Here is a 72,089-nt window from a genome sequence, read left to right as displayed (position 1 = left end):
TTTCCTTAAGAAGTAAAACAGCTGTTTGGGATGTATTTGTTTCTGTGTGTGCTCTAAATAGTGTGCCTCCAGGTCCAGATAATATCTAGGCTTTTGGGTATGGGGAATTCTTTGAGGTACGGTCTTGAGTGGCTAGACACTTTAAGGACTGGCAAAAAAGAATATACTTGAGGAAATAGAGGTGTGAGGTGTGAGGCATCAAAACTGAAACAAGAAATGCCTGTGTCTTGTGGGGAGCTGACTGAGAAAAGTATGGGATTAGAAGAGGGTCATTATCAGAAGTGAGTGGAAAAGGAGTTCATTGTCACTGTAATTTTCCCCACTCATAACTGCCATGACTTCCACAGCCAGCTTTTAGTGTCCTTTACTTCTCTTAAGGTAGTTACACAACTCTGAGAGGATGCAGGAAGAAGTGATAGAGGAAGAAAGATTGTTAAATCATTCCAAAAATGTGTCTACTGAATTTCTGACAATTTTTTGTAAAAAAAAAGAAAGGAAGAACTTTTCTTTATATAATTTATATGAGAGGAAACTCAAAAATGCATACTAATAGAGGAATTGTTAAAGTATGTATTAGCATGTGCAATATGATGCAATCATTTAAACAATATTTGAAGACTATGTAATACTATCGAAAAACATTGATGATACAATCCAATGTGCTTGGTACACACCAATCAAACTATGTAAAATATGAATGCATGTGAACACAGACTAAAAGGATATATGGGTAAATGGATAGTTTTCTCTAGGGAAGCTCTCTTAAAGGTAGGAAAATTGCATATCTTCTTTATTTTTTAATCTATCCCTTAATGTTACCACATTTGCTTTGCAGCCAATAAAATCAACATATGTATGTTGGGATGTGGAAGAGGCAGGAGGGTGAAGCTGGTGGATCACCAGGCCCTAGATGAGACTGTTGGTGTCATTTTTCCCAAGTTTCCATTGTTGGCTTATTTTTTTACCATGAGAGATTAAGAAAGATCTTGATGGCAGAGAACGGCTGTCTATTTTTCTGTTGACTGCTAGCCTGGTACAGGGTACATACTAGGTGTTTGTGAAATACTAAGTTAGTTTTCAGCTAATACATTTTGAGTGTCATTGCAATATTTTCATTTCACAAATAGCAACATCCATTACCCATTTTAGATGCAATGTAGAGTCATGGGTTTTTCATTTGAAAGTAAGACAATACTGTATATCCCTGATCAATACTCTATATAACCAATACTATTGCAAGAAATAATGCTTTATAACAAATATGTACTTTGAGTTAAGTGGTTTGGGAATGTTTATATAGCATGTAATACGTATGTGTGTTCTTGGATTTATGGAACAAAATATCATGTAACATTAAGGTGATGCTATTCAGAATCTTCTTAGGTCTAATAATGGTACCTATGTTCTAGTTTTTATAAACCAGTGTGTATGTGTGCACCAGATCTACAGACATTGCTTATTATTTTAGTTTTGCCATGAGTTTGGAAAGTAAGATGAGGTATGCTTTTCTCTACACATACAGATCTCAGATCTCAAGTCTGGATGAAGAGGAAGGGAGATTGGAAGGAAGACAGGAGGAATAAATAATCCCCATGCCTCAAACCCTTCTTTGATAAAAGAAAAAAAGATCCAGCTCTTGGCAAGTGGTGTTTTGTGAGGGCATCGTAGAATCAAAGGCTTGTATTTCAAGGAGATGTTATTTCTGTGGCACAAACATGATTAAGGGTAATGTTGTGTTATTTCAGATTTTCGTTATTCATAAAAGGAAAACCAATAGTGTCAGACGTGCAAGAACAAAGCTAAATAGGCTTCAGAGACCTTCTGGCTCTCAAATCTAAGAGAATATAATAATTGGACTGTTTATTTGCCATGTTTCATATTTGATTTCTTAGAGGGAAAAACACAGTAGATATTCTTCATTCAGAATAGTTGCTTTTAGTGATGGGGATTTGGTTTTATCTACTCTGGCCCCTCCCTTTCCCCAGTACATTTCTTCTGTCTGTCCAGGTAACCAGAGCTGCTCCTGTGCTTACAAATATTCAAAGCTGCCCCAAATTCTGGAGTCTGACACTACAGGGAGGTTTTAGTGGAGAATCCAGGGAAGGAGGTAGAATCCAGGGAAGGAAGTGGCATTAAAAAGACATCAGCATCTTAAACAATCAGTTCCTAAAGAGGAGTGGGAAGACAGGGCTGATTGTGTGACAACCACATCTGCCTTCCCAACTTTTTTCTTTTCACTTATGATGCATACTCCCTGAATATGACTGAATCTTCTTTGCGTCTCTTTCAATGCCTGCCGTGCACAGTTAGATTTAGGTACCTGTCCCAAGGATAAAACTACGGGGTGAAGAGATGGTCATGGAGTAAGTTACCCCGCAGTTGAGCCCCCTACAGGTGGGTTCTGGCTCTGGATTTCAGGAGAACCTATACTTGTGGTAAGAATCTGGAATGGCATGTCGGTAAGGAACAGAGCCTTCTAGAGATGGTGGCTCTTGCCATTGCTGCATCTGGTACAGGAAAGGGAACTCATGGTCCAGGGAATCAATAAGGGAGAGGACTTTAAAACACATTTATCTATCTTAGGCACTCCTGGATGCTGTGACAATATTTCCATTGAGTAGTACTAAGAATTTTTGGCAGCCATAGTATTTATAACTTTTCGGTGCAGTTCTCATTGGTTTGCTAAGCCAGTATTTGGTGAGAACCTACTATGTGCCAGGCACTTAGTGCTCAGAGTTAATAATGCAGAAATAATAATTAATAGTGATGATAAAAGCTAATATTTGTGGAGTATTTTATGTGATTCATGTCTAGTGCTTATCATTTATTTTACTTTATACTTTTATATGTAGATCGCATCATCTGTCCATTTATAGATTAAGATATTGAGGTGTACAGAGATGGAAAGATATTATTTCATACAACAAATATTTGAGTGTCTTTTATGTGTCAATTGTTGTGCCTTTTGCTAGAGATACAATAGTGAGTAAGACAGATTAGATACTTACTCTCATTGAATTTAGATTCTAGTGGGTGGGAAGCAGACAATAAGCAAATAAGCAATTAAATAGTATGAAGCTTGAAGTTGGTGATAAATATAATACTATGAAGAAAATCAAACTTGATCATGGGCTGAAGACTAACAGGGAGGGTGGGTTGAGTTAGATACTTTAGATACAGGAAGGTCAACTTAAGAAGATGACATTTAAGCTAAGACTTGAATGAAAAGGGTGTCAGCCATGCAAACAACAAGGGGCAGAGCAGAAGGATGCACACAAGGGCTAAATTGGAATGAGCTTAGGTATTTGGTTAGCAGAAAGAAGGCTGGTGTAGCTGGGGTGCAGCAAGCAAAGGGAGTCCCATCTTGAGGGGCCTTAGGACCCTGAGCTACATGTTACTAAAGGCTCCTGGGAGTCTGATTTCTTTCGACTTCATGGAGCATCTTTGGGGGCAGTGAATGGAGGAAGAACCAGACAGTGCTGTGCAAAACAGATTTTTTTGTTTCCTCTTAGGTAAAGTATATCTCTCTCTTAGGTACAGACTGTCTTGTCTTTCTTGGGCTGTCCAGGACCTTTGGGCGTTGAAGCAGAGCAGAATACCAGAGAAAGTGTGGTTTTCTTCTGGTTCTTTCCCACATTGTTTAGGAACAAAGATCCCTTTGGAGTTCTTCTCTAGGTTCTGCTAAAGTAGCCAAGGCCAACATTGTCAACAAAATATGCCGTTTTCTCCCTGATCTTTGCCACATTTCTTTCATAACCCACAACACAGTGTTTATGACATCTCTCCAAACTTGGTAATCACACAAGCAGAAATATGTGAATCAATGTGTATGTATGTATTCATGTGTGTGTCTATGCGTGTGTGTGTGTGTGTGTGTGTGTGTGTGTGTGAAGAGGGGAACTGGGAGTGGAGAAGCATAGGAAACTGAGGAGAGAAGATGGTGTAATGGGTATGTAGTTTATGAGCAAGAGATGCCAATATTACCTTAATTCCTCGCTATTCAAAGTGTGGTCCTTCAAACAACAGCATTGATAATACCTGGGAGCTTACTGGAAATGCAGAATCTCATGCCCCATCCCAGATTTTAACAAGGTCCTCAAGTGATCCATATGCACATTAACAATGAAAAAGTATAGCCTTAATGATTGCATATGCTTGGGTATTATTCTCACACTTTATCTTTTGTCATCAAGGATCTCTAGAAGATCATGGACTGAACAACTATTTTATCAAAGAGTATCACATATAGTTTATTACAGCATTTATCATACTTTATAATAATGGTGAATTTTTTTCTTGCCTAATTCACCCCACTATGATATGAATTCCACAAGGATGAACAACATGGGTTTGAACTACTTGGGTCCACTTATATGTAAATTTTTTCAATAGTAAACACTACAGCATAGCGTGATTCATGGTTGATTGAGTAGGCAGATGCAGAACCGCGAATATAGAGGAACCAAGTATACAGGGAGCCACCTATAAATTATACGCAGATTTTTGGCTGCACAGAGTGTGGGCACCCCTAGACCATGTGCATTGTTCAAGGATCAACCGTGTACTCTTTGATTTCCATATCCCTGACCCAATGCATGGCATGTAATAGATACTCAATAAATGTCTACCAAATGCTCGATAGTCCAGAGCAGGACATGAGGCATAAGGGATGCTTAATAGAAGGAACCACCTTCCCTTCCTTTACTTGATAAGTGCTGTTATTTTAATCTCCCAACTGCCCACCTCTTCTCAGCCACACACAGAACTCCTATCACAGTGTCTTGCACACAACAGGCACTTTATTTATTAAATAAGTTAAATAAGAAATAGACAAATCTAGTCCCTGCAAAACTCGTGCCACACAGAAGTTCCTGGAGTGGAGATGGAGATCAATGAATAAAAGGTACTTATCTGCATGGTTTAATTTTAGCCTGAAAAATTTACTGATTATCTTGAGAATTGTCAGAACAATTGAAAGAAATTTTGAGGTAAAAATCAAGAGATTGGTAGAAAGAAGTGTCTAAGCCACATATTCTGTTGGGTTTCAAACAAACCCAAAAACAATGCCTTGGCTGGACCTTCAAGATGGCAGAGGAGTAAGACACGGAGATCGCCTTCCTCCCCACAGATAAATCAAAAATATATCTACAAGTGGAACAACTCCTACAGAACACCTGCTGAACGCTGGCAGAAAACTTCAGACTTCCCAAAAGTCAAGAAACTCCCCACGTACCTGGGTAACTCAAAAGAAAAAAGAAAAAACAGAGAAAAAAGAATAGGGACGGGACCCACACCAGTGGGAGGGAGCCATGAAGGAGGAAAGGTTTCCACACACTAGGAAGACCCTTCACAGGCGGAGACTGCGGGTGGTGGAGGGGGGAAGCTTCGGAGCTGCGGAGGACAGCACAGCAACAGGGGTGCGGAGGGCAAAGTGGAGAGATTCCCACACAGAGGATCAGTGCCGACCAACACTCACCAGCCCGAGAGGCTTGTCTGCTCACCCGCCAGGGCGGGCGGGGGCTGAGAGCTGAGGCTCTGGCTTCGGAGGTCGGAGCGCAGGGAGAGGACTGGGGTTGGTGGCGTGAACACAGCCTGAAGGGGGCTAGTGCACCACGGCTAGCCGGGAGGGAGTCCGGGAAAAGTCTGGAGCTGCCGAAGAGACAAGAGACCATTGTTTCGGGGTGCACAAGGAGAGGGGATTCCTTCCCCGTCTGCCCACAGAAGGCAGAGCACCACCTAAACAAGCTCCAGAGACAGGCGCAAGCTGCGGCTATCATCACGGACCCCAGAGACGGGCATGAAATGCTAAGGCTGCTGCTGCAGCCACCAAGAATCCTGTGTGCAAGCACAGGTCATTATCCACACCTCTCCTCCCAGGAGCCTGTGCAGCCCGCCACTGCCAGGGTCCCGGGATCCAGGGACAACTTCCCTGGGAGAATGCACGGCGCCACAGACAGTTGCAACGTCATGCCAGCCTCTGCAACCTCAGGCTCAGCCTGCATCCATACCTCTCCCTCCCCCTGGCCTGAGTGAGCCAGAAACCCCTAATCAGCCGTTCCTTTAATCCCCTCCTGTCTGGGTGAAGAACAGATGCCAGAGGGTGACCTACATGCAGAGATGGGACCAAATCCAAAGCTGAACCCCAGGAGCTGTGCAAACAAAGAAAAGAAAGGGAAATTTCTCTGTGCAGCTTCAGGAGCAGCGGATTAAATCTCCACAGTCAACTTGATGTATCCTGCATCTGTGGAATACCTGAATAGACAAAGAATCATCCCAAAATTGAGGCAGTAGACTTTGGGAGCAACTGTAGACTTGGGGTTTGCTGTATGCGACAGACTAGTTACTGATTTTTATGTGTATATTAGTATAGCTTTTAGCACTTGTTATCATTGGTGGATTTATTTACTGGTTTGGCTGCTTCTTCTTTATTTTTTATTACTTAATTTTTTTAATTTTAATAATTTTTAAACATTTTTTATTTTAATAACATTTTATTTTATTTTATTTTATTTTATTTTATTTTTCTTTCTTTCTTTTCTCCCTTCTCTTCTGAGCTGTGTGGCTGACAGGGTCTTGGAACTCCAGCCAGGTGTCAGGCCTGAGCCTCTGAGGTGCGAGAGCCAAATTCAGGACACTGGACCGCCACAGATCTCCTGGCCCCACGTGATATCACTCGGCAAGAGCTCTCCGAGAGATCTCCATCTCAACGTTAAGACCCAACTCCACTCAACGACGAGCAAGGTCCAGGGCGGAAACCCACGCCAAACAAATAGCAAGACAGGAACACAACCCCACCCATTAGCAGAGAGGCTGCCTAAAATCTTAATAAGTTCATAGATGCCCCAAAACACACCACCAGACATGGTCCTGCCCACCAGAAAGATAAAATCCAGCCTCATACACTAGAACACAGGGACCAGTCCTCTCCACCAGGAAGCCTACACAAGCCACTGAACCAACTTTACCCACAGAAGGCAGACACCAAAACCAACAGGAACTACGAAACTGGAGCCTGCAAAAAGGAGACCACAAACAGAGCCAATCAAGCCAATCACAAGTCAATCAATAGTCAATCAAGTCCAGGAAGCACAGAGAGTCCCATAGAGGGTAAATCCAAGGAGAAACCAGCCAAGACACATATTAATTAAACTATCAAAAATTAAATACAATGAAAAAATATTAAAGCAGCAAGGGAAAAGCAACATACAAGAGAATCCCCATAAGGTTAACAGCTGACCTTTCAGCAGAAACACTGCAAGCCAGAAGGAAGTGGCAGGAGGTATTTAAAGTGATGAAAGGGAAAAACCTACCAACCAACATTACTCTACCCAGCAAGGATTGCAGTCAGATTCGATGGAGTAAATAAAAACTTTACAGACAAGCAAAATCTAAGAGAATGCAGCACCACCACAGCAGCTTTACAACAAATGCTAAAGGAATTTCTCTAGGCAGGAAACACAAGAGAAGGAAAAGACCTACAATAACAAACCCAAAACAATTAAGAAAATGGGAATAGGAACATACATATCGATAATTACCTTAAATGTAAATGGATTAAATGTTTCAACCAAAAGACATAGACTGGCTGAATGGATACAAAACAAGACCCATATATATGCTGTCTACAAGAGACCCACTTCAGACCTAGGGACACATACAGACTGAAAGTGAGGGGATGGAAAAAAATATTCCATACAAATGGAAATCAAAAGAAAGCTGGAGTAGCAATTCTCATATCAGACAAAATAGACTTTAAAATAAAGATTATTACAAGAGACAAAGAAGGACACTATATAACGATCAAGGGATCAATCCAAGAAAAAGATATAACAATTGTAATATTTATGCACCTCAATACATAAGGCAAATGTTAACAGCCATAAAGGGAGAAACTGAGAGTAACACAATAAGAATAGGGGACTTTAACACCCCAATTTCACCAATGGACAGATCATCCAAAATGAAAATAAATAAGGAAACACAAGCTTTAAACGACACATTAAACAAGATGGACTTAATTGATATTTATAGGACATTCCATCTAACAACAACAGAATACACTTTCTTCTCTAGTGCTCATGGAACATTCTCCAGGATAGATCTTATCTTGGGTCACAAATCAAGCCTTGGTAAACTTAAGAAACTTGAAATCATATCAAGTATCTTTTCTGACCATAACACTATAAGACTAGATATCAATTACTATATATCAATTACAGGGGAAAAAATGTAAAATATACAAACACATGGAGGCTAAACAATACACTACTAAATAACCAAGATATCACTGAAGAAATCAAAAAAGAAATTAAAAAATACCTGGAAACAAATGACAATGAAAACACAACGACCCAAATCCTATGGGATAGAGCAAAAACAGTTCTAAGAGGGAAGTTTATAGCAATACAATCCTACCTCAAGAAACAATAAACATCTCAAATAAACAACCTAACCTTACAGCTAAAGCAATTACAGAAAGAAGAACATAAAAAACCCAAAGTTACCAGAAGGAAGGAAATCATAAAAATCAGATTTGAAATAAATGAAAAAGATATGAAGGAAACAATACCAAAGATCAATAAAACCAAAAACAGGTTCTTCAAGAAGATAAAAAAATTGATAAACCATTAACCAGACTCATCAAGAAAAAAAGGGAAAAGACTGTAATCAACAGAATTAGAAATGAAAAAGGAGAAATAACAACAGATACTGCAGAAATACAAAGGATCATGAGAGATTACTACAAGCAACACTATGCCAATAAAATGGACAACCTGGAAGAAATGGACAAATTCTTAGAAATGCACAACCTTCCGAGACTGAACCAGGAAGAAAAAAAATATGAACAGACCAATCACAAGCCCTGAAATTGAGACTGTGATTAAATATCTTCCAACAAACAAAAGCCCAGGAGAAGATGGCTTCACAGGTTAATTCTATCAAACATTTAGAGAAGAGCTAACACCTATCCTTCTCAAACTTTTCCAAAATATAGCAGAGAGAGGAACACTCCCAAATTCATTCTAGGAGGCCACCATCACCCTGATACCAAAACCAGACAAAGATGTCACAAAGAAAGAAAACTACAGGCCAATATCACTGATGAACCTAGATGCAAAAATCCTCAACAAAATACTATCAAACAGAAACCAACAACACATTAAAAGGATCATACACCATGATCAAGTGGGGTTTATCCCAGGAATGCAAGGATTCTTCAATGTATGCAAATCAAACAGTGTGATACACCATATTAACAAATTGAAGGAGAAAAACCATATGATCATTTCAATTGATGCAGAAAAAACTTTTGACAAAATTCAACACCCATTTATGATAAAAACCCTCCAGAAAGTAGGCATTGAGGGAACCTACATCAACAAAATAAAGGCCATATATGACAAACCCACAGTCAACATCATCCTCAATGGTGAAAAACTGAAACCATTTCCACTAAGATCAGGAACAAGACAAGGTTGCCCACTCTCACCACTATTATTCAACATAGTTTGGAAGTTTTAGCCACAGCAGTCAGAGAAGAAAAAGAAAGAAAAGTAATCCAAGTTGGAAAAGAAGAAGTAAAGCTGTCACTGTTTGCAGCTGACATGATACTATACATAGAGAATCCTAGAGATGCTACCAGAAATCTACTAGAGCTAATGAATTAATTTGGTAAAGTAGCAGGATACAAAATTAATGCACAGCAATGTCTTGCATCCTGTACACTAATGATGAAAAATCTGAGAGAGAAATTAAGGAAACACTCCCAATTACCATTGCAACAAAAAGAATAAAATACCTAAGAATAAACCTACCTAAGGAGATAAAAGGCCTGTATGCAGAAAACTATAAAACATTGATGAAAGAAATTAAAGATCATACAAATAGATGGAGAGATCTACCATTATCTTGGATTGGAAGAATCAACATTGTGAAAATGACTCTACCACCCAAAGCAATCTACAGGTTCAATGCAATCCCTATCAAACTACCACTGGCATTTTTCACAGAACTAGAACAAAAAACTTAACAATTTGTATGGAAACACAAAAGACCCCAAATAGCCAAAGCAATGTTGAGAAGAAAAACGGAGGTGGAGGAATCAGGCTCTCTGACTTCAGGCTATATGACAAAGCTACAGTAATCAAGACAGTATGGTACTGGCACAAACAGAAAGATAGATCAATGTAACAGGATAGAAAGCCCAGAGATACACCCACGCACATATGGTCACCTTATCTTTGATAAAGGAGGCAAGAATATACAATGGATAATAGACAGCCTCTTCAATAAGTGGTGCTGGGAAAACTGGATAGCTACATGTTAAAGAATGAAATTAGAGCCCTCCCTAATACCATATACAAAAATAAACTTAAAATGGATTAGATACCTAAATGTGAGGACAGACACTATAAAACTCTTAGAGGAAAACATGGGCAGAACACTCTTTGACATAAATCACAGCAAGATTCTTTTTGAGCCACCTCCTAGAGAAATGGAAATAAAAACAAAAATAAACAAATGGGACTTAATGAAACTTAAAAGCTTTTGCATAGCAACAGAAACCATAAACAAGATGAAAAGACAACCATCAGAATGGGAGAAAATATTTGCCAATGAAGCAACCGACAAAGGATTAATGTCCAAAATACACAAGCAGCTCATGCAGCCCAATATCAAAAAAACAGACAAGCCAATCCCAAAATGGGTAGAAGACCTAAGGAGACATTTCTCTAAAGAAGATATACAGATTGCCAACAAACACATGAAAGGATGCTCAACATCACTAATCATTAGAGAAATGCAAATCAAAACTTCAATGAGGTATCACCTCACACCAGTCAGAATGGCCATCATCAAAGAATCCACAAACAATAAATGCTGGAGAGGATGGAACCCTCTTGCACTGTTGGTGGGAATGTAAATTGATACAGCCACTATGGAGAACAGTATGGAAGTTCCTTAAAAAACTAAAAATAGAACTACCGTACAACCCGGCAATCCCACTACTGGGCATATACCCTGAGAAAACCATAATTCAAAAAGTGTCATATACCACAATGTTCATTGCAGCTCTATTTATAATAGCCAGGACATGGAAGCAACCTAAGTGTACATCGACAGATGAATGGATAAAGGAGTTGTGGCACATATATACAATGGAATATTACTCAGCCATAAAAACAAATGAAAATGAGTTATTTGTAGTGAGGTGGATGGACCTAGAGTCTGTCATACAGAGTAAAGTAAGTCAGAAAGAGAAAAACATATACCGTATACTGACACATATATATGGAATCTTAAAAAAAAAAAATGGTTCTGAAGAACCTTGTGACAGGACAGGAATAAAGACCAAATGTAGAGAGTGAACTTGAGGACATGGGGAGGGGGATGGGCAAGCCGGGAAGAAGTGAGAGAGTGGCATGTACACTACCAAATGTAAAATAGGTAGCTAGTGAGAAGCAGCTGCATAGCACAGGGAGATCAGCTCCGTGCTTTGTGACCACCTAGAGGGGTGGATAGGGAGACACAAACAGGAGGGCATATAGGGATATACGTATGCATATAGCTGATTCACTCTATCATACAGCAGAAACTAACACAAGATTGTACTTATACTCCAATAAAGATGTTAAAAAAAAAAAAAAAGCAGGGCTTCCCTGGTGGCGCAGTGGTTGAGAGTCCACCTGTCGATGCAGGGGACACGGGTTCGTTCCCTGGTCCGGGAGGATCCCACGGAGCGGCTGGGCCCGTGAACCATGGCCTCTGAGCCTGCGCGTCTGGAGCCTGTGCTCCACAACGGGAGAGGCCGCAACAGTGAGAGGCCCACATACCGAAAAAAAAAAAAAAATGCAGTGTTTCATATGTGATAGTTTTAGTTGCTGTAAGTATTCAGAATATCTTAAAAGTAAAATGACACCATGAGAAGCATGTGAGAGATGAGTTTTACTGTGGGAAAATGTGTGTGTGGGTGGAGGGAGACAATTCCATGTTTGGTTTATACTTCTGGAAATTACTTTATCTGCCTGTACAGTTTCAACTAGAGCAAGCTTTCTCAACCTTGTTAGTACAGTCGTCCCCCCTTATTCGATGTTCTGCTTTTTGAGGTTTCAGTTATCCGGGTCATCTCTGGCCCAAAAATATTACATGGAAAATTCCAGAAATGAACAATTCATAAGTTTTAAGTTGCTCATTGTTTAAGTAGTGTGATGAAACCACATGCTGACCACTCTGTCCCACCTTGGCAGTGAATCATCCCTTTGAGCAGGGTATCCCGCCCATTGGTCACTTAGCCATCTTGGTTATCACATAGACTGCCATGGTATCTCAGTGCTTGTGTTCCAAGTAACACTTATTTTACTTAATAATGGCCCGAAAGTGCAAGAGTAGTGATGCTGGCAATTCAGATAGTTTCTTACTGTGCCTAATTTATAAGTTAAACTTTATCATCTGTATGTCCGTATAGGAAAAAACATAGTATATATAGGATTTGGTACTATTCATGGTTTCAGGCATCCACTGGGTGTCTTGGAACATATCCCCTGCAGATGAGGGGAACTACTGTACAGACATTTTGGGCTGGTTCATTCTTTGTTGTGGAAGCTGTCCAGTGCATTGCAGGCTGGTCAGCTGCATCTCTGGCCCTCTACCCACTCAATGCCAGTAGCACTGCCCCCTTCACTTATAACAACACAAAACATCTCCAGGTGTTGTCAAATATTTCCTGGATCAAAATCAACCCTGGTTAAATACCACTTCTCTAGGGAAACAGATGGGTCTATTGGTCTTTCTGATTACCTAACAGTATTGCTGCTCTATTGATTTTCCTCTTAAATCTTTGTATTTCATATATAGATTCTTCCTGGTCTCAGGACCTTCCCATTTAGGAAGCTGCCCTCACCAATGCTATGCTGGCAGATTTAGAAGTTTGGGGTACTGTTATCCCTGGCTTAGCAGCTCCTGAGAATGGTCCAGGCAGATGCTGCAGTGGGGAGGGGGAATGTATAGCTGAGCTGGTTTATGGGAAGTTAGCGGTAATTTAGGGATTCTTTATTTCTTGGGGTGTCTTTTAATTATTTTTCAGACAACCCTATTGATAGTCCTTAAAAGGACATCTATATGAAAAAGAGGTTTAATAAGTTTCACCAAGGGTGGCAGTTGGAGCAGGCTTTCTTTTCTGCCCCTTGACTGAAACGCTGCTGCTCTAAACTATTCACTGTCAGCTCCTCTACTGGTTTAAAGAAACGACCCAACAAGTTTAAAGAAATTGTGATGAATATTGAGCTTCTCTACTGGAAGGCATTAATGTAATAAGGCTTCTCAAATTTAGCATCTGGGATCCTGGATCAAAAGACTTAAAAGTAAAGAAACCAACCTCCTTTACTTCAGCTTACTGTCTCTGAGACGTGCTGAGTGTGGCTTTACACAATATGAAAGATACAGATTTATCCAAGGAGAAAACACAGCATGGTCATTTTGATTTTTCCTTTATAAAAGGATTAATCTCAGTGTTCTACAAGATGTGTCAGGTTTAATTTAATATTAAAAATTGTATTTCCTATACATTTATGTCAAGTGAAGTACAAATATTAAATTACAAGCATGTAGTTTTTAATTATCTGTTCAGTTTTAGAAGTGTCTTAGTTTGTATTACATATTGTACATTATCTCTGATGACACAAAATCACTTGTATTGTCCACAAAGCCCTATCGTGTGCTAGAGGACTGGAGCAAGATTACATGACAGGAATAAGGAGTGATCCTTATTCCTCAAGGTTTGGCCTTTGTCTCTGAAAAATCCAAATAACCGATCACTTTAATCAACAGGGGAAAAAATTAATGAGATTAATTGTAGGTTGTCAAATAATAACCAAATAATTGATTTTGACATTTTTTTCTGTCAGATTGAGCATTGTATAGTTACAATTGGAGATAATTGACTGACTTCCAAATCAAGTAAAAATGATTTGAGAATTAATATTTTTTCATAATCTGTGTATGTTCCCTACTCTATTGCAGTCAGAAACCAATAGGAGGTTTTGTTTATTAAGTACTACCGGGAATGGGGCAGTACAGATCTACCTGCAGAGATGATCACGTGCTGAGGTCAGAGTCCTATATGCCATCAATCTGGTTTGTACCCTCTCAAGGCCAGAGTCCACACAGAGTTGTGTTTAGGGATTTTAGTACAAGGTAACAGGGAATGGAGCTGACTAATTAGTACTCTGGAGTCGACAATATTGAAGGAACACCAACAGGCAGAGAGACTCAACACATAACTAAGTTCTACTTACCAGCCTAACATTTAGTGGTGAAATTTCAGTATCCTAAGGGTGGGATGGAGTCATAAGAGAAAATAATTTCCTTAGAAGACTTGAATACTGGATAAGTTACCAAGGCCAGATTCCTGTTAATGAAAGTGAGACAGAGAGCAAGAGGAATTTGATGAGACGTGCCACTCTATTGTCTGAAATCAATTCTACAGCTTTTTTTCTAAGATTAAGTCCATTCTAGAGGCTGAGGCAGGATAATGCCTGAAGAGGAAGGTTACATGGTAGTAGCTAGGATAAAGGGAACATTACCTAAAAGCTATGTCAGGGGTCCCAACCGGAAACCAGGCTATTGGCAATGGAATGGGAAAGAAGAGGCCATATCTGACAGAGGATTTGGAGGTCAGTACAATGGGACTTTAAGGCTGACTGAATGTGAGGTTTGAGGGGCAGGTAAGAATTCAAGATGAATCCAAGGATGAGATGGAAGGAATATGAGATAAGTATGATAGGGACACATATAAAGGAGCAGGTTTGAAGGGGAAGATACTATGCTTCATCTAAAACATTTTAAGTTTAAGTTTCCCATGGAGCAATGAAATTTAGTTACCTGATAGGCAGACAGGGAATCTGTAACGGAGGTCAGATTAGATGGGATCAATTTATTATGCATCTATTATAAGGCATGAGGCCAAAGAAATGAATGAGATCACCCTAGGAAGAAGCATGGAGCAAGTTGAAGTCTTGAATAGAACTTTGGATAACACTCTCATTTAGGAATTGGAAGAGCAGCAAGAGGCGGCAAAAGGAGACTGAGAAAGGACAGTTACAAGAAAGTAGAAAAACTAGGAAAGAGTCATGGCTAAAAAGCCAAAGGAGGAAAATATTTCAAGAAGGAAGTATAGCAGTATCAAATGTTCCAGCAAGGCTGAGCAGGATTCACTCATTCCTTTACTCAACAATGTTAACGTAAATGCCTGCTAAGCTCTGTGCTAGGATTTAGGAATGAGATCACAGAAGGCTGGTGAGTTTCTTTAGTAGTCACTGAGGATATTTCACAGAGGTTTTATATGAGTTACAATCATGATAGTGTGATTACAGCAGTTAAAGATGGAACCAAAGTTAGGGAGAGAGAGCCAGGCTGTGTAGACTAATTTTCTGAGAAATCTAAAAGGAAATAGTAAAGAAAAAGGGGGTCAACAATGGCCTAATCTGTAAAAATGGTTATTAGTAGAAGTAGTGATTTTGCTTTTATAGCATATCCCATGTGAACAATTTTGACCCACTGACTTGAACCAAATGTTTTTATATTTATAAAGCTGGATACAGTAGTGGGCACAGGAGATTATAAGGCATAGTTTTTTCTTTTGGGGAAGCTTACAATCTAGATTAAAATCAATATGTATGTTGGGGGATTGCAGGTGGAAAGCAAGATATAAAGACTGAATAAAAATTCAATGAACATAATGAGCATTAGTTACAACATCTAATAACTGGTACTGGTTGATGAGAAGGAGCTGCAGACTAGACGAACTGTGAATTCAGGGGAAAGGAAGACCACCATGAGTGAACAAAGGCTTTGCCACAGAGAAGGGAATACATGTAAGTTGCAGAAGAAGACTAGGACTGAGACTTTCATGAAGGGAAGGCCAGTGCGTAAACTTCACTCCAGAACTCTGTCTCTTCCCATGGAAAGTAGAGATACTACCACCTGCTTATCTTCTACCCTAGAAAAGGGCGTCAAAAGCTAAATATACTCTTTCACCCCTTCATCCAGCAGTCTTCTTTCGGTTCACAGATTGCAGGTACGTATGCTTCCCTACTCCTGTGGTGTTGGCCTTATAATCACAAAAGGTACCAAGATATCAAATACACAGGAAACCTGTTCCCAGAAAGCAGGAATCTTAAAAACCTTGGCGCTGTGCTAAATGAAACAGGAATAAAACAGGCAAAGAAAGGGAAATACAGAGTGCCATGCATAAACTTTTGCAAGCAAGCTTAGTGCCCTGCAGAGACCAGGAGAGGAGCAGTTCTTACATTGATGGAGTCAGAGCCTGAATTCTAAGATCAGGATATAGATATCAGAATTGCACACTCATGAGCATGTCAAACCTTAGCCTCCTGGGCCTTCTTGTTCTGAAGGTTCACAGATGAAATGAACTTGATGCATTTTCTTTGATGTTTATTAAACCCATAATTTTGCAGAATTTGAAATGGAACTGTGACCAAACTGAGAGACCAACCAGAACTCCATCTCAAAGAGCTTTTATAAATAATGCTGGAAAGATATTGAATGGAAGAGAGGTAGTACTTAGTATACATAACAGATCAATTTTCTTAACATGGCAGAATGTAAATATTTAGCTGCTGTTCAAAGCAACAAGAAATGTGGTAATGTTGATTGTCCTACATTTGCTAAATCTTAGACAAGTGATGGGTAAGAATCTGATTTTCAAAAACTATTTACAAAAATCTAAATCCTGCAACTTAAATCATTTCCGTTCCTGCTTGCACAGATGTCCCAATGTGTGTTTGTCTAGGTAATGTTTTTCTTAGCCACAAGTGAATAGATGTTTTGTGACTAGGTATATCACCATATGAAAATAATTGTAATTTAAGTTTTATAGTTCTTTTATGGAACCTTCATGAACATGGGTTCATTTCTTCCTTGTAAGAATCATATGAAGTAGGTGTGGAGAGTATCTTAATTGAACAAATTGGAAAATCCAAAACCAGAAGAGTTAACAATCCAATGACGCTCCAGTGTTAAACTTTGAGTTAGTAACTGAGCTCGAATTCGAGCCTAGTCTTCCAACACATTCAATGCTGTTTTCAAAGTACTGTATTGCCTAATTTAATATGAAGACCAGGCTGCATCAGTCTGAAATCAAAGTATTGGCCAAGGCTGTAATTTCATTTGCGGCTAAGGATCCTTTTGAAAGCTTGCTGATTGTTGGCAGAATGTAGTTCTTTGAGTTGTAGCACTGTGGCCCTCAGCTCCTAGACGCTGCCAACTCTTCACTTCATAAGAAGGAAATCTTTTCCTCTTCCAACTTGGGTCCAGTGATTGGTGGTCTAAAAATTAATCAACAATAGATAGATTAACAGGAGAAAAGACAATGTTTATTTATGCATGCACAGTGTACATGCAGAAGCACTCAGAGACTAGTCACTTACTGGAATAACCAGAAAGAAAAGGCTTATATACTAAACTTAACAAAAGAGGGGTAGATAGAGCTTCAATGGGAGAGTATGGAAGGTTCTTTTTTTTTTTTAATTCTAACAAGCAGCTGAATTCACACTTCTGGTGCTAAGTGTCGTTTTTTGTTTTTGTTTTTGTTTTTGTTTTTGTTTTTCCCCAATCAAGTAACTCCCTGGGAGGGAAGTCAATGGTAACTATATTTTCAGAGGTTCTATTTAAATTTAGATAATGTTTCTGTATGTGGCTGCTGATTGTTCAGATATATTCAGCTCAAAGTAATTTTCATATCATTTTGGTAGGCTATTAATCACTTCAACTGCCACACGATCCTCTCTACCACATTGCATTTTGTTTCTTAAGGACAACAGAACATCTGCTGCTGCTTGTTGTCTCTGTTTGATGGGCTTACCTGCTTAGGTTAGGTCCACTCAGGATAATCTCTCTTTAGTTAACACAAAGCCAACTGATTAGGGACCTTAATTACATCTGAAAAAAAAAACTCTTCCATATACTGGAACATAATCATGAGAATGATATCCCTCATATTTACCATGTTCAAGTGGAGGGGATTATATAGGACATCTATAACAGGGGATGGAAGTTTGGGGGGCCATCCTAGAAGTCTTCCTACCACAGCAAATTATAGGATGAGATGTTAAGTTCAGTACTACAAGAGACCATAAAAATGAGATGATCACGCAGATCCCTTACACTGTTGAGTTAATAAAATGGATGCTGCATTTTAGCTGATTAGACTATATGACATCTAAGGTCATCCATACCAGAATGCAGAATGGAGTAACTCCTCCATTCAAGAAAACTTTTTAAACCAACTTGATTTCTTTCACTCTTTCTCTTAGCTGATACATAGTTTACAAGCATAAAGAGGTGCGTATGAACATTTTAAATTTAATTTCCCTTCATTAACATTTCAAGTTCTTATATTAGGCGCTTGGGTTTGTAGACCTCAAATGCCCTCGTTAACCCCAAAGGGTTGTTATAGCTTTCATTAGTTAACTATTGCTATGTAACAAATTATCCCCAAACTTAGTCACTTAAAACAAGACACAGTTTCTGTGGGTCAGGAGTCTAGGCAAATATTAACTGAATCCTCTGCTTCAAGATCTCTCACAAGGCTGCAGTCAAGATCCCACTGGGGCAGGATGTACTTCCAAGGTTACTCAGTGGCTATTGAAGGATTCGGATCTTTGAGGGCTGTTAGACTGAGGGGCTCTGTTCCTAACTTGCTGCTGGCTGGAGGCCATTCCCAGGTCTTTGTTACATGGACCTCTGCAACACAGCAGTTTGCTTCATCAAAACCAACATGAGAAAGAGTAGCATGATGGAAGTCACAGTCTTTTGCAGCATAATCTCAGAAGTGGTATCCCATCATGTTTGTGTTATTTAATTTATTAGAAAAAAGTCACTAGATTGGGCCTACACTCAACAGAGAGATGTAAATGTCAGGATGACAGGGAATGTTAAGGTCTGTCTTAGAAGTATGCCTACTGTCTGAATGAGGGAATGATGTAGCCAACTGAGGAGAAACTAATAAAAGTGGCTGTTTCTAAGAAATGAAAGACAATAACCTCTTCCATTCCATTCACTTATTCAGAGCCAGAGCAAAGGAACTTGACTGGCCTGGGTTCATAATGGGAGTGGCCAGCTCTTGTCTAAGTAGAGAGGACAAATCAAAGCCAAAATTGAAAAGCTAAGTTCGGAATCAAAGGAGCAACTTTAAGTATCATGTCCAAGGTACGAGTTTGGGCAGTAGATAAAATAAGAATAAGAGGACAAGAGGACAGGAACACTGAACCAGTGTAGAAGCAAAATATTAGACCAGATAAGGCACACAGGTTGTGGATTTAGAACAAAGAAATAGTGTTTAGCACTGTTTTGCTCATGGGCAGGCTCCCTGATTTTAAAGACACAGGGCTGGGCCAGAGGCTTTCTCTGTTATTGAAAGTCATAAAGTAGTAGTGCTGTATTTTTGTTTTAAGTTCAAACGAATAGAAAGCTTCATGCTTTAGAGGAAATTTTGAAATTTGGGAGGAACTACTATTCCAAATGAAATTAAAAGTCTTGAAAATATTCTTTCTTGGCCAATGTTAGATTATGTATTTTCTCCCAAAATGCATAGTGTTTTATGTTGATTGATAATTTAATTCTCTTCAAATAATATTTGCATCTGGTGAATAATTCTGTTCATCAAGCTTAGAACAAATACTGGTGGGGGTATCAGTGGTTTCTCCTTCTGCCTGTTATCTGTTTTTAATTTTTATTTTTAATATTACCTTATTTTGGCCTTAATAACAAATTAATATTTCTAGTAACGTGTCAAAAACAAGGAGCAACTCATTTCTGAAAGAAATCTAGTCATATTTAATTCCCTTTCTGTGTGCTTCCAATTATGTCTTCTATTAGATTACAGAAGTAACTAATTACTTTCATCCACCTTTTCTTCACGTGCCTGTAAATTAATTTAAAATTTTATAAATTAACCCTTATTTTGAGGGTTTATTTACTTATTTATACTTATTTTAATCCAATCCTAGATCATTTCATTATAACTGTTTTTTTTTTTTTTTTTTTTTTTGTACGCGGGCCTCTCACTGTTGTGGCCTCTCCCGTTGCGGAGCACAGGCTCCGGACGCACAGGCTCAGCAGCCATGGCTCACGGCCCAGCCGCTCTGCGGCATGTGGGATCCTCCCGGACCGGGGCACGAACCTGTGTCCCCTGCATCGGCAGGCGGACTCTCAACCCCTGCGCCACCAGGGAAGCCCATTATAACTCTTCTTAAGCTCACTTTTTTATTTCTTTCTTTAAACATAATCTTGCTGTATATTAAACCATAGTACAGTTTAGTTTCTTCATTTATATTAGCCATTCACTGAACAGCAACTAATAAATCAACATGCAGCAATTTAAATCCCTATTAAAATTTGCCAATGTCAGATCCAAACTGACAGTTTTCCTTACCCAGAAAGTGCTGACATTTTCTTCCCATACCATCTACTAAAGATAAATAGATCAGATAGTTCCGGATGAAAGTAAATGTGGTATTTCTATATTTTGGGGTTACCTTTCATTGTTTGAAAAATTCCAATAATTCTGAGGAATTATCTGTTCCAAGTCTTGAAAGGTTATGATTTACAAGGTATCAAAGTATGTTTCAAACTATTTTTTCTAACAACCCACCATGGTGTCTAATACCCATACTCTTGTAATTACTGTAGTCTGTTTACTGCTAGACATAGATAAATAGATATATCTCTACAGGCATAGAGATATAGATTGACATAGATATGGAATATAGACAAAGATAAATATTGCATCACTAAAAAATTTTGCTTCAAATAGCTTAACAGTTAAAGGCCCTGAGGTGATAATAAACTTACAGGGGTGTGTGTGTGTGTGTGTGTGCATGCACGTGCACAAGTACACATCTTGGGTTGGAAGACTGAAAAATCTAGAAAAAACTGTACTTCAATGGATGTAAATCAGGAGTGAGCAACAAGGTGTAAGGAAGCCTGAGTAACAGATGGGGAATAATGACATCTGCCTTTTCTAATGTGTGAAAAATCCAGAATATGTTAATTTAATTTTACCAAGAAGTAAAGGAGGCTTTTTTTTTTTCAAAGTCAAAAGAACTTTATTTTGATCTGGTAATCTTACATTTACCTTTAAAAATTATTTAAAAGAACTTTTAAGTGAAGATTCTCTGTAATGTTTCTGAATATTTTTTTAATTTTTTAATGTAATTTAATTTATTTTTTATACAGCAGGTTCTTATTAGTTATCCATTTTATACATATTAGTGTATATATGTCAATCCCAATCTCCCAATTCATCCCACCACCACCACACCCCACCACTTTCCCCCCTTGGTGTCCATACATTTGTTCTCTACATCTGTGTCTCTAAAATTAAAATGAAATAATTTTCCTTTATTGTGTCCAATGATATTTTAAATGGCACTCTGTACTTACAGGCAAATCATACACATGTTCATTGCTACATTTCTGGAGGTTTGATATTTGTAACTGCCAAAAATAAATAATTAAACAGGTTCTCCCTAGGAAGAAACTCTTCTAAATTTGGAAGCAACTCCAAAGAGAGCATTCACTGTAGAGAGGAAATATCTGTGAAGAAAATAGTCTACTAGTTAATTTTTAAATACCGTCAGTTGTGTTAATTTGCAAGAAAAAAATAATTGTTTATTCAATATGTAAAAAGTACCTGACTTCATCTACATTCACAATTGCCCAAATGCAGGTCAAGAATGATGTTAAAATATCAGAAATTGTACCGTCCTCTTGCCTTATCTCTCCCCTCCTTTATTCCCGTGACCTCTTGTGCTTTCCAAAGTGCAGGAAGTAACACTGATCATCTACCTGTGAAAAGGTCTTCTTTATTCATTGAAACAAGCCCTCTAGGCTTACAATCAACCCAAAATAGAGGGAAAGGGCAAGATTGTAGACAAAGTATTTGAGAACTGGTGAGTTCCTATAAATTCTACTTTATGAATGGTCACTTACGCCACCTATATGGAAAACCAACCCTAATGAATATGTTAAATTCTTGGTTTACAGAAGTAGAAGATGATCTTTTGAATTTTAAAAAATTGATTAGTTGGGATTTTTTCTTATCATTTTACAAACCATTTGGTCAGTTGAAGTCCTCCATGTACTATACTAGGTTATAAAAAAAGACCCTTCTAAGACATTCGAATGTACTAGGTAAATATTCCTTAGTATTTCCTTTGGCTCATTTGAGGGAGAGATATGGACATGGCAAGACGGAAAGAAGTTGGGAAGGACAAAGGACTGAAATGTAACCACATTGTGCCTTGTTATTCTTCTAGGATCTCATGATTCCTTCAGCTTCTACATTGATGAAGCCTCTCCAGTGGGGCCTGAACAGCCAGAAACTGTCCAGAATTTTGTCTCTGTGTTTGGAACTGTGGCGAAAAAGCTGATGCGGAAATGGCTAGCCACTCAAACCATGAACTTTACTGGTCAGCTAGGAGCTGGGATCCGTTATTTTGATCTTCGAATTTCCACCAAGCCTAGAGACCCCGACAATGAACTCTACTTTGCTCATGGTTTGTTCAGTGCCAAAGTCAATGAAGGCCTTGAGGAGATCAATGCATTCCTCACAGATCACCATAAGGAGGTAGTATTCTTGGACTTCAACCACTTTTATGGGATGCAGAAGTATCACCATGAAAAACTCGTCCAAATGCTGAAAGACATCTATGGAAATAAAATGTGCCCAGCGATTTTTGCCCAGGAAGTGAGTCTAAAGTACCTGTGGGAGAAGGACTACCAAGTGCTGGTCTTCTACCACAGTCCAGTGGCTCTGGAAGTACCCTTTCTCTGGCCTGGGCAGATGATGCCAGCACCTTGGGCCAACACCACAGACCCGGAAAAACTGATCCAGTTTCTTCAGGCATCCATCACTGAGAGAAGGAAGAAGGGATCATTTTTTATATCTCAGGTGGTGCTGACCCCCAAAGCTAGCACCGTGGTCAAAGGGGTGGCCAGTGGTCTCAGAGAAACAATCACAGAAAGGTAAGTGTCCTTAAGTTATCAGGGGAAATTTTTAAATAATTAAACCCAAATTCAAATAGTTAATTAGTGATGGAGTTAATTCACACCCATGTGAGTTAGTTTCCTAGGGCTGCCACAACAAAGTATCACAGGCTGCTGGGTAGCTTAAAAACAAAAGAAATTTACCATCCTTCAGTTCCAGAGGCTAGAAGTCTGAAATCAAGGTGTCAGCAGGACTCGCTCCTTCTGAGAGCTTTGAAGGAGAATCTTTTCCATGCCTCTGCATTAACTTCTGGCAATGGTTGGCATCCATTGTGGTTCTTAGCTTACAGATGCATCACTCCAGTCTCTGCACCCACCTTTACATGGCATTCTTCCCTGCTTCTCTGTCTTCTCTTCTTATAATGACACTAGTCATATTGGATTAGGGCCCACCCTAGTGATCTCATCTTAATTTAATTACATCTGCAAATGCCCTATTTCTAAATAAGGTCACACTTACAGGTACTGGGGATTAGGACTTGAATATGTCATTTTGTAGGACACAGGTCAACCCACAGCACCATGATTTTTGTTTGTTTGTGTTTGTTTTTGTTTTGTTTTTACCACACCATGCAGCTTGCAGGATCTTAGTTCCCCAACCAGGGGTCGAACCTGGGCCCCCTGCAGTGGAAGCACAGATGGAGTCCTAACCACTGGACTGCCAGGGAATCCCTGCACCATGCATTTTGATGCCATGTCCGGTTATCTTTTCATAGCACTCCTTTTCACATTTGCATAGCATTTTATAGATTACAAAGCCCTTTCTCTACTTTTTTCAGAGTATTTTCACATACTTGATTCCATTTGATCTGCATAACAATCCTGGGAAGTAGATACTGTATAACAGATAAAAATTAAAGTTCAGAGAAGTGAAATGTTTTGCCTAAAGCCACTTGGACAATGAATAATGAAACAAAGACTCAAGCACCATTTTTCTCAAGCTGTATTCTATGCCTTTACACTACATTTTTAGCAAGAATCAATCGTTAGCAAGAATCAGTCTCCAGAGAGCAGGCATTCCATTGGTCAAGCCCAGACATACATGTAGGGTAGTGGTCACCTCTGAGGTGTAATTAGCAATCACCAAAGATCTTTGTAACTCATTCCCCTGATACAACATGTAGCATTGTACATATTATTTATTCTTTTGAGTTAAAGTATTAAACAAGGCAAACATTGAAGAACAAACACAATTCCTATCACACCTTTTATTTTTAACTTTAACTGATATTTTGAATTATGGTAAAGAGGCAGAGAATGAATGTTTTGCACAAGGTCTTGTAGGGAAAGACAAGAAAAGGAGAAGAAAAGATTCAGAGGTGAAAATGCTGTGGGTGGCCTTTAGAGGTGAAAATGCTATATGGTGGAGAATGGCAGATGAAATTTGTAGTGGGGCAGGAACGCATTTGCAAGAAGGCTAAAAGCCTTCTTGCACAGTCTAGAGGATATAGTTAATGAATTGTACAACTTAAAGTGATGAGAGATTAAATTACAATGAATCTAAATGTTACCACATTAAATATAATAAATCATAGCATCTAAAAGAGAAAAAAATGTCGCCATCACAGGTGAGGTGGAGGAGGGCTCTGGGGTTGTAGCCGGCACTGGTCGGAGCTTAGGAACTGGCACTGAGGATGGCTAAAAGCCAGGCTACAGGGAACATCATCCTATGAGCAATGGGGAGCTAGAAAATGATATTTAGTGGTGGAGTGACTTGACCAGATGTGCATTTTGGGTAGATAATTGGTGAAGCATGGAGGGTAGATGGAGTGGAGAAAGTAAGCAGTTAAGAGGTGCTTGGAACCATTTTAGCAAGGATATGCAAGCTAAACTGAAGAAGTGAGAAAATGTAGAAGGGGACAGTATGCGACAGCAAAAGTTGGATGACTATTTAGCTATGTGGTGTGAATGAAAGAAAAGAGGGGAGAATAAAGTTTCTTCTTGAGAAGTAGAGTGAGTGATGGATGCATTCAAAGAAGCAAGAAACAAAGATACAGGAACTTGGGGAGGACAGCGGGGAGACACAATCAGGATTATGCTAAATTTAAAGTGCTAGAAAGGCATCCAAGCAGATCCAGTTGATCATTAGGAACATAGGTTAGCTCGTTTGGGGGATACTGCATTTTTTGGCAATGAAAGCCACAGGTCCTTGGAGAGGAAGTATTCCTCCACGCAAAAGTATAACTTCCTTCTGTTATTCAGGTATTTGCTGGGATCTCCCTGTTCTTTCAACTGAAGTAAGATCCCCAGCCCTTACTGGGGATCCTCACTGTACGCTCTATGCAAGTGTAAAGCCTTCCCTAAGATTTCTGCTGAGGTCTAGATTTCTTACATTCTTATGGAACGAGCCCTTGTTGCTTCTGGATTACGTAATTTTATGGGTTGATTGTTCCATGTGGCCTATCCATGTCCCACCCTCTATAACCTGAGACATGAAACTTGCTTCTTGCTCAATTTCTATATAGTGGTTTATTTGGACTTTACTGAAGATCTGAGCATAAAAGGGAGGTTTTATAATCATAATAATGTAGATGCCGTGAAGTTGAATTTTAGACTCATCTGAAATTACAAATCTCCTGACCTGGAATATCTTCTGAGACATCTGTACCACTTTTCACCCTAGACTCTAGTCCTCTGACTGACTCCTCTCCTCCACCCCCTTCCTGTCATTTTCTCATCTGTTTTCTTCCACCAACCCCATGTTGCAGTGGAGACGCTACACTCTCCTCTAGATTATTGCACCAAACTATTCACCTCTCTCCCTGGCCCTAAGCCTACATTCAGTTAGTCCCATCAACGTATTCATCAGAACAAGAAGACTTTTTCTTTAATAGAACCACTTTCTATAAAAATTAAGTGTTCTCATAAATAACAACTTACCTTACATACTTAAAAATGAGGGAGTTATATACACATAAGAATGTGTTGTTTTCAAACCTACCCCATAGATCCTCCAGATTTTGAGGAATCCCCAGTAGAGGTGGGAAGGGGACAGGAGGGGCCTGGGGAATGGCTGACTCTAATTCTGTTCATTCTTGCTACACCTTTAATTTAAAAAGCTTTACTTCGAACATTTACATATTGGGCATGAAAGGAGTCTTCCCTTCCAGCTTTACCTTCTGTTGTATAGTTCTATGCTTAGGAAAACACTTTTCTGTACAATTTGCCTACTTTGCATTTGGCCAAGAACCATATCCTGACTCCATACCTGTGTAGGGAATAGCCTTTGGGAAGTCAAGAAGGAAAATCTACTCAAGGAATAAATGACTTTCATTTTTCTCTCATGCAATTTCATGCAATAGGACTTTGCAAGTTATACATTGAACTGCTTTTTGGTTACTTATGCTTTAGTACAGCATTACCAAAGTAGGATTTGTAGAATAACGATCAGATAAGTTAGGAGAGTGTTGAAAATGATAATATATATCTACACAACTCTCCCAAAAGATTCACAATGCACATTAGCATATAAAAGGCACTAACAAGTATTTAAGTGAAGAATCCTGTTTAATTATAACTAATACAATGTTTTCCAAGCACTTGATTTTTTTTTTAAGATAACACTTATTAACAGCCCATGGCATTAATTTTGACAAAATGTCCTCAGCCAGCTGCTCTAATTCAGAATGTTTCACTTGCCTCTGGCTTATATATCTGGAAAAGTAGAGTTTTACCAGTAAAAAGAGAGAGTGGGAAAAGAATTTAAAAAGTAGAAATGAAGACCCTATAGGTAGAGTCAACTATTTTCTCTCCAGGATTATGCAAATGACTTGCAAATATATCTGAACCTGGCCATGATACTTGTGCTATAAACATTCTCAATGGAGTTTGTCTCAGTACTAGAAAGCCCCTTTTTAAACCAATTACAAAACTGTATTCTGTGTATGGTGTTAATGCGAAATCCAGAGGTTTGCTTTGGTTTGGTTTGGACATATTTCAGCTTTCTGGGTGAGGCCTATAGGGAAAGGTCATTGTCAATCCTTGGATAATGCCTTGCAGAGGTAACTTATTACTCCTGACACAGGTAGTGAAAAAACACTTGACTCCCCCAAAATATATTTTTCTCTTCTCACCAAGTGATAAAGCCCACAAAAAAGACTTTTACTGTCACTTTCCTTTTGCTGTTGTGCCAAAGCTGCTCACTGAGAAAGTCCTTTGCCACCAAAGGAGAAGTCACTAGGCAATGTTAAGACTTCTCTGGACCTTTAGTATATTTTCATTTGCAAAATTTGGAGTTTGAATTCAATTATCTCCAAGATCCTTTCCAGTTCTAAAATCCTACAATCCTGGATTTGACTAGTTTCACTATAATTTTTCATTATGTCTATATTTGGGTTAACAAAACTCTAAGCACACGAATTTAGAAAACAGTGTTTGAAGATGTGGGTGGCTTTCAGGGAACTAAATCCAGCCTGGATTTAGGTACCATAACTTTCAATCTGGCCACCGGTTCTAAATACTGCAGATGCGTTCTCTACATTTTAGCAATGCCAAAAGACACAGATTTTAGTTTCTTAAAGACCTATTTTTAATTTATTTTTCAAACACCAGCTTTTGCACCTCACCCCCACGGAATTCACACGTTCTTAAAAAGAAGGTGTGTAACTTGAGTCAAGTCCTTCCCTAATTTGTGGAAGTTTATTAAATTATAGTGTTTTTTACTTAAAAAAAATTCAGCTAGACCACCTGTCAGAATATTTAAGGAGCAGAGTGCATCTCTGTAAGTAAATTGATGCCGAATTAATTTAGAAAATGTTTATACAAGTCAACAATTTATATCACGATGATGATGATAATGGTAATAGTAATGATGATTTATTAAATGCTCTCTTTTTAATACTATGCTAACTGCCCTGCCCATTTATTCTCATGATCACAGTCATTGCCTTGAGGGTAAGGAAGAAGGATGTGGTTGGTTTTTAATAAGCACCAATTTTATCCAACTGGGGAAAGGGAGGCAACTACATTTGTTGAACCCACTTTCTGTGCCAGGCACTGTGCTAAGTGCTTTACATGAATTATATCCATTTAATCCTCCCTGCAGCCTTGCAAAGTAGGCATTACATCCATTAGAGATGGAAAATGGAGCCTGAGAAATGTCTAGTACCTTGCTCAAAAGTCCCAGATTAGTTTAGCAAAGGCAGGATTGTTATTTGGGTCTGACTCCGAGTCCCATGCTTACTCCTGCAAATTAGGTGAAATTCACCTTTCTTAGCAGTGGGTGCATGTAATGCATTATTTGTCATCTTGGAGGGCAAAGTCAGGTCTAGGCATTGGGAAGGTAAAGTATACTGGAGGTGGGGTGGGAAAGGCTATGAAAGAGCAGATCTGAAGTGTATGGCTTTGCCTCAAGATAGAACGCTGGCAGGGGTCCCCTAGGGAAGCACTGCTGTTGGATAATAAAAAGGAAGGGAACTTAGAGGTGACCTGACTCAGTCCCCCTTGCCTTGTTCCTGTTTCCCATGTCACTGTTTTCCATTTAGTAAGGAAACTGAGGCCAGAGGACTGCTAAAATGTCGCCCAAGGTCACAGAGCTAACTGGCAGCAAAGGTGGAATCATAATCAGGTCTCCCGGCTTGCAGGCAGATTCTGCCCTCCATACGTCAGGGAGGGATGAGGACCGAAAAGGGACAGGAAGATCAGTGGGGCCAGGGAACATCAGGCTGCAGGGAACAACGTGGAAGGGCGAACCAGCTGTCAGACTGCACTGTGCACAACATAACATGGTGCCCTGTAACCTTGACTAGAGTGGTCAGAAGTTGGGCCTGGGATGGACCACAGATTTTGTTCAGGGCAGACTTCCCTGGGTCCTATCTCTTTGTGCTTCACAAGCACAATAGACTATTTTTTCCTTTCAGTGGGGACACATCCTAGCTCACAGCAACTCCCCAAACAACACTTGTGCTGCCGATTTACCCTGTCAGTGCACTGACCCAGCTGGTGGGGGGCTGGGCTCTGGGAAGTTGTTCCCCTGCAGCACCAGTCATCCTAGCATCTTTGAGGAGCCAAGAAACACCACACTGAGGGAGTGAGACTCAGAATGGTTCAAAGACAGCTACAGGTGACATCAATCTTCATGATGGACAGCTTTCTGGCTCCGCCCCCTAGACTACATCCCCAAGTAGGTCAGCGCATTAGCTGGTCTGCTATCATTCTATTCAGTAAAAGGGAAAGCTGCTTCTTTGGGCTACATATGCCTAGGGAGAAAGAATATCAAGGACATTATGGAAAACCAGCATTAGAATAATCATTGTTTACAAGATGCTTTCATTGTAAGATTCTTTTTTTCAACATATATATTAGAGGCTTCATTTGTTCAACAGATGTTATTCCCAATTTGCAATTTAGAAAATCAACGGACAATAAGGCTAAATAATTTGTTCAGGTGGTGGTGTGAGCCAGTGCTGCTATCAAATCGGAATCTAGATCTTTCACGAAAACTCTAATTGGAAAACATACATACATGTTCATAGTAGCACTATTTACAATAGCCAAGACATGGAAACACCCAAGTGCTCATCAACAGACGAATGGTTCAAGAAGATATGATACACACACACACACACACACACACACACACACACTGGAATATTACTCAACCATAAAAAAGAATGAAATATTGATACTGCCATTTGCAGTAACATGGATGGACCTAGAGATTAACATACTAACTGAAGAAAGTCCAACAGAGAAAGACAAATATTGTATGACATTACTTATATGTGGAATCTAAAAAGTAATACAAATGAATCTATATACAAAACAGACTCACGGAAAACAAACTTATGGTTACCAAAGGAGAAATGGAGGGAAGGAGGGATAAATTGGGAGTATGGGATTAATACATACAAACTACTATATATAAAACAGATAAGCAACAAGGATTTACTGTATAGCACAGGGAACTATATTCAATATCTTATAATAACCTATAATGGAAAATAACCTGAAAAAAATGTATATATATAACTGAATCCCTTTCCTGTACACCTGAAGCTAACACAATATTGTAAGTCAACTATACTTCAATTAAAAAAAAGAGTCTAGGTCTTTTGAGCCGCTAGAACAAGGAGTGTCGCTTGTAAATCAGAAGGAAACTCCAGAAAGCATTCTTTTCCCTAGCCCAGGGCTTGGCAAACTGGGCAGTGCTTATGTCACCCTCAGAGGTTATGATTCATGAATCGATGCTCAAAGAGTTTCACTTCTAACGTACCCCAGGTGAGGCTCACTTTGAGCAGCACTGCTCTTGTCTGCCAACAAGCTGTGCCTGAATCGCCCCCACCAACAGATGAAGTTGGTTTTAAAAAATCTGGAAAGAGAGTCAACCCCAAGATTTATCAGTCCCCTCCCCATCCCAGGTTCAGATAGTTCTTCCTTAAATCTAAACCATGACTCCTCTACCCCCAGGACCTGCCAGATTTAAGTTCAAATTTGCTTGTCCTATCACTAAGGTAGAGCTGCCCATTATCGATTTCCAAATAATGGTCCTCTGCTATTCTCTCCCATGTATCTTCTCTCCCATGTCACATAGCTCGATCCTTGGATTACTGTGCTTCAGAAGCACAGGGAAATGCTCCTGGGAGGGATTCTTTGTTCCCCTGGGCTCTAAAGCACACCCCATGGAAGAAGCCTTAGTAACTTCCAGACTCAGTGTCTTCCACCAAAACCAATAAACATTTCAGCACCAATTAACATCACAGCTCTTTGCAACCCAATGGCCTCCCAGCCCTGATTTTAAGCAGTAAAAAAAAAAAAAGATTCTGTAATAGCTTGCAACCCTGAGGCTGTGTGACAGAAGGGTGATTTTAGCCTGGGTCATGCTGGGGTATGGAAGGAGGGAGGGTTGTCTTGTAACTCTCTCTTAACAACTTCTGACCTAAGAATTTTTGAAGCAGGCATGTGCATAAAAGCTCTTGCTCTCCTTCATTCTGCTAATGTTGTAAGATTAAAGTACAGGCAAATGCGGATAGGAGCCTTTCATTATCTGTAGCAAGAGAGTCAAAGACTGGAGAGAACTGCCAAGCTATTGAGAGGTCAGATACCCATTCAGTGCCTGGTGAGTGTGTGTGTGTGTGTGAGAGAGAGAGAGAGAGAGAGAGAGAGAGAGAGGATACATATACTTTTCTAAAAATCATGGAAGCATGGTTTAGGATAGAGGTTTACTCACTTTAGTAAATCTCTCTGGATCTCAACTTTCTTATATGGAATTGCTGGAGCTTAATATCTGAAGAGGAACTAACCTAGTATGTAGCTGGCGATGGGGGTAGAGGGAATAAAGATGAAGTGTCTAGGCAGCAGGGTTATTTAGTCAACCAGGTCATGGCACAAGAGTGTGGGGACTTCAGCCAGCAACTTAGGGAATGGGGGGTTTGTTTGGATTGAAAAGAACTGTGGCATGAACTGTCAAGTAGATGAACAAGTAAGAGTTTTCTGATTCAAGAAGTAAAATGGACTAGATGTGGACAGCCCAGACCACGTTCTGAGGCTGTGAGAGGAGGCCTTTGGGAGGACGCACACAATGGGAACCACGAGATATCCCAGTGAGAGAGGGTAGAAAGGACTTCTTATAGAATCAAGGTTTAGGTTGGTGACTTGGGGGAAGGTTTAAAGGAAGCAGAGGTCCTCTTTAGATTGGATGCTGTCAGGGCAAGTCTATAATTGGGTATCTCAATATGTCTTATCTATAGGACTAGAGCGATGATAAACTAATTGGCAAAGAAATCAAAGTTGTTCATTTTAGTCTAGAGAGGTCAGTGTTTTGTATTTTGTAGGTGATACGGTTTCTGTGCTCAGACAAAATTACAAAGTATCCTTTTTTATCTCACTTTCTCATGATCTCAAGTAATCTTGTCTGAGGTTGGTATTCTGGGAGATTATGCCCAACAGGAGGAGAACTTGGCCTAGTTGTGAGAGTCTGGCCAGCTTCCAGATGTCAGGACTTGCTTTCAAATTTCTTTTCATTCACCCCTTTTCAGTGCACGTATTTCCATTTGGTTTGAAAATTTCTGATGTGAATTAGGCTTTACGTGTTCTTTTTCTTTGTTGTTCTTTTTCTCATTAAAACAATTGAGGCTGTATCTATGCAGAAGCCCAGGTCATGTTGACAATGAGGCAAATCAAAGAGTTGGTGAAAACCTAGCCCAGGGCTTATCTATTAAAATGCAAACTCTTCAGATTGAGTCATATAGACAATCAACTTTCTCTGTGGTCTTAAGTTTCTGCCCATCTCATTGGGCAAGGTTGGAATTGCCTGACAAGTATCAAGAATCCTGGGTGGTGGAGACCAAAGGAGTTGCGGGGGGGGGGGGGGGGGGGGGGGGAATGTGTAAACAAAACATTGTGTAAAGGGAATTGCTGATTCTTTAATATTGGTAAACATTCCAACTTCCTTCCCCAAGGTTTTACAACTCATTCCAGGCAGAAAGGAGCAGGAGGTGAGATGGCCAGATATCATATTTTCAACCAATTTTTTTTCTTGCCCTTTTTGGCAGCAGGAGACGTATTTTTCTTGGCCTTGTTTGAATGAGTGTCCCTGAAAACTTGTTTGTGCTGGGTGTACTTGCAAGACACAGCTTTGGGTGACTGATCTACTAATTATCAAGGGTTATTCCAATAAGTATAAGTGCTTATTTAAGTGAGGTGATATAAGCCAACATTTCTCTGTCAAAAGGGTGCCCCACCTGGGCTTCCTTGGTGGCGCAGTAGTTGAGAGTCCGCCTGCTGATGCAGGGGACACGGGTTCATGCCCTGGTCTGGGAAGATCCCACATGCTGCGGAGTGGCTGCGCCCGTGAGCCATGGCCGCTGAGCCTGCGCGTCCGGAGCCTGTGCTCCACAACGGGAGAGGCCACAACAGTGAGAGGCCCGCATACCACAAAAAAAAAAAAAAAAAGTGTGCCCCACCTAACAAAATTGTTGCATAAATCTCAAATAACTTTCTAACACCACTCTATGCAATGACATTTCAGCTTCTAATGTATCACGTTCAGTTGATAACATGTTTTCTTTCATAATCTTTTCAATGTAAGAACAACAATAAAAAAAATGCTGGGTATATGAAAATTTCTCAGAATATCTGGCCTTGGAGGACTTCAGAAGAAAATTCTGCATGTATCAACTGAAGACACTAATATTTGGCTTTATTATATGAAGTACAAATCTTCTAGCTCTTGCTCTGTATGTCTGGGATTGTAGCCTATTGCTAATTAACTTATTTCAAAGTACTAAAAGTAATTCAACAAGAATAGCTAGAGACTTGTTTGTCATAATTGACATTTTTTTTCAGAAATCACAAGTATAGTTTGAATTTTGCCTTTAAAATATTCCTCCCTCCTACCCCCTGATCACTTATTTCCCTGTGGTCTCAGCTATTAAAAGAGAAGAAGCTTACAAGTTGTTTCTAGAGCTGTGACATCCTGTCTTGAAGGAGCGGTATGTGGCAGTGAGATTGTAACGTGTGATTTCATTAGTGAATGCTAAAAGCACAGACTGCCCTTTGGAAATATATGTGAGATTTGGCCAATGTAAAACTGAGCGAATTCACCATGTAGCTGCTGCTTATCTAGAATACTAAACAGAAAAGCCTATATGATTTAGCTCAGGTTCAAAAATGACCCAGTCATGAAAATAAATAACACCATAATGTTATAAAAAGTTATTCATGAAAATACGTCTTTCAGATTTTATTAGATTCATTTTGAAAGGGTTAATTTATATTGCCTGTTTCTCCAAAAAAAATACTTGTAATAAGTAGCTTGTCATGAATAGATTGTAGGGAAACTTGGTTGAGTGCAAGGTTCAGTCTAAGTTCAATCTATTAACAGAGACCATATGTGGATTCAGGAAAGTCATGATGGATCTGTTGCTAGAAAATAGCCAGGAAAATTAGTTTTATTCCCACCTCAGTTTTCAATTTATTGGTTAGCAGTTAAGGGGGTTATGCAATGAACTTGAATCTTACTGCCATTCACAAGCAGAGCAGGCTGCCATGTGCATACCTACATGCTTCTACGAGACATAGGAGAATTTCACACCTTTCAGGCACACGCAACTCATTGCCACTGTGTGTTTGCACTTCTCCCATGTGTCCAGGCAGCCTCCAAACCAGATATGGCCAATGACTCTTGTATCATAAAGAAAGGCTCCTTAAAGCAGTGAACCATGGGCAGGGACATTTTGATGTTTCCATGCCATGGGCTGCGCATACAAAGGCTGTTTCAGTGAGCCACCATTTTCTGCTCCAACTAACATGAGGTAGGCAGCTTTAGGCTTTAAATGTGTGTGTGTGTGTGTGTGTGTGTGTGTGTGTGTGTGTTGAAAAGGGTGAGAGAAGTAATTAAAATAAGTAGAAATCTAGTCTTCTCTCAACACCTGTGAGAGTACATTGCTTTACTCCTGCTCATGCAGGAAGGGTTTTTTTTTTTATTGAAGTATAGTTGATTTACAATGTTGTGTTAATTTCTGCTGTACAGCAAAGTGATTCAGTTATACGTATATATACATTCTTTTTTTAATATTCTTTTCCATTATGGTTTATCAGAGGATATTGAATAAAGTTCCCTGTGCTATTCAGTAGGACCTTGTTGTTTATCCATCCTACATATAATAGTTTGCACCTGGTAATCCCAAACTCCCTGTCCCCACGTCCTCCAGCCCCTTCCCCCTTGGCAACCACAAGTCTGTTCTCTATGTCTGTAAGTCTGTTTCTGTTTTATAGATATGTTCATTTGTGTCATATTTTGGATTCCACATATAAGTGATATCTTATGGCATTTGTCTTTTTCTTTCTTACTTCACTTAGTATGATAATCTCTAGTTCTATCCATGTTGCTGTGAATGGCATTATTTCGTTTTTTTTATGGCTGAGTAGTATTCCATTGTATATATGTACAATGTCTCAGGAAGGAAGAGTTTTACATCCAGTGTTTCCTTATCTTCCAATTGAGGGTAGAGGAAAAAATGCTCAAATACCTAACATAGAACTTTCTGACCTAGTTTCATAATTGTCCTGGAATGAGCATTTACATTCTTTAAGCTTGCTCTAGACCTCATTTCTTCTTTAGTGTTTTTCTTGAGGGGTTTCTTTGGTGGTTGTACTCGGGAAAACTTTTTTCTTCCCCAACAGTGCATGACTTATCTCTGTGATATTTGGGGGGCTTTTTCTTCTCTAATCCTTGCTAAAAATTCAGACAGAACTTAGATATGGTGAGGTGGAGAGGGGAAAGAAAGTAATATCACCAGTTGATGACTAGAATGTTATTTATTCTATGTCATTAAAGAATTTTAATTTCTCTTTTTCAAAATGAACCAAAGCATTTTTTCCCAGGGTCCCAGCATAAGAATCCATCCATTTATTGAGTCAGCCAGTTCTTCGACAACAACATAATAAGACCCTGCAGTGCGCTGGACATGCAGACAAGAGAGGCATGGTGTAGAGTCATAAAATTTTGCCTCATGATCTTTGCCCTTGGTTTGCAGGGCAATCTCCTTGGCGTGTGAGATTTACATAAGACACAATTCCAGAATGGTATAAGACAGAGTGCAGCTGCATACTAACATTTCGACCTGTAGCTTTCATATGCTGGAGGGGCTCAAAGAAAGGAAAGATGACAAAAGTGACTTCTCTAATATCTCAGGACAATAATACCCTGACCTTTCCTGCCATTTACCTTTCCTCAAACGATTGTAATATTTTGCTCAAATATCAAGAGCACGTCTATTTTCTCTACTTAAATGTGATCTACCTTTGTGGTTGTCCAATCATTGACCATTGAAAATAGTAAAAAGCGTCCTTTCTAAGGTAGAAAATTATGCTTGGTTTGGGGACTATTTCCAGACAATAAGGTTCAGATTAAGCCAACAAGTGAGAGTTTCATGGAGTTTGAAAGACCCAGTCACAGACATTCAACACTTTGTGTCCTCACTGGTGTCAGTGACAATTGTTTGTGAGAGAGAGGGGGAAAGCAAAAGCATGATGTAATTACTTTTGACCACAAAATTCAGCAAATTCTCTGAGAAAATTTGGTAACTACATGTTACATGTTTTAATTTACAAACCTGAGGTGGAAAAGAATGCTTTTAGGCTTGACATTCTGTCCTATACAATGTATAGGCCAAAATGCATGCTTTATTTTCAAAGTTACGTACCAAGCCAAGTACATTCCTTCACTTATTGAATTGACAACAGGGGAACCGCCTTTGGGACACCTGAAAGACAGTTGAGAAGCAACCTTTTGACACGTGTGGTTGGCCTCTGCCCTGTTTTTTTCCTCTCTTCTCAGTTTTTCAGTGAGGGGGACAATTTTATAGCAACTTGACAAAACAGCAGAGCAGGAAGTCCCAGCTGTTCTCGCTCCAGCTGCCTCTGAGAGCTAATAATATAGGGTGGGAATAGCACATCTCTCTAAAGAGCACACACATTTTAAGTTGCTTTAATTTTCCTGCCAATTAGAGTTTTAAGATGCCAAATACATCTCCAGCAACCTCTGTGACAATTTAGTACTCTTTGGTAAAGGAGCCTAAGGCCGAGGGAAATGTTCAAGTGGCAAAATAGCATGGAACAAATTTACTCTTTCATCACCAAAGAAGAATTCATGCGCATCCTTTCACTTATGGAAACAGGGGGACATGGGGATAATAACAGTGATACTAGTGAAGGCCACCAAAGAGCCTGGGAGTCAGAATTCTCAGCCTAGAGCAGGGTTTTTCTCAGCCTCAGCAGAACTGACATTTTGGAGAGGATAATTCTTTGTGGTGGGGGACTGTTCTGTGCACTGTAGGGTGCTCAGCACCATCACTGGCCTCATCTGCTGGATGCCAGTAGCACTTCCTCCCCTCCCCCAGTCATGGCAGTCGAAAATGTCTCCAGACATTGCCAAATATTCACCCTTCAGGGATGTATGTGAGAAAAAAAAAATCCCCCCCTCCCCCTGGTTGAAAACCACTGGCCTAGGGCAGCCACCAACACGAAACGTCTTGTGATAATCACTTCTGAAGCTCAGTTTCTTTACTTGTTAGATAGATGGTACCAACTTCCCAGGGATTAAGGAAACATAAAATATTTAGTTATATAGCTTGCTTTTTGTGTAAATGGATTTATGCCAAAACATATCCGTTTTCAGTGCCTGCTGCCTTCAGATTAGTCACCCTGGGAATGTATTCATCCATCCAAGTGATACTGAAGAAATTTAAGAATAATTTTAGCGAGGGGTAAATCTTGATCCTTTCAAGGTGAATTGGTTTTTGAAACAGCCTGACTCATTCAGAGCCAAGTAAATAAGGTGGGTGAGCAAAGCTGATGAGGAATGCTGTTTGGAGACAAATCCAACTGGAACAACAATGAGGTTGATTTTTCTTATGTGCCTTGTGAACATATTCTGAAGGCAAGTTCAATAGAAGGGTCATAAAAAGATTTTGAGTCTCCTACCATTGACGGGTTGAGTGAACAATCATCTCCACAGGTAACAATTCTGAATGACAGCTCACTTTCAGCTTGTAAGTTTGGGGGTGTTTGTTATAAAAAGAAAATCTCACTACGTTGGAGTCATACTTCATAGAATAAGATTAAGAGAAAATGTTCTTGATTTTTGAAAAAAAAAAGTCTTTCCTTAAATATATTTATTATTATTTGTATTACTTAGATAAAATGATAGATATTTACAAAACTTTTACTGAGTCTGTGCTAAGTTCCTGCACTTCAGATTGACTGTGACGCACACCCTGGTTCTCAAGGAGGTTACTTTCTAGTAGGGAGACATATTCATGAACAGTTTATTCCAACAGTGTAGTAAGTGCTAAGATAAATCAGAAGCAGGTGTTTACCTGGTTTCTCAACCCAGACTGCCTCTTCCTAACTAACTGAGTAAACTGGAGGAAGTCAGTTAATTTTACTTGCCTTCAGTTTCCTGATCCTGTACAGAGAAGGCATTGCTAACCTTTGTTCTCTCTTCTAGCATCAATATTCTGAGCCTATGGCAACAGTGACAATTCCCAAGTGCATATGTATTACAGTGTTTTGTAAGGGAAATCTAATCATATCGTATCTAAATATTAACCATTAGTTCCATTTGAATCATTACCAAAACTGGACAAAATGCCCCATTAGATGTTCATGAGCAAGTGTTGAGAGATGTGACCTGTTACTGATAGTTCATTATTAAAGAATGACCATAAACCAAGTGAATTATCCTGACTTTCTTCTTCCTGGACTAGGCAGGGTTATAATGAGCTATATGTAGCTTTGGTGGACCACAAGTTGCTGTAGCCAAGGAAAATGGCAAGCAGTGGGAAGTGAAGTATATAAACAATAAAATGTCTATATTTAAAATAATTCACAAATTCTTTGTTAAATTAATGTATTATTGGAAAACAAAGTACGTTACATCCATCAACCTCGGTTCAAGTTTGTATGACTTTCAGGCCATCGGTTTCTGACCTCAACAGAATTCTCCATTCTCAACTGTAAAATGAACGGCTTGGAATGAGAAACAATATATTCTAAGTGACTACTATAGACACATAATATATGTTCTCATTTTAGGCCTCCTAACAAATGAATGATGCAGATATTTTCACTTCTATTTTATATGTGGGGGAAAAAATGAGGCTCAGCAAAGTAAACCAACTCACCTAACCTCATACAGTGTCTGTGGCAGAGCTGGGAGTCAAACCTATGTCTGTCTGATTTCAGGGTCTGTGTTTCTTTTCTTTACCCCCATATATCCCTCCACCTTTGGAGTTGTCTGTGATTAAGTTCTGAAATTATATAATTCTTTTCACAAGTAACCCATAGTGATAGTGTGAAAGTATCACATATTTACTAACAACTGCAAAATAAAAGAGAAGAAAATGTTTATATCTACTTCCAAATTCAGGGATTTTAAATGACCAACAACTTAAAAGTCCTGTCGGGAGAGTAGCTTTCCCCAACATGTGAAAATGACTTCCAAGGAGTGTCATTAGTTCTTATCCAGAATATTTTAAAATCCCAATGCTTCAGGGAGAGGGGAAAAGGCAATCCAATCTGCAGGTTATCCCTTCAGTCGGTGTACTACCAGACATGCTAACATGAAAATAAGTGCGCTGTTCTGTTTGGTGACTTGCCCAAAGAGCAGCCACCTCTATCTCTAGCTTTTAACTTCTGTCTGTGAGAGACTTATTTATATTAAAATCATGATAATTAGTTCAAGATTAAAATAGTCAATTAAGTGAAATATCCATTTTAACCATATTACGTTTGGGTCATATTGTGGTATGTAAAATTGTAGAGAATTATAAGGCAAGAAATTAACTGACAGCCTTGAGATGTGGCTGCCAACAAAGAGCAAACACCTGTCCATTCATTTCTTCATTCCTTTATTTGTTCTCCCTCCTGGGAATGAGTGAGGCAGAGTCTCATGTTCATTCCATTAGGGAATCTCATTCATGTTTCCAGTAGAGATGAAGTAGCTCAGAGCGTTCACTCTGGACACAGTGCTGGGCTTGTCCTGACTCTGCCACTTGGCCATTGTGTGACCTTTGGCGAGTTCCTTAAACTCTCCGAGCCCAGTTCCTTCTCCATAAAATGGAAAAAAAATACACCCGTCTCATAGGGCTATTGTGAAGCATACAGGAGACAATCACCCAAGGTGTTTACCTCAGTGCCTGGCACACCGTGAGTGATCAATAAATGTTGACTTTCATTATTATTATTAACAATAAGAGTTTTGTAAGGACACTCAATGATGCTCTGATAAATTAAAACAGTAAATACTCCTCTTTGAGAACCTGATTTCCTAGGAAGAGATTTCGTTATAAGACTAATAAAGTGTACTTTAAATAGAACTGCATTGAAGTAGAGTTTATCATGATGATTTGGACTTTTCCATACATGTGGGCACACATAACAATTCCATACACTAATTGTCAGATGTTTTGTGGCCGTCTTGTGACAGATATCTTGGGGTTTTGTTTCTAATACTAATATTATAGATTTCTATTATATTTATCATTATTTTTATTTTGCTATAATCATTTTCAGAACTAAGCTGAAGTGTGTTACAGTGATTTTGTGCATCAGAATTACCAGTGGGACTTTACAATCTACACGTGTCCTTGACGAAATGGACCACCACCTCTTCAGTTTTGTACCCCTAAAATGGCTTAAAATATATATTATGTATTTTGTGAGTAGTTTTGGAAGTCAGATACCATAGAAGATAATAAAAGAGAACTTGAGTTATGTATTCCGAACAAAAACAAGGTTTTCATGTTTTAAGAAATGAATTAATATCTGACAAATTCATAATTGGCCAATGCTACCTTAAATTATGACAATAACAATTTTTTAATTGACAACATTGTTTTCTAAAATCTCAGTCTCTAGTATTTTTCTGACATCTATTGATATATCAATTTATACCAAGGAGCAAAGACTAGTCACCATGAATGAATAGTTTAAATACTTGTTCTTCAGGGATCTGTTGACAGGTTGGGCTGGCTGGATAATGTTGACAAAGCACTGTTCTGAGAAAGACATGTTTTTGTCATTAATCACATTGCCATTATTTAAATACATAAAACAACCCAGCAGATTCTGTTGCAAGTAAGCATATGTCCATCTCGGGGTGAGGCCAAGCGTGTCGGCATACATACTGTTGTGATAGTAAAACTGAAAATGGTTCATTAAGTTGATTCTAGGATCTCTGTCACCCTTGGTGACAACTTGGTGTGACTGGAGTAATTGTGCAGCTAATTCTGGGAGCTCATGTGGAGCCCTGGGATGTATGAATTTTCCACACTCCCATGCAGCTCTCCCTGTTTGCCATGTACCTTACAGTAACACCATATGACCCTCCAGATGGCATGGCCTACTGAGCCTTTCCCATTTTGTCCCCATCAGCAGAAAGATGAGAAGGGAGGATGATTCTTCCTATCACTGGAGGCGTGTCCCCAAGAGGTTTTGATAAAGCTTCATAGCATGTGTTTCAAAATACATTAATAGCAGAAAGCTTTGTCCAGATATGATACTCTGTAAACTAGGTTATATGTAAACTGGGTTAAAGTGAGATGCCATTTTCATTCTTAAAAACAGGGATCCACATAATTTGGCAATTATTGATATGCCTAATAATAAGAAACTTAACCTTATGTTAATGAAGGGACAGTTAAAAGGAGTGACCCCAAAGTCAGTCAATAGTAGTAGTATCTCAGTAATTGCTGATGCCTGTGCTTTTAGATCCACACACATGAAAAGACTTACCCAAAGTCATTTACTAATTTTTGCCTAGATCAACATCTTCTATAATCATGCCGAGTTTTCTCCCCACTACCACAAGAGCATCTTTTGGTAATAATGCCCATTATTGTAGTAAATCTGTCAAGGACATCAAGATGCTCAGTTTTTTGGAGAAGAAGTGATTGGGTAGTAAAGATAAACAACCCAGTTTTGCAAACAATCATTTCATATAAGTTAAAAATTGAAGCCAAAGGAAACCATTTTATGTCCAAAGAAAAAAGATACAGTAGTTGGAAAATAAATAAGCCCTGAGGTAGAGTGAGCAGAAGTTATTTTCTTCTCCTGATATCATCACCTGTCCCAATCCAAGCTCAAGTCTGACCAACACTCCCCCCTGCTGACTCTCCATGTCTTATATGCAGCCCTCTCTTGTGAGTAGGGCAGTGTAGATGGGGAGCAAGACATCATTTAGTGAATAAAAACAATGCAAAGATACACATTTCCTTTCAATGTGTCAAAGGGATTCAAGAAAAATCCCTAGGCAGTCTTCCAGCTCCCCTAGCTGACATTGACATCCTCTCCAGGCATCGCAGGGAGAGTTTGGACAGTGTCAATGAACACTGACAGCCCATGGCATGACTCTGTTAAGAGTTCAAAAAAAGCTGGAGCTTCAGGCTTAAGCAGGAGCATGGAGGTTGCAGTAGATGTGGATTGTGATGTTATTATTTTAGATAAATGCGTTATTGCCTAGAGAGATCCTTATGCAAGCTGAAGAGTGTTCTAGAGTACATCATCCCTGTTCTGGCTGGAAAGGTGTTTCCCCAGGTGCTGTGTGGCTCTTTGTAGCTCTGTGTATTTTAAAATACAATCTCCAAAGACAGAAGAATCATTTACATCACACAATCAAATGTTGGGTTAGGAGTTGCGATATCTAGCACTCTAAGGGTATTTTCTGTCTGTCATAAGTCTAAGAGACTGCCTACTTCTGTACTCTTAGTAGACTGATACCTGGAATCAGGCCAGTGTTAGGGGAAGGAAGAGATGGGGGTACAGTCAGGTCTGTCTTGGAGTAAGCATGGACAGAGTTGGGGTATCAGAAGCTTGGTGTATATCTGTCTTTACTCTGCTAGGAGTTTTTTTCTTTAGATATATGAACCTACAATGTATCTGGAGGTAAGAGAAAGCACACAGTGCATTAAGGAAATAGAGAGGGGTTCTGTGTATTGTAATATAGCATTTGAGATTAAAGCAAGAGATACGTTTAGAGGAAAAAGCAGTGCACATTATGAAGGGCTTTCCTTTTATTTCATGCTAAGAAATTTGAGGATTTTCTTGAGAACTAATTGAAGTGTTTTACTCAGGGAAGTAATAGTATCAGATTTGGATTTAGTGGAGGGAATGAATTTGAGTGGGAAAATACTACAGCCCTGGAGACCAGAGAGAATTACCAGACCAAAATCCCCAACGAAGCAGGGACTTTGTCTATTTTTGCTCCTCAGGATCTAGGTACATAACAGATAGTCAATAAATGTTTGTTGTTGAATGAGGCTATGATAGTAATTTAGATATCCTATGATGATGGACTAAGCTAATGCGATGACAGTAGGGATTGAAAGAGGAGAGGTGGACAGAGATTCTAAAGATGTTATGAGGTAGAATCTATAGGAGTTGAACACCTGACTTGTTATAGGGAGAGGGGAGGATTTGGTGGAATCAAAATAAAAACAGAGTTTTCTGGCTTGGATCACTCATGATGCCATTCGCTGAGGTCGGAAACATTGGATGTAGAGCAGGTTGAGGGAGGGAAGATGATACTTTGTTTCAGCTATGTGGATTTTGAATGGTATGTAGGACATCCATATCCTGAGGAGCATTAGGCAACCTGGATAGAAAGGTCTAGAGTTCTGGAGAGAGGTCTGGGCTGCAAAAGTATTTGGAGGGGTTACATCACACAGATGGGAATTAAACTATGGGAATCATGAGATTGTTGAGAGAGGGAATGAAAATCCCAAAAGAAGTAGACAGAAATCTGACAATCACCAACATTTTAGTTTGGGGCAGAAGAAAAGTGGTTGCAGAAAAACTGAGAAGGGGCCAAAGGTTGGAAGAAAGTACCTCAAGGAGTAGGGCTTCCTAGAAGCCAAGGGAGAAGATCTCAAGAAGGGACCCATATTTTATACACTGAAGATATAAAGATAAAAGAAATATTGTTCATCCATGGAGAAGTTCAAAGTCTGCTGAGATGGGAGACAAGTGGATAATACAGAGCCACCAACACTCAGAGTAGAGAAATGAAGTATTGCTGGAGCCCAGAGGAAAAGTGCTTCTACCTGTCCCTCTATGCCTAAGTTTCCAACTAAAGAAGTAGAAGAATCCTGAGCAATTGCTTACTTAAGGAGTGGTTTCATAGCACAGCATAACTTTGTATTTTACCTGATAGTTTGTTTACTATCTGTCTCCCTTTGATAAAATTGAAACTCCAAAAGGCATAGAGTTTTGTCTCTTTTGATCACATTTGTGTCCCCAGTGCCTAGCATGGTGCCTGGCATATAGCAGATGCTCAAAAAACATTTGATGTGTGAATAAAATGTCAATCATACATCTGGACTGGTTGTGTACTAACCTCAAACCATATCTAGGAAATCCTGCTTGTATAAAACTACTAATGTGAATTCATTTTCTTGTGTTTGGCTTCTTCTCTTGAAAGCTGAATGCTTAAAATATTGGTTTTGACTGAAGTTTCCAGTGTGCTGACTTTAGTTAAGCAAGAGTTCACTGTGTCATGAGGATTATTCAGTGCCTCTAGTAAAACTTCTTAGCATGATGGGCACCGTCTTTAAATCATATGGGAAAATCTTCATATTATCTTGCTCTTTAAAGTGTTCATTAAGAGGATTCTCCTTCAGATAGGTTCAACTCTGGGAAGAATTCCGTAGCCAGTGACGACACTATGGGTCTTTTTTCAAGTTAATTCCACTCGTGTAGAACTCTCCTAGAAGATTACCTGAAACTTAAAAAAAAAAGTCCACAACTCCAAAAGAATGACTGGTTAAAAAACATTTGTTTCATTTTAAGCTCTCTAAACAAAGCATTTTTCAGCTGTCGAGAATTGTTCAGAGGTATGTTTGTTATTTGCTTGAATAAATCAGACAGCTGGGTCTTCAACATTTCAGACTTACTAGTACAGAATTCTGAATAGAAAAGGTGGCTTGTATAATGGATTACACCTTTATTCTAATCAAGTACATTAGAAAATTAAGAAAAATAGGCCTTTAATACTGGGTTAATTATCATTCATTCATATCTCAAGCACCTGCTTTTCCAGAATTTGCTAGATGTTGTCCATTTAAAGTTAAATAAGACACTGTCTCTGCCTTCATGAACCCAGAGGTTTTCAGGAAAACTTCACAGAGAAAGTGATTTTTGATCTGAGAGTTTCCCAGATGAATCTGAGGAAAAAAAATTTTTGAGGCAGAAGGACTACTATATATAAATTGTAGGAGGTGTGAAATAGGCAAGAATGTTCATATTCAAGACACACAGGTATTTAATGGGTCTTGAACCTAAGTTCATGTGGGAGGGACCAGATGAAGTAACAAGAAGTTTAAAAGAGGTCAGACAATGGGGTGTTTCCCTTGTGTGCCGAGCCTTTTAATTGACAAGAAGACACGGTTCTGTATTTTATAATTTTAAATACATATATGCATAGGGAGAATGTATCTGTGGCCACAGTCCATACTGTGGCCAGTTTTATCATCAGTCAAGTTCATTGCTTAAAATTCTCAGAATCTGGACATTTTTGGAAGAGGCCATTTCTGGCCTCATTAAGCCCACATAACTTAATGTTGCAGTAGATAAATTAGGTAAAAATGCCTTAGTTCTGAAATCTAATAGTCACCATGAAATTTAATATTCACCATGCCAAAATACTGCAATCATTTTTCTTTTTTTTCCCAAATGTCTCCTCAAAAAAAAAAAGGCATATTTCTGACATGTTTCAAAGCAGTAAAGTGATGCATGGAAGTTGAGTGTTATGAATTAATTGAAAAATAATATAGACTCAACATCTTGAGACCAAGATCTGATTGGTCCTTAAAGTGTAATGGGCAGTAGTAATATCATTAGCATTGCTTATTCACTGAATGAATGAAGAAACAATTTACTACACTGGCAGCAGAAAGAGCCCTGGAATTTGAAAACAGGAAGACATCTCAACCATTCTCCTTATTGCAACTTCATTTTAAATATATGAAAACTGATGACCACAAATCAAAGAGAAATTTAGCAGAGTTGGTCCTAAAATTCAGGCCTTTGGACTCCTGTTCCAGTGGCTTCTTTCCACTCTATGTCTCCTGTCATCACTGAGATAATGTTTGAACGGCCTCTGTTCTGCAAGGAGCCCAAATAGGAAGTTGGAGGGAGATCCTCATTTCCCTTGTATTCATTGAAGCCTACTGTGTGCTCAGACCTCCTGCCAGGTTCTGGGGATACAATGATGGAAAAAGGAAACAGCATCCCTACTAGCCTTAAACAGGAATAGATATTAGCATGGTACTAATGAAGTCACATTGATGTGAAACGGCAAGCTGCAAGGCGTGCTACGTGGAAAGATGTATGGCCCAATGGAAACACTTGTCAGAGGGACCTAGTGAGTCAGATTACTTACCTGATTTTGTTGTTGTTGTTTTCTTAGATGTCCAAGCCATCTGAAGATTAGAGCAAGTTTGCTTCAAAAAAAGTATTTGCTCTGATTTCTTGGGATTTCTTTGATAGTTCATGAAACATATCATCACCTAATTTAAAGTTTTTCCAATCCTTTCCACAAATGATAGTATAAAGTATAGTTTGGTGAATTTTGCCCACTGTAAGAGTAGGAATCAGTTCTTTGTAGAGCTTTTCATTTCAAGATGGTGGTAAATGCATAAATAAAGTTGCCAAAAATAGATACTAGTCCCATATTCCACAATTTTAAAAAAGATAAGATCTAAAAAGGAATTCAACTATTGAGATTTTTATTAGTTTATGCAAATTTTTTTTGTTTTTCATCATACTTTAAGAGGTAATTTTCTGGGAAAAATTCTATTGTTTATAATTGCCCTACTTCATGGATTTCTGGGAGTTTTCCATATTGAGTATTTTAGAATGGCTACCCAGAGAAATTTTATTGACCTCCTCTTTGGACAGGATTGCACCTGATTTTTCTGATACAATATGCTCAGGTAGCTCTTATTGTATTCCTTTAAGTGTGATTCAGGAAAGATGAACTTTCTATTTAGTTACCCAGTTCTCCATTGCCTTAATAGTTTTTCTAATGGAATGTATCTAAACCCTAAGAAGAAAGAATCCCGTGAAAATTCATAGTACCCTCTGCATAATGGAGATAGGACCTAATATCCTAAGATTAATTCCCTTACTTAAGCTTCAGGTGGAGAGAAAGGAAAAAATGGAGGAAAAGAGCAAGTGGAGAGAGTTTTAAAAAGAGCTGGGGTGTGCAGCAGACGTGGGGTCAGATGGTGAGAACTGTAGCAAAAAGACCTCTCCCAGGACCTCCCTTATGGGGTCTGCTGTAGAATTGCCTAAAATCAAATATGCCTCATGCATCTTCAATGAATAAACAGAGAGGAGAAACTAAAAGAGTAAGAGAACTGGGCTCTTAAAGGGAGGGAAGCGGAGAAGAGGCGAAGCCAGGAGTAAGGTGTTTCAAGCTCGGTCATTTCTAGGATTCTCACTGTGGAAATGACCTTGAGTATTTTATTTTATTTTTTTTTCGTGGTACGCAGGCCTCTCACTGTTGTGGCCTCTCCCGTTGCGGAGCACAGGCTCCGGACGCGCAGGCTCAGCGGCCATGGCTCACGGGCCCAGCCGCTCCGTGGCATGTGGGATCTTCCCGGACCGGGGCACGAACCCGTGTCCGCTGCATAGGCAGGTGGACTCTCAACCACTGCGTCACCAGGGAAGCCCATCCTTGAGTATTTTAAAGCAACGGTACTCAAGCAGCATGTTGCAAAACTGCATGCTGAGCTGTCAAATTTTGATCAATGTGTAGAATTTATTTAGACTTTGTTGTGAAAATAAAGCAGACTGCAAACTGCTCCCGATGTTTAGTACATGAAGAAGAAGAGACTTAGCAGATACTCAGCACAGAGGAGAATGATTTGGCTTTCCAAACTCCTCGGTACCTTGAAGTTAAAAATGTTCTATGCAGAACTACTTAAAAACTTGAGCAAATGGGAGATGTGTGAGGATTAATGTATCTTGTGACACAAGGGACAGTGGAAACTTCTGGCATGGGAAGTGAGTGGGGTCTTCATCAACCTCAGGCCATCATGGAGTCATCTGAAAACAGATATTAGCTCAACTGCACAGCTTAGGCAGCACAGGATAGAGCTGGATACAGTTCTCTGCAACAAGATGGTGCAGAGCAGTAAAAAATAAAAATAAAACTTGTCTTTTACGAGGACGTTCCAACTTTGCTTTGGGAGTTCACGGGTACAGTCAGGGCTGTAAAAAGAATAAGCATAGTACTAAAGGACCACCAAGGGACTAGTGCTATGTAACCCTAGGTGATATATAGGCACTGTGTTACATGTGACTGTGTAGTAATATTACTCACCTGCTTATTGCTTTTTTGTCTTTTACTCTCCTCAAGTGTGCAGCAAAAAAATTCTAGCATTTTAAAGTGTCATTTAAATCTCCAAAGGACAAGAACCACTGCTTTAAACCCTTGGACCATTTCATGTGGGAAAAGTATGAGATGTTTTTGACAACCCCTCACCTCCAACTCCACACCCACCATGGAGTGGGATATGCCCTGGTTGCTGCTGCTTAAAAGAATATTGATTTCTCCAGGATAATGTCCTTTTATCACACTGTGTGACAGAATTTAGTACAACAAAATGTTAAAGAATTCCATACACTTTTCCTAACAAGAGGACTTGACATTTCTGAATGTGGGAAAAGTTATTTCCCTGAGAATGACAGCCCTCCTTAGGAGCTGTTTGATTCTCAAAACATTTTTTCACCCAGACATAACACTTTGACCTTCTGATTGCTCCTTTTTTCCTAAAGTCATGTTTAGTGTTCTAACAGCCTCGAATGAGCCCCGCTATCCTTTTAAAAAATAAAGCTTGCTTTGGAAACACTGGCCAATTAAACAACTATTGGATAACATTAGGAGTCTTCTTGCAGATGCAGAACTGGTAAAATATAAGTATCTAGACTCTCTCTATACTTTTGCATTGATAGTCACTATCTGTTGATGCATATTGTCAATAAATCATAGGAAAGATTAGCAAATCACATTACAGTCATCTAAGGATTTTGAATTATATGTTTTAGATCCAGTTACTGGATAAGTGGAGCAAGTACTTGGATGTGTGGTTACTAGTTGACCTTGTTAAACCCTACCACTTTTCACTACCCTTGGCAGACTTTTCAAAGCTCAGTGTTTCTACGTTTTCTCTGAAAGTGAAGGCTTGTTCTCATTCTCAGGCAGTTTAAAGTCTCTCTTCTGTACCATTTTTGTAACCCTAAAAAATGGTACAAATGAACTTATTTACAAAACAGAAATAGAGTTACAGATGTAAGAAACAATCTTATGGTTACCAGGGGGAAAGAGAGGGAGGGATAAAGTGGGAGACTGGGATTGACATAGACACACTACTATATATAAAATAAATAACTAGTAAGGACCTACTGTATAGCACAGGGAACTCTACTCAATACTCTGTAATGACCTATATTGGAAAAGAATCTTAAAAAAGAGTGAATATATGTATATGTATACCTGATTCACTTTGCTGTACACCTGAAACTAACACAACATTGTAAATCAATTATGCTCCAATAAAAGTTAAAAAAAAAAAAGAACCAATCAGATCCTTGGAAAAAAGAGTCCAAAAGTGCTTGGGCATCACGTGGTCAAACAGCAAATTAATAATTTGTTACATAATTTATAATCACAAAAGTATCATACAAAATTACAAAAGAATTTTGCAATTTGTCATTTTACAAGTGTAATTTTGAGTAAAGATTTCCACAAGAACACTAAAAAAAAGTCTCTCTTTTTCCTTACCTATTACTCATGGGGAAACTGCAGGTCTCGTTCCCAATGCCTTTCTAGTTAGTGAGCCTGCATTGTAGAGACTGCCAATCACCTACTGTATTCAACATCATCTCTGGCCCAATGGCTTTGGGATCTAACCAAATCAAAGAAAAACCCCCTGGTAATTTGCTCTATTTGCAAGTCATCGTTTTATATGATGGTTATGACGTTTCTGGAAAAAAAATCTGTTTCAGAGTTGGAAGACGTTTTGTTATTATATTTGCAAAAGATACTTTGTCTTGTTAATTAACTAGTTAAGCTAGAGTAGTAGATATTGACATTGTACCTGGAGAGGTGGGGAAGCAAAGGGAAAGACTGATAAAGCCATCAACTTTCATTGTTAATGGACTAGTTACCCCTTGGGGACTATTTTGTTTTTTCTCTCTCAGTCTTTTCTTTCTTGTCCCTACTTGTTGATTTTTTGAGTAACAGTGCCTCTACTTGATCTAGTTTTAGAACAGGGAAAGGCCAAAACTGCAACTTAGGGCAAAAGTGTTAGAGAGAAGATAGGGAGACTGAGGCCAGGATGAATGTGAGCTGGGCTCACACGTCCTCTACTAATGTCTGTCATAATCAGGAACAACTCTAAGATGATGACCATCACATATAGACATTGTGCTCAGCACAGGGCCACAGTCTCACACACATCAAGCTTTCTGCCTTTAGAACCTCAGAGTTCAGTGAGAAAGTCTGGCATTGCAGTAGATGGTTACAGTGCAGTGTGATAAGCAAGTAATATAAGTATGAACAATGTGCTATGAGAGCTCAGAAAAAAGATCAATCATTTCATCTTGGAGTGAAAGGTTGCTAAAGACCTAGAAACTGATCTAGTAAATATCCAGAGTGGACCAACTCTACAGAGTGTCCAGCTTTGCCAATAATGGACCAGAGATCGTTTAAATAAGTGAAGCATTTTCTTTTACTGTGCTGAGGACTCTCTTCAATATTGTAATTTGGAAAGTTCTAAAATGTCCATTTATTAAAGCAGTGAGATACCACTACACATCTATTAGAATGGCTGAGATCCAAAATGCTGACAATATCAAATGCGCCACCAAATGTGGAGCAACAGGAACTCTCATTCTTTCCTGGGGGGAATACAAAATGGAGCAGCTATTTGAAAGACCGTTCGGCAACCGTTCAGCAGTCTCTTAAAAAGCTAAACGTAGTCTTACCATGTGATCCAGAAATCTCATACCTAGGTATCGATCAAAATGAGTTGAAGATATGTCTACACAAAAACCTGCACATGGATGTTTACAGCAGCTTTATTCATAATTGCCACAACTTGGTAGCAGCCAAGATGTCCTACAATAGGCGAATGGGTAAACAAACTGTGATACATCCATACAACAGAATAATATCAATATGAAAAGAAATGAGCCACAAAGAGGCATGGAGGAAACTTCAATGATTTTGATAAGTGAAAGAAGCCAGTCTAAAAGGCTACATGTTGTCCAATTCCAACAACATGACATTTTGGGAAAGGAAAAACTATAGAGACAGTTGGATGGTGGTTGATGGTTGCACAATGTGAATGTACTTAGTGCCCACTGAACTGTACACTTAACAATGGTTAAAATTGTAAATTTTATGTTATGTACACATACACAGAACTATATAGACAGTAAAAGATCAGTAGTTGCCAAGGGTTTGGGGGAAGGGAGGATAGGTTGAATAGGTGGAGCACAGAGGATTTTTAGGGCAGTGAAACTGTATGACACAGTAATGGTGGATTCGGGACATTTTTCATTTGTTAAAACCTATAGAACTGACAGCACAAAGAATGAATTCTAAAGTAAACTATGGACTTCAGTTAATAATAATGTATCAATATTGGTTCATTGATTGTAACAAATGTGCCATACTTATGTAATATATTAATAATATGAGAAACCATGTGGGGAAGCGGGATAGAGGGTACATGTGGAAATTCTCCATACTTCCTGTGTATTTTCTGTAAATTTAAAACTTCTCTAAAAACTAGAGTCTATTAAAAATATCCATTTGGATAAAGTCAAATAAGTATACAGGAAAAATGAAATATAAAATTGAGCATGAATTAATTTCAGTTTTGATTTGAGCAAAAGAGTAAAAATCTATAAAAGTTAGTGGCTCTAAACCTGAAAATATACATGCACACACACACACATACACACAATTTAGGGAAAAGGATTAAACATGATAAGTAATTGGAAACTTACAAGATATCTGGTTGTATGCATAGCTATATTTTTCTTTCAGCAGTGGCTTGAGCTGAGTGATAGGTTGTGTTCAGAAAACAATTGTTCCTTCATGAATATTCTCATTTTCTTGGCTTTCTTACCACATTGCTATTCCAGTTATTGCCTTAGTGCATTAGATAACATTAGATGAACCAGACATAGAGTGGTACAGATGAAAGGGATTCACTCTGGACAGGATTTTAGCATAATGGGGTTCTAATTTCATCTCTACCACTGAGTGGAAACAATGCAAAGCAAGCTACTCACTCTTCCTCACGCATAATTTCCACATCTATCCAATAAGAGGGTTGGACTACATGCTTTCTGAACTACACTTTTGCTCTCAAGTTCTTTTGTCTTGTCTGGTTAAATTTAGCCAAGACATAATTTGGAGAATCTCAAAGAAAAGCCATGTCTGCAGAGACAATTTCATTTTGAGGCAAATCAAATGTTGACTTACTTCATCAATTACTATTTGGACTTTGAAAAAAAAATATCCAAGTCAGTATCCTGACTACCCTGACTGGGTCAAAGTCACCCTGTTATATGCACTTATAGAGCCATTTAACCTCCTTACATATCTCTTACCACAGTTTGTAATTACATCCTTATTTTTATGATTACATTGTTAATGCTTGTACACACACACACACACATACCAGTAAATTGTGAGTTATGTGAGAGTAGAGAATGAATTTATTTTTTTCACCATTAATTACCCAGTCCCTGGAGCCCAGAGTAGGTAGGCAATACATATGTAAGTAAATGAATGAATGGATAAATATATTAGTTTAATGCAATACAAATATAATTTTCAATTATGTGAAGTAAAATAAAATTATGAGTTTTTTTTTTTTTTGCGGTACGCGGGCCTCTCACTGTTGTGGCCTCTCCCGCTGTGTAGCACAGGCTCCGGACGCGCAGGCTCAGCGGCCATGGCTCACGGGCCCAGCCGCTCCGTGGCATGTGGGATCTTCCCGGACCGGGGCACGAACCCGTGTCCGCTGCATAGGCAGGTGGACTCTCAACCACTGCGTCACCAGGGAAGCCCATCCTTGAGTATTTTAAAGCAACGGTACTCAAGCAGCATGTTGCAAAACTGCATGCTGAGCTGTCAAATTTTGATCAATGTGTAGAATTTATTTAGACTTTGTTGTGAAAATAAAGCAGACTGCAAACTGCTCCCGATGTTTAGTACATGAAGAAGAAGAGACTTAGCAGATACTCAGCACAGAGGAGAATGATTTGGCTTTCCAAACTCCTCGGTACCTTGAAGTTAAAAATGTTCTATGCAGAACTACTTAAAAACTTGAGCAAATGGGAGATGTGTGAGGATTAATGTATCTTGTGACACAAGGGACAGTGGAAACTTCTGGCATGGGAAGTGAGTGGGGTCTTCATCAACCTCAGGCCATCATGGAGTCATCTGAAAACAGATATTAGCTCAACTGCACAGCTTAGGCAGCACAGGATAGAGCTGGATACAGTTCTCTGCAACAAGATGGTGCAGAGCAGTAAAAAATAAAAATAAAACTTGTCTTTTACGAGGACGTTCCAACTTTGCTTTGGGAGTTCACGGGTACAGTCAGGGCTGTAAAAAGAATAAGCATAGTACTAAAGGACCACCAAGGGACTAGTGCTATGTAACCCTAGGTGATATATAGGCACTGTGTTACATGTGACTGTGTAGTAATATTACTCACCTGCTTATTGCTTTTTTGTCTTTTACTCTCCTCAAGTGTGCAGCAAAAAAATTCTAGCATTTTAAAGTGTCATTTAAATCTCCAAAGGACAAGAACCACTGCTTTAAACCCTTGGACCATTTCATGTGGGAAAAGTATGAGATGTTTTTGACAACCCCTCACCTCCAACTCCACACCCACCATGGAGTGGGATATGCCCTGGTTGCTGCTGCTTAAAAGAATATTGATTTCTCCAGGATAATGTCCTTTTATCACACTGTGTGACAGAATTTAGTACAACAAAATGTTAAAGAATTCCATACACTTTTCCTAACAAGAGGACTTGACATTTCTGAATGTGGGAAAAGTTATTTCCCTGAGAATGACAGCCCTCCTTAGGAGCTGTTTGATTCTCAAAACATTTTTTCACCCAGACATAACACTTTGACCTTCTGATTGCTCCTTTTTTCCTAAAGTCATGTTTAGTGTTCTAACAGCCTCGAATGAGCCCCGCTATCCTTTTAAAAAATAAAGCTTGCTTTGGAAACACTGGCCAATTAAACAACTATTGGATAACATTAGGAGTCTTCTTGCAGATGCAGAACTGGTAAAATATAAGTATCTAGACTCTCTCTATACTTTTGCATTGATAGTCACTATCTGTTGATGCATATTGTCAATAAATCATAGGAAAGATTAGCAAATCACATTACAGTCATCTAAGGATTTTGAATTATATGTTTTAGATCCAGTTACTGGATAAGTGGAGCAAGTACTTGGATGTGTGGTTACTAGTTGACCTTGTTAAACCCTACCACTTTTCACTACCCTTGGCAGACTTTTCAAAGCTCAGTGTTTCTACGTTTTCTCTGAAAGTGAAGGCTTGTTCTCATTCTCAGGCAGTTTAAAGTCTCTCTTCTGTACCATTTTTGTAACCCTAAAAAATGGTACAAATGAACTTATTTACAAAACAGAAATAGAGTTACAGATGTAAGAAACAATCTTATGGTTACCAGGGGGAAAGAGAGGGAGGGATAAAGTGGGAGACTGGGATTGACATAGACACACTACTATATATAAAATAAATAACTAGTAAGGACCTACTGTATAGCACAGGGAACTCTACTCAATACTCTGTAATGACCTATATTGGAAAAGAATCTTAAAAAAGAGTGAATATATGTATATGTATACCTGATTCACTTTGCTGTACACCTGAAACTAACACAACATTGTAAATCAATTATGCTCCAATAAAAGTTAAAAAAAAAAAAGAACCAATCAGATCCTTGGAAAAAAGAGTCCAAAAGTGCTTGGGCATCACGTGGTCAAACAGCAAATTAATAATTTGTTACATAATTTATAATCACAAAAGTATCATACAAAATTACAAAAGAATTTTGCAATTTGTCATTTTACAAGTGTAATTTTGAGTAAAGATTTCCACAAGAACACTAAAAAAAAGTCTCTCTTTTTCCTTACCTATTACTCATGGGGAAACTGCAGGTCTCGTTCCCAATGCCTTTCTAGTTAGTGAGCCTGCATTGTAGAGACTGCCAATCACCTACTGTATTCAACATCATCTCTGGCCCAATGGCTTTGGGATCTAACCAAATCAAAGAAAAACCCCCTGGTAATTTGCTCTATTTGCAAGTCATCGTTTTATATGATGGTTATGACGTTTCTGGAAAAAAAATCTGTTTCAGAGTTGGAAGACGTTTTGTTATTATATTTGCAAAAGATACTTTGTCTTGTTAATTAACTAGTTAAGCTAGAGTAGTAGATATTGACATTGTACCTGGAGAGGTGGGGAAGCAAAGGGAAAGACTGATAAAGCCATCAACTTTCATTGTTAATGGACTAGTTACCCCTTGGGGACTATTTTGTTTTTTCTCTCTCAGTCTTTTCTTTCTTGTCCCTACTTGTTGATTTTTTGAGTAACAGTGCCTCTACTTGATCTAGTTTTAGAACAGGGAAAGGCCAAAACTGCAACTTAGGGCAAAAGTGTTAGAGAGAAGATAGGGAGACTGAGGCCAGGATGAATGTGAGCTGGGCTCACACGTCCTCTACTAATGTCTGTCATAATCAGGAACAACTCTAAGATGATGACCATCACATATAGACATTGTGCTCAGCACAGGGCCACAGTCTCACACACATCAAGCTTTCTGCCTTTAGAACCTCAGAGTTCAGTGAGAAAGTCTGGCATTGCAGTAGATGGTTACAGTGCAGTGTGATAAGCAAGTAATATAAGTATGAACAATGTGCTATGAGAGCTCAGAAAAAAGATCAATCATTTCATCTTGGAGTGAAAGGTTGCTAAAGACCTAGAAACTGATCTAGTAAATATCCAGAGTGGACCAACTCTACAGAGTGTCCAGCTTTGCCAATAATGGACCAGAGATCGTTTAAATAAGTGAAGCATTTTCTTTTACTGTGCTGAGGACTCTCTTCAATATTGTAATTTGGAAAGTTCTAAAATGTCCATTTATTAAAGCAGTGAGATACCACTACACATCTATTAGAATGGCTGAGATCCAAAATGCTGACAATATCAAATGCGCCACCAAATGTGGAGCAACAGGAACTCTCATTCTTTCCTGGGGGGAATACAAAATGGAGCAGCTATTTGAAAGACCGTTCGGCAACCGTTCAGCAGTCTCTTAAAAAGCTAAACGTAGTCTTACCATGTGATCCAGAAATCTCATACCTAGGTATCGATCAAAATGAGTTGAAGATATGTCTACACAAAAACCTGCACATGGATGTTTACAGCAGCTTTATTCATAATTGCCACAACTTGGTAGCAGCCAAGATGTCCTACAATAGGCGAATGGGTAAACAAACTGTGATACATCCATACAACAGAATAATATCAATATGAAAAGAAATGAGCCACAAAGAGGCATGGAGGAAACTTCAATGATTTTGATAAGTGAAAGAAGCCAGTCTAAAAGGCTACATGTTGTCCAATTCCAACAACATGACATTTTGGGAAAGGAAAAACTATAGAGACAGTTGGATGGTGGTTGATGGTTGCACAATGTGAATGTACTTAGTGCCCACTGAACTGTACACTTAACAATGGTTAAAATTGTAAATTTTATGTTATGTACACATACACAGAACTATATAGACAGTAAAAGATCAGTAGTTGCCAAGGGTTTGGGGGAAGGGAGGATAGGTTGAATAGGTGGAGCACAGAGGATTTTTAGGGCAGTGAAACTGTATGACACAGTAATGGTGGATTCGGGACATTTTTCATTTGTTAAAACCTATAGAACTGACAGCACAAAGAATGAATTCTAAAGTAAACTATGGACTTCAGTTAATAATAATGTATCAATATTGGTTCATTGATTGTAACAAATGTGCCATACTTATGTAATATATTAATAATATGAGAAACCATGTGGGGAAGCGGGATAGAGGGTACATGTGGAAATTCTCCATACTTCCTGTGTATTTTCTGTAAATTTAAAACTTCTCTAAAAACTAGAGTCTATTAAAAATATCCATTTGGATAAAGTCAAATAAGTATACAGGAAAAATGAAATATAAAATTGAGCATGAATTAATTTCAGTTTTGATTTGAGCAAAAGAGTAAAAATCTATAAAAGTTAGTGGCTCTAAACCTGAAAATATACATGCACACACACACACATACACACAATTTAGGGAAAAGGATTAAACATGATAAGTAATTGGAAACTTACAAGATATCTGGTTGTATGCATAGCTATATTTTTCTTTCAGCAGTGGCTTGAGCTGAGTGATAGGTTGTGTTCAGAAAACAATTGTTCCTTCATGAATATTCTCATTTTCTTGGCTTTCTTACCACATTGCTATTCCAGTTATTGCCTTAGTGCATTAGATAACATTAGATGAACCAGACATAGAGTGGTACAGATGAAAGGGATTCACTCTGGACAGGATTTTAGCATAATGGGGTTCTAATTTCATCTCTACCACTGAGTGGAAACAATGCAAAGCAAGCTACTCACTCTTCCTCACGCATAATTTCCACATCTATCCAATAAGAGGGTTGGACTACATGCTTTCTGAACTACACTTTTGCTCTCAAGTTCTTTTGTCTTGTCTGGTTAAATTTAGCCAAGACATAATTTGGAGAATCTCAAAGAAAAGCCATGTCTGCAGAGACAATTTCATTTTGAGGCAAATCAAATGTTGACTTACTTCATCAATTACTATTTGGACTTTGAAAAAAAAATATCCAAGTCAGTATCCTGACTACCCTGACTGGGTCAAAGTCACCCTGTTATATGCACTTATAGAGCCATTTAACCTCCTTACATATCTCTTACCACAGTTTGTAATTACATCCTTATTTTTATGATTACATTGTTAATGCTTGTACACACACACACACACATACCAGTAAATTGTGAGTTATGTGAGAGTAGAGAATGAATTTATTTTTTTCACCATTAATTACCCAGTCCCTGGAGCCCAGAGTAGGTAGGCAATACATATGTAAGTAAATGAATGAATGGATAAATATATTAGTTTAATGCAATACAAATATAATTTTCAATTATGTGAAGTAAAATAAAATTATGAGTTTTTTTTTTTTTGCGGTACGCGGGCCTCTCACTGTTGTGGCCTCTCCCGCTGTGTAGCACAGGCTCCGGACGCGCAGGCTCAGCGGCCATGGCTCACGGGCCCAGCCGCTCCGTGGCATGTGGGATCTTCCCGGACCGGGGCACGAACCCGTGTCCCCTGCATCGGCAGGCGGACTCTCAACCACTGCGCCACCAGGGAAGCCCTAAAATTATGATTTTTAACACATGCTTTATTCTGAATGAATTAGGAAGCTTTTCCTAAATGGTATCTAACATAGGTTGCAATCTTAAGCTGAAAATTTTCCAACAGGAACTTAGGAATTTTAATTTTTAGGAATCAATAATAATTTCCTTTACATTAATGATTTACTGTTAATTGATGTGAGTCATGGGCATCAGTTACATTTATATATTTTTCATCTAAAATAATTTCTAGGCAAACTGATGAGTTAAAATTAAGTCATAAGAGAAAATTAATGAGAGGTATGCTGAGTATAAAACTTAAAACAAAAATATTTTAAGTGACAAAGTGGAAATAGATTTTTCATTTTAGATTCAAATATTTCTTCAATTGATGATTTGGTCATTTAGAGTTTATATTTTCATTTTGCTGTGGAAAAAGTAACTGACAAATATAAAAAGTCCTACTTTTTCTTGAATAAGAGCTGAAGCAATCTGAAATCTTAATTTCAGATTTAATTCTACCCTTTCTAAAAATAAGTTGCACTTCTGGATGGTTGACTTGGCACTTATTCTTTCGGTCAAATATGTCAATAAGCTTTTGGACAGACTACCTTTTGCCTTCTTCTATCCTGTGTTCATGGAGATGATTCTAAATGCCAGCTGAATTCTTGCCCTTTATGACCAATTTATTATTCATGTTTTAGAAGTCCATCTGAAATCATTCCTTTTCAACATGCCCATTAATTCAAATTATCAATTTAGAAAGATTATTTCTTCACTCCAAGATAATGTTCTATGGCAAATGGAGAACCACAGATGCCATTTAAAACTTAGAACAAATACAAGATAGTAAAAAAGCAATACAGCTTTTTGTTACTCATCTGAAATTGAAATAGATGCCTGAGGTGTAAAAAAGAATTTTTCAAACAAAAGAATCATGCAGTTCAGCTCAAGCAAGTAAATAACACAATTAAAATGTTTGCCTTGTGTATAACATATACAAGCTTGGGCTTTAGGGAAAAATGCTTTAATATGACTGTGACTTGACCTTGAAAAACATTTTCATTAAGATCAGAAAAATGTCAGAATACACTATTAGCTAAAGTCATTATTTTCTCCAGGTTTAAGCATATTGGATTTTCATTGTGAATAAAAATATACTCTGTCTAGACATGTGTTATGGTCTTAAATTATGTCAATCCAATGGTCAGGCTGTAGCTACACACTGAGTTTAGTGATTTTTGCGGTAGTCCAACATAGAACCACCTACTGGGGTTAGATATTTTGACTTTGGAACTGAATTGACCATTTATTTTAGCCAAAAGGAAGGCACTTTGTATATAAACAAAGTTAATTTTCCTTTGCCTAATGGTAATTCATTTTCAAAATATTCATTTGGATACTTGGAGATATTTTGTTTTGGCTTTGGATTTTTTTTCTGTTTATATAAAAGATTTTTGAAGCAAAGCAATAGATTTCAAATAAACACAGTCTTCAGATTGCATAATAAAAGATAGTCCCTCTGTTCGAAGGAAAGAACAATTTCCCTGTATCATTGTGGTGTATTGGGTAGTCTCCATGTACCATACCCTTAGAAGCTCAGTATATGAAGGACCCAGGGCAGAAAAAGATAGAGCCACCTGGTTTAACTCTAAGGATCCTACAGCGTGTGTGAAGTTGAAGCAGCTTTGATAGCACAGCGTGTTGATGGTAATGAGTTACCATTAAACTTTTACGTGCTTCTAATGAAAAGAATATCCGTTTTCACTCTATACTCACATTCAGATAAGTATAGGTCTTTGAAGCTGTCAAATGTTCAGTTCTAAGGACATGACGACTTCTAGGACCCACCCAGTCATTCACCACTATTCTTAGCTTTGTCCAGATGTTATACTTCTTTAGTAAAATGCAGAAAACGCCAAAAGGGGGGAACACCATTGCTCATATTTTCTGTATTTGAAGCAAGGATATCAGCTTATTGAAATAACTAAGTAGATTACAAAATCTTATATATGTGAATTTTGGACTGAATCAGCTCCTTCTTTCCTGTTGTTTTACATTTTTGCTGCACTAGGGTGTTTTGCTTCTGTTTTGAAATTTTTCCTACCACAGTTGCTGGTGACTGTTGATATATTAAACAGAGACAAGAATGAGATGCTGAAGTTGATAATAGAATATTGACATTAAATTTGCAAAGCATTCTGGACATTTTATTTTGTATGTTCAATAAAATATAGTTTGTGAACCTTCGTCTTAAATCATCAAGCTGCCTTTCGGCTCAAACTCTTGGAGTTTTACCAAATCTTTTACCAAACTTTCTGTACCATCATTAAGGAGTTTGGTGGACAGAGTTAGTAACATCTAACTACTGCACAGATGGTGAAACTAGGGCCATTTCCTGAGTTGATGTTCTAGTGTTTGGTTTAAACTAGAAACTTTAAGGTCTCATCTTCACATACTTTTCTGAGCTCACTCTTCAACACCTGGAGCAGTGCCTCCATTGCCTAGCACAGTGCCTGGAGGGCAGTAGTATTTGGTTTAACAGGAGCAAATAGAAAACTATGGTATCATTAGCCAGAATGATCCTAAAGTGAAATACTCTGCTCAAGCTGATGTTACCATGGCTTGATCAACTGGAGGATATACGGATTACCCTGTAAGGGATGGTGACCTCAAAATCACATCTGCTTGCTGCTGTGCTCATTTACAAAATGGACAGATCTCTTCCAGGCTACCTAGATTTAGTCTTGAGTAGATAGATGAGAAGACAGGAGACCTCAGTCCCATAATCAAGTCTCATTTATTACAATTGGAAGAAAACCTTCTTGTGGATGGTAGAAACTCCAATTGAGAGGAGCTGTGGACTACCTTGAGCAAGAAAACATGACTAAAAATGTGCTCCTTTGCCACCCAGTTGAGTTGTTTGGTCCCAAAGCAGCAAGCTGGAATTTCAGTTTATAACCTATAGGTACATAGAACTAGATGACTCCAACTTTGTTTTAGATTCAAGTCATTTGAGATTAGCAACATGGGGAAGACTCCAAGAAATGTAAAAATACAGAGTGATAGAAACTCACTTTCTGCCATGACCTTGACTATTTTCCACCACTCTTTATGACCTCTAATAAGGTAAAAAGGATGCTGTATAGCCAAGGCAGGTTGGATGAATAAACATGGAAAACCCAATGGTAATCCAACCTTTTTACAAGTGAAAAGTTCAGATGAGGGCACGAGGATTTCCAGTTTACACAATTCCACATAATTCGTTTAATTGGAACAACTTAAACTTGTAAGGCACGTTGCAATTTTCAAGGGTGTTCACAGTCATAATTTTATCTGAGCTTCCCAATATCCCTGAGTTGGAGTGATATATTTCCATTCTGTATCTTGCACAGAGAGGGTCAGTGACTTGCACACATGGTTTAAGTAGGGTTGCAGTCTTGGTTTCAAGAATGACTTTTTCACAGTCAGGAAGAATGATGTCCATGTGGACACTGATGTAGCAGTCTAGAGATGTGAAATTGATGCTGTTGTCTTCCATGGGTAGCCCTTAGTAGTAGAACCAGGTTTAGAATCAAAGTTTCACAATTCTCAAGTCAATCTTACTGATTTTCTTTTCCACTCAGTTCTACTAGATATAATAACATAATGTAGCTGAGAAAAGTAAATCATCATCATGGACCATTATGGAAATAGTAATGAGTGTCATTCAAAAATGGAAAGTATTTTAGGAGCAGCATCTTTTACATTTATGTGAAATGTCGTACTTCAGTAGGATATTATCAAAGGTTTCTATTTGTTTTTTAAATATCAGACCCTTTTCATCCCCTAAAATAGAACTGAATACCAGGAATAAAACCTGTTATAAAATATGTTCTATTATTAGTAGTTTCAAAAGCCACACATTTGAAGATATTTTCAACTGATTTCTACTTAATGACTTCCAGTGGGACATGAGTTCCTAATAAAATTAGAAGCAACATTCTTTAGGTTCTTTCCTGCTGATTTTAGCTTTTAGTTGAAAAGTATTCATTAATTTTTTTCTCTTGAAAATAGCGCTGACCCTCTGAAACAGTTCCCTATCAGAGAGAATTTTACACCTTGGGAGAAGATTCTACTGTGTCCTTGCCTCTCCCTCGTAAAGCTGTTGAGAAACTGGCCCATACAGCCGTCAGAGACAGTGCCCATCACAGGGGCTGCCATCTAGTTCTCCACCGACTTCCCTTTGTGGGTTCCTTTTCAAATTTGGACTCGAGTTGTTTGAAAGAAAAGCTTCCAGTCTAGAGTGAAAAAGAATACATGGCATTTCTTTTATCATTGTACTTCTGGTCTAGAACAGAGAAACTGAGAACACTTGGCATTCACATTATTTTATGACTTTCAGGTAATTGATATATAATATCAATTATATATCATATGTTTTGTTGCCTCTAGGGTAATTTTGATATTTTAGTATATTAGTTATTTAATTAAATTGTTTTATAAGATCATGTTATTTGTTTTCAGGACACTGTGTGCAGTCAATTTCAAAATTCAGTTGTAGGCAAATACCCTGACGTAAGGCTGACTGTGGTGTCTGCTGGCCAGCGTGTTCCCTGAATGAGACTGCTTCTTAGTATCTCACAGAGGTGCCGCTAACAGATGTCAAGAGAGCAGCATCTATATAAAAACATGCAGTTAATGCAATTGTAGGTGTGACTCTATAGAATTTTGGAAGTTAATTGAGATCCCAGAAAACGCACACACACACACACACACACACACACACACACACACCCCAGAGCCTCTTTTCTGAATTTTCAACAGGTCTTCATGTGCCCACCTGAAGGCTCCTCTGACCTTCTTTATGGCCAGTGATTTTTCTTCTATTCCAACCAGAATAAATCCTACAAAAACTTTTAAAGACCTATCCCTGCAAACCTCCCCTGAGATAATCCAGGACTGGATAGGGTCTGCCATGAGGGAGCATTTTATTTCACCTTTCTAGGAGTCATTTTTATTGCATTCTAGATGAATGTGAGGGAGATTTTAATTAAGAAAAAGAAGGGTAGCAAGTGTCTTTTTAGGACCACATTTTCAAACACTGCCCTAAAACATAACCAGACACAGCTGCAAATAATGCTTCTCCTTCATAGGGCACATTATATGCTCAATGACTCTTAGAATCAATAGCTAGTTAATTAATGACTTAATTAAAACTACAGTGAGCACCAGCCCTGAGGAAGGGCAGCATTATTGTCATCATGTCACTTTGCCAAACCCTGCTTCTGTGTCGCTAAGTGCAGACTCAATCAGGCAGGCAGATAATTTACATGGCCAACTATTCACATGCATATATGATTCCAAGTTTTGAAAAAAATTAGATTTCTCTGTATTCATTGCTATCTTTACTCTAAAACAACCCAGTGGAGACTCACCTGGATGTTTAACATCCCCTGACAATACCGTTGCTGCTGCCAGCTGGGGCTACTTCCTAGAGGAACCAAACTTCCGTATTTCTCATCTGCTGCTGCTTCTTAGTCTCCAGCAACTATCCAGCCTCAGATCACTCTTGAAGGCTCTTCTTAAATTTCGGTGGGACCTCGCCTCCTGCATGCTTGGTACCTTTTTTGGTGACAGAGAGGAGATTCCCTGAACTCAAGAGGAAGAAGAATGTGTAAGGTAACAAGCTAGTGTTGACGCTTCTAGAAAGAGAGCTGCTTCCCCTCCATTGGTACCACCTAATACCTTCCTCCTTCCTTCAGAAGAGGCTGTTAAAGAATTCCAAGGAAAAGATGGCAATGGAATGGCTGGGAAACATGAATAGAGAAATAGTCAGAATCTTTGGCCATAATAAGAGAAGCATAGTACCCAGAATGAGGGTGGAGATACTCTATTATACTCTATACCTAAGTTAGAAAATTGCATGGTTTTCCAAAGGTAACTCTTTTGTAGGGAATATACACCAAGTGGAGTGTTCAGAAGGGAGTGGCAAGGACAATAAAAATGTTCCAAATGGGATGTTTAAGATGGAGAAGGGCAGGTACAGATGGTGGGGTAGGAGAATCCCAATCATTTTCAAATATTTAAAGGAATATCATGTTGAAGAGGGGCAAACTTGTTCTGGGGGAACCTAAGAAACTTCTAACAGTGGAAGCAGTCTTAAGATGGGAGGGTCTGACTCAGGAGGCTGTGAGAATTTTCAGTCCTTGAAACATATGATAGAGTTGAGTCTGAAAAAGATGCTTTCTAACAATAATTCCGGAACAGTGTTCTGTAGAACATTAGGTCCACTAGATGTCTGTTGGTTGTTTGTAGGAAGAAATTTAAAAGATGTATTTGTGTGTGCATGCCCATGTGTTAATAGTTTGGGGACTATTCTTGGGTCAAATAAGTTTGGAAAACACCAGTTTGAGGACAGGGGAATAAGTTCTTGACTTATCTCAATGTCCTTAATATGACAATATGCTTAATATGCTATTATGTGTATTGTGAACATCAAAGAGGCTTCACTATTACCTAAATTTATTCAACCAATATTCAAAGGAATATTTATTTGTTTTAGGAATATCTTTCAATAGCTCATGAAACATTGAAACATGGAACTCTGTTTAGGTAACATTTTTTAGAGAATATGGTCTCAGATTATAAACATCATAGAGACATTTTCAAACCTGATAGCCTCTGGTGCTTTTCTAAATGTGGCAAGGAGGAAATATACAAGGAAGAGGGAGGATGCATTAGCAAATAAGACACATATATGGCACCAATATGGTTTGGCAATATTTATTGTACGTTTTTAAGTTCCTAGGAATTTTCCATGTTGTCAAAGAATGCTAAAGTGGAATATTTTTAAAGTGTCAGGTAACACAATTTCCCAAAAATATAACCAACAGAGAACACAACGGAAAGCACTCTTCTCATACTAACTGACTTAAAATTTTGCACTCTTTCGGTACTATTAAAACACTCTGACTTTGTAAGACCATTGTCAGGAGGAAATTATAGAATTAACAGCATAATGAATCTTATTCTCTTGCAGAACAAATGACATGTTCCTCTGCCCTTTGCACCTGCAGTTGTCACCGATTAAAGGGGAAAAGGCCAAAGAAATCACCCTCTGATAATTATGCATGATTGCAGGGGCCCAGAGACACACAGACACATTAGCACCTGGGAAATTATGATCAAATTAAATTCTGTTTGTATTCATTCTGCATGTTAACATTTTCTCTAAGGAATGGGAAATCTCTGAATTTGACTTTTTAAAACAATTGAACATCTGAAATGGATGCTATAACAACATTTAGCTTTGAAAGAGCATGTCAGGGACATGGAGTTGCACAAAGTACTATACAGAAAAGGCTGTGATGATGGAATAAATACCACGTCACCGCCACCACCCCACCCCCAGCTTCTGCTGGGCAATTTGGACTGGAAAAGTCTCCCATCAGAGTGGCCATGACAATTGTTTCCTTTAGAAGTAGGTTTAGATGTTCTGGGCTTCTGATACATTATTCATAGCATAATGGTGTCCAGAGGGAAATCATAACAGATGACCAATGTAAGACTATGTGGTCACTATTTCTAAGTAGTCTAGACTTGGTAGCCTTTCTACCAAGAGTAAGTGGAGGTACCCACATGATTCTGCATAGTGCACGGCACTAAGCATAAAGGAGGTTTTTCTCAGGTGATCTTCTCCCACTCTCCCTCTTGAAAAACAACCCTCAAACCACCATAGGACCTACCCCATTTGCATTTAGGAAATGGAAATGTAGTTTTAATTTCTCTATCTCATTAAGGTTACCAAAGGCTACCCTTGATTCCTACTTGGGTGAAAGTCCACTGATCACAGAATTTCTTGCCATCTAAATTGAACACTTGTAGGTTGGGTTTCCCAAGAAATAGACTCTAAGGCTCTGAGATTTGTGGGCAGTTTTATTCCAGAGTTCACTTGGGATCCACGCCTATGGGAGAGTGACAGGAACAGGATTGAGTAGAGGGAGGAGTCAGCTGTGATGCAGTCACGACAAAGGTCTTAGCCAAGCCTATAGGAAGCTCTGGAGCTGGGATGAACCTTCCGAGTTGTCCCACCTTGAGGCAAGTGCCTGTATACACTCCTTCCCAAAGATCAGTCATTGAATGCAGGTTGTCCCCAGAGAGGGTGTGTGACCTTGAGTGGTGTGACTAACTCTTTAGCTGAGGGCAATTCTCAGACAGAAACTCAGCTGACAGCTGACAGCCAACAACATTCCTAGCACTCATTGAGATGAGTGCTCTCAATCTGGAAGGGAAAATCTGGTCAGCTCTTCACAGCAGGCACTACACATCAATATAGAGAGTAACTTTTTCATAGAGTTACTTGCCTTCAAGTAATCTGAAAGTAGGAAAAATGAAGGTAGCTAACATTTATTTACTGTCTATTATGTACTAGGTACTTCAAGCATGAACACTAAGAATGGAGTAACAGCTATCATTTATTGAGTTATCACCACTCAAGTATTATGTTAAAATTTTATGCATGTTATTTCATTTAATCTCCACATTAATTCACTCTTTTTATTCTCTTTCACAAGTGAGGAAACTGAAGCTCGAAAAGTTTAAGTGACTTGCCTAAAGTTACATGAGTATTAGTGAGAGTGCTGCCAGGATTTGAACTCAGTCTGCTGCAAAGTCCTCTTTCTTAACCTCTATGTTACACCACCTATCCATCTTGTATTGTTTTGTTTTAGTCTTGCAGAAACCCTAGGATTTACATATCATTATTATCCCCATTTTACAGAGAAAAACAACCTTCCCCAAAGTCACACATTACTAATAACTCAAATAAGGCTCTTTCTAATTCTAAAGCTCTTATTCTTTCTAGTGCCCCTGTATCAATTGTAGGCAGTCCATTAAAACTTAATAAATACTCACTTAACTTATGAGTACTTAGAGAGTAGTCTTTATTTAGCCTCACAAATATATAACATTCCATGGAATATTTCCACTTGGAATTGGAATGTGTGCCAAGAAAGAGGCCAGCAGCTAGTTCATGAGGCCAAAAGAGGCTTCATGGACATCACTGTCAAATGTTTTCATGCAACTCTATTCAGAGCAATTAAACAATTTCTATTTGTAACAATTCAAGTATTTCCAGAATTAGTCCTATAATTAAGGCAAGGGCCATGTCTGACTCATCCCTGTACCTACCCCAACAATTGCTACATGATTAGTACTCAATAAAATCTATTGAAAGTGAGAGAGAATATATGAACATGATGGGGACAAATAGTTCCCAGGATTTCACCATCAAGAATCTCTACAGATGGATGGATAAAGAAGATGTGGTATATACACAATGGAATACTACTAAGCCATAAAAAAGAATGAAATTTTTGCCATTTGCAACAACATGGATGGACTTGGAGGGTATTGTGCTAAGTGAGATAAGTCAGACAGAGAAAGACAAATAATGTATGATTTCACTTACATGTGGAACCTAAAATATTCGACAAACTAGTGAATAAAACAAAAAAGAAGCAGATTCACAGATATAGAGAACAAACTAGTGGTTACCAGTGGGGAGAGGTAAGGGGAGAGGGGAAATATAGGGGTAGGGGAGTAAGAGGTACAAACTACTGTGTATAAAATAAGTACAAGGATATATAGTACAACACAGGGAATGTAACCAATATTTTATAATAACTATAAGTATAGTATAAGCTTTAAAAACTGTGAATCACTTTATTGTACACCTGTAACTTATATAATATTGTACAGAAACTATAATTCAGTTTAAACAAAGAATCTCTTACACCATTTTTCCTCACAGAGACCATCTTCTCTTAATACATGTATATTTTATAGGTAATAATTTATCTCTCCATCATTAAAATTAAAAGCATGCAGATTTCCACTAGAATTTCAAATAAGCAACAGATGGTCAATACTAAACCTGAACTGATAAAATGATTCTGCCCATTGTTAAGAAGAGCAGCATTTCAGTTAAGCTGTGTGACCACAGTTCATGGGTGACTGATTTCTTTTGTGACTTTCAACATTCTTACCACTGCTATCCCGAGATCCAGGATCCCCAAGCCAGGAACAATTGAGAGTGAAGGGATAAACCTAGATAGTCCTTGACATGTTTGTTCCAGGCAAAACCAGAAATGTTAAAACTTCTTTTCTGCACAGGTGAGCAGCAGCTCTTTCTCTGCAAATGGAAATCTTTCCAAAGAGGAGAAAGGACAGGCAGGTGCCAGCAGATAGAAACTGTATGCTTTGAGTAAAGTAAATTGCTTCTGAGCTTTGAGTCCCCAGATTCCCGGAGCATTTGTTCTGAGTGAGCGGCTATTTGGTACTGAGGAAGAGACTGTGAGGTGAGAACACTTGATCCCACACAGATGTGTTCATCATATTGAGACTCTACCCTTGAAAGAAAGCCCACTGTCTGCCTCTTTGGCAGTCTAAATCTTAATACACTGAAGGGTCTCTTTATTTAGAATGTACGAAGCTTTCTTTCTTCCTTCTCTCCCTTAGAAAATCAGCAGACAGAATAGTGCAGAGGTCCCATCGAGGGCTGGCTGTGCTCATATTCTGTCTCCTGGCAGGGTTTATGGCTTATTCTGAAACAGGGGCTAAAGGGAGTGATGGGCCTGAGGACACAGCACATCTTATGAACTCTAAACACCATTCTTCTTGCAGTTTATATGATCTTATTTTAATTGAAAATGGATTTTTGACGGTTTTCTTCCTTGCCACAATAAAAAGGGCTACTTTTGCCATCATCAAAGGAAACAGATGGCGTCTTTTGCTTTGATGTGACTGCATTACTTTTTGTCAAACAAACACAAAGCTAAACTAAACTAACAAACTTCCAGGCATGAGAGGGAGGTGGGATTGTTCCCATGTCTTCTTAAGAACTTGGAATCTGTCCCTTTGAAAACTGAAGGCGGCTAGGATAGTTAGGGTGAAGGCGAGGGTCAGTCAGTCCCCCGATATTCCTGGTGTGACAGTGGCTCTTGTGTCCTTATCTTGTGGCCCCCGGAGCATGTCAGCCCTCATGGCTGTGGCCGAGGTGTTATGAACAACCCCGACCTTACATCTGAATAGTACCCACATAGAGATCATCACCTGGTGCGGAAGTGTCTACCCCAAGTGTTGTCACACCTAATTTTCCAAATAGGAAAAATTGGGACTCACAGGGTTAATATAATTTATGCAAGATTATAAAACACAATAAAAGACATTACTATAGTCAGGACCAGAACTGAAATTTCTCTCAACACCAATCCAGTTGACTTGACAGTTTTTGTTTGTTCATTGTTTTGTTTTTACTTTACATAGTCTTTATTTTTTTTCTAACATCTTTATTGGAGTATAATTGCTTTACAATGGTGTGTTAGTTTCTGCTTTATAACAAAGTGAATCAACTATATGTATACATATGTCCCCATATCCTCTCCCTCTTGTGTCTCCCCCCGACCCTCCCTATCCCACTTCGCTAGGTGGTCACAAAGCACTGAGCTGATCTCCCTGTGCTATGTGGCTGCTTCCCACTAGCTATCTATTTTATATTTGGTAGTGTATATATGTCAATCCCACTCTCTCACTTTGTCCCAGCTTACCCTTCCCCCTCCCCGTGTCCTCAAGTCCATTCTCTATGTCTGCATCTTTATTCCTGTCCTGCCCCTACGTTCTTCAGAACCATTTTTTTTTTTTAGATCCCATATATATGTGTTAGCATACGATATTTGTTTTTCTCTTTCTGACTTACTTCACTCTGTATGACAGACTCTAAGTCCATCCACCTCACTACAAATAACTCAATTTTGTTTCTTTTTATGGCTGAGTAATATTCCATTGTATACTGTGCCATGTCTTCTTTATCCATATATCTGTCAATGGACACTTAGGGTGCTTCCATGTTCTGGCTATTGTAAATAGTACTGCAATGAACATTGTGGTACATGACTCTTTTTGAATTATGGTTTTCTCAGGGTATTTGTATGGAAACACAAAAGACCCTGAATAGCCAAAGCAATCTTGAGAAAGAAAAACGGAGCTGGAGGAATCAGACTCCCTGCATTCAGACTATACTACAAAACTACAGTAATCAAGACAGTATGGTACTGGTACAAAAACAGAAATATAGATCAATGGAACAGGATAGAAAGCCCAGAAATAAACCCATGCACCTATGGTCACCTTATCTTTGATAAAGGAGGCAAGAATATACAATGGAGAAAAGACAGCCTCTTCAATAAATGGTGCTTGTTGTTTGTTTTTAATAAATCTCTCTCTCCCCAACTAGAAGGTATACACCAAGAGGGCAAGGGTTGGGTCTCTTTCTGAGCACCCTGGCATCCTCAGCACACAGAATAATATGTAGCACATAAGAGGTGCTTTATAAATATGCATTGAACAGATGTCTTTATCAAGCTGCAGATGGAGTTTGAACTTGATTTGAGCAGAGAATCTGGGAAGGTTAAGGAGAGAGGGATTTCTTCCTTTCGTGGCCACAGAGGGATAAATTCAAACCAGCTATATGTTTAGTTGTAACTTCCATTATTTTCTGTTTTACACCTAAATAGTTGTGGGGATTTAGTTCTGAAAGTACATAGTGCTTGTCATAGGAAGACTTGGGAGGACTTTAGTCTCTTATTCAAGAAAGCCTAAGTCCTCTAAAATCTCTAGAGTTGATTTTAGGGCATTTTTTTTGCAGATCATTCACATGACTTCATTCTTTCTCTGAATGCAATATCAGGGGAAAAAGGTTTTTTTTCCAAAAATGAGTTATTTTTATCAGGCATAAATCAGATATGCTCCTTTCTAAACAGAAACAGGTTTAGCAAAAAATGCTAAGCCTTGTCTTCATGCAAGTTACAATCTCTGAGATACATCCATCTGTCTACCTGAAGTTATTCTGAAGCCCTTTCTGGGGTTTAAAACTACAGATGCAAAGGCCCTGCCTTTTATCAATCACTGTATGATTCAGTGCATGACATGCCAACCTTTTGGGAGTTTCTTTTTGTTTCATCTTTCTCTCCTTTACATTTTCAAGTGAAATTTCTAAGCCTTCAGAAATGGCTAGATTGACAGGAAATCACATTTTAAATATGTCAGACTTGAGTTGAATTAGTTGGTCCTGAGTGACTCAGTTGCCCAAGGGAAGAAAGACCTGTGATCGTTATTTGAAATTTTGCAGACCAATGAAGCCTCCATTTCTCAGGAGAGGCTGGGTTTAAGAAAGGCAGTAACAAGGCTCTGACATTTCATTGTAATCTTTATTTCCAAGGGCATCAGAGAGTTCTGTAAAAATTAATTTAATTTAAAGATTCTATTTCGTTCAACAAAAGAAACATTTCATTGAAAATTAAATATATTCAAATAAAATTCACTGAAAGATTCAAGTGTTTTATTATCCACATTGTTCCTTCATAACCACAAAATACAACAGTTTAGAGAATTTAGAGAAGTAGCATGTATAAAATGCATTTTTTGTAAAAGTATTAGGTATACACACACACTTGAATATGAATTTGACATGGGTTCCTAATAAATTTAATTCTAATTAAATGATAGGTAATTATAATTAACAATAAATTGATAGTAAATAAAGAAATCTGTTTAATTAAGTTTAATGCTAATAAACTTTATTCTTAGAGAGATGATGACTACTATTGTCGTTATTAACACAGACTCTCGGGACACTTTACGTATAATGCAGGAAAGGCATTTTGCAAATTGACTGTTCAATTTGGAAATTTGCCAGTAAGACCTGCCAAGTACAGAAAAGTTAAAATCCTTCAAGTTAATTTTTAAAAGACTTTTGTTTAGCAAAATAGCAGTGAATTCACAAACTAAAATCTGGCAATAGCCACGGTGAGGAAAACTGAGCAGTCTTTCCATGAATTATGTTACTGCATGCACTTTTATTCTAAAACTCAACCTTTTGTTTCTAAAAATAAAATCTATTCATTCAATACAAATTTATTGAGTACTCAGTCTATGCCAAGTGCTATGCTGAGCCTTTGGGCTCCAACAATGAGAAAACAGACAGTCTTTGTCC

The 72,089-nt window shown here is 38.6% G+C and overlaps 1 protein-coding gene across 1 annotated transcript; it reads left to right on the top strand.

Moving 5' to 3' along the window:
• Nucleotides 1–14,530: 14,530 nt before the first annotated feature.
• PLCXD3 (phosphatidylinositol specific phospholipase C X domain containing 3) lies at nt 14,531–65,160 on the top strand. The gene is made up of 3 exons (XM_033852710.1): nt 14,531–14,672; nt 22,338–23,046; nt 65,079–65,160. Exons 1-3 carry the CDS (start codon nt 14,531–14,533, stop codon nt 65,158–65,160), a joined length of 933 nt encoding a protein of 310 aa, XP_033708601.1.
• Nucleotides 65,161–72,089: the final 6,929 nt, after the last annotated feature.

Source organism: Tursiops truncatus, chromosome 3 (genome assembly GCF_011762595.2).
Source record: "Tursiops truncatus isolate mTurTru1 chromosome 3, mTurTru1.mat.Y, whole genome shotgun sequence".
Classification (NCBI taxonomy): Eukaryota; Metazoa; Chordata; class Mammalia; order Artiodactyla; family Delphinidae; genus Tursiops; species Tursiops truncatus.
This window is presented reverse-complemented; position numbering and strand designations above follow the sequence as displayed.

Excerpts from the sequence above, each read along its gene's own strand:
- PLCXD3 (XM_033852710.1), top strand. The coding sequence starts at position 14,531 with ATGCCTGAAGAGGAAGGTTACATGGTAGTAGCTAGGATAAAGGGAACA. Across the intron at positions 14,673-22,337 it reads ATCTGACAGAGGATTTGGAG|GATCTCATGATTCCTTCAGC; the intron begins GTCAGTACAATG and ends TTATTCTTCTAG. Across the intron at positions 23,047-65,078 it reads AGAGAAACAATCACAGAAAG|AACAAATGACATGTTCCTCT; the intron begins GTAAGTGTCCTT and ends ATTCTCTTGCAG.